The sequence below is a fragment of the Homarus americanus genome, unplaced genomic scaffold (genome assembly GCF_018991925.1).
Source record: "Homarus americanus isolate GMGI-L3 unplaced genomic scaffold, GMGI_Hamer_2.0 scaffold1909, whole genome shotgun sequence".
NCBI lineage: Eukaryota > Metazoa > Arthropoda > Malacostraca > Decapoda > Nephropidae > Homarus > Homarus americanus.
This window is the reverse complement of record NW_024752372.1, coordinates 350001-415232: the sequence shown is the minus strand read 5'-3', so window position 1 is coordinate 415232 and position 65232 is coordinate 350001. Positions and strand designations below refer to the sequence as shown.

The 65232-nt window shown below is 43.3% G+C and overlaps 3 protein-coding genes across 4 annotated transcripts; all 3 read left to right on the top strand.

Annotated features, from left to right (window-relative positions):
- The first annotated feature begins 2969 nt into the window (after window positions 1-2969).
- On the top strand, window positions 2970-11729 carry LOC121855064. The gene is made up of 7 exons (XM_042349890.1): window positions 2970-3245; window positions 4627-4763; window positions 5965-6131; window positions 6490-6711; window positions 7497-7598; window positions 9252-9461; window positions 9920-11729. Exons 1-7 carry the CDS (start codon window positions 3226-3228, stop codon window positions 10028-10030), a joined length of 969 nt encoding a protein of 322 aa, XP_042205824.1. The 5' UTR covers window positions 2970-3225; the 3' UTR covers window positions 10031-11729.
- Window positions 11730-14274: 2545 nt separating this feature from the next.
- On the top strand, window positions 14275-27442 carry LOC121855053. The gene is made up of 3 exons (XM_042349880.1): window positions 14275-14452; window positions 16114-16572; window positions 25251-27442. Exons 2-3 carry the CDS (start codon window positions 16127-16129, stop codon window positions 27088-27090), a joined length of 2286 nt encoding a protein of 761 aa, XP_042205814.1. The 5' UTR covers window positions 14275-14452; window positions 16114-16126; the 3' UTR covers window positions 27091-27442.
- Window positions 27443-42039: 14597 nt separating this feature from the next.
- LOC121855051 lies at window positions 42040-62595 on the top strand. Of its 2 annotated transcripts, none has more exons than XM_042349877.1 (8): window positions 42040-42131; window positions 57855-58031; window positions 58152-58280; window positions 58547-58663; window positions 59324-59407; window positions 59685-59816; window positions 60037-60158; window positions 60372-62595. In XM_042349877.1, exons 2-8 carry the CDS (start codon window positions 57855-57857, stop codon window positions 60496-60498), a joined length of 888 nt encoding a protein of 295 aa, XP_042205811.1. In that variant the 5' UTR covers window positions 42040-42131; the 3' UTR covers window positions 60499-62595. The 2 variants fall into 2 exon arrangements, with proteins under 2 accessions (XP_042205811.1, XP_042205812.1); XM_042349878.1 differs by having other exon boundaries at window positions 42042-42124; window positions 57853-58031.
- The last annotated feature ends 2637 nt before the right edge of the window (window positions 62596-65232 follow it).

Below are 65232 nucleotides of genomic sequence, written 5' to 3'. Positions count from 1 at the left end.
GTGTAGAGCAGGGTGTAGTGTGGAGCAGGGTGTGGTGTGTAGGGGTGTAGGGGCAGGTGTAGGCAGGTGTGGGGCAGGTGGTGTAGGGCAGGTGTGTGTAGGGCAGGTGTAGTGTGTAGGGCAGGGTGTGTGTGTAGGGCAGGGTGTAGTGTGTAGGGCAGGTGTAGTGTGTAGGGCAGGGTGTAGTGTGTGAGCAGGGTGTGTAGGGCAGGGTGTAGTGTGTAGGGCAGGGGTGTGTAGAGCAGGGTAGTGTGGAGCAGGGTGTGGTGTGGTGGGTGTAGTGTGTGGAGCAGGGGTGGTGGGAGCAGGGTGTGTGTGTGGGAGCAGGGTGTAGTGTGTGGAGCAGGGTGTAGTGTGGAGCAGGGTGTAGTGTGTAGGGCAGGGTGTAGTGTGTAGGGCAGGGGTGTAATGTGTAGGGCAGGGTGTGGGGTGTAGGGCAGGGTGTATAGATACTGGAGGTGTTAAAGGCATAAACTAGAGGTACTTAGAGTATAATCCACCCAACCAGTGTCTGGCAGTGATAACAGCTCGGGTTGTACTGATCTATACTTCCCATAACACCTCCTCATTGGTGGCTGGGCAATTAATCGACTAGTATTTGTTTTCACTTGTTTACTTACTATGACTTCATTCACCCGATTGTTTTTATTTAATTTACATCGTTTAAGAGTCTTACTTGACAGTCCTAGATCACGTTCAGCAGCAATCTCCATACGTTTAGTTAAGGCGTCAGTTTTGTCACGTTCTCTGGGGTCCACGTGAGAAGTAAACCACAATAACATGATCTCAACCACACCCTCAACAAGGCCAGATGTGAGTGTGAAGAACAAGTATTGAAGACACAGTGGTGGTGAGATTGTTCGCTGTAGAGATGATTTAATTAAACGTTCGGGAGTACATTAGTCTGTTTGTTTAGGTGAGAAGAACAATTAATGACTCTGATTCCTTTTCTAGTGTGTTAAATCATTAGGTTAGGGAGAGTAGGGTTGAGGGTGGTGATAGTGATGGTGATGTGACGGCATTAGATGAGACGTGAGTGATGTATCTGCGTTGTCGGTAATAGTGTGACAATGGTGGGAATGATGATGGTGTTAACATGGGTGTGTGTATGTTGTGAAGCATAGCGACCATGGTGGAGTATCAGGGGCAAGGAGGGCGGGGAGGGGTGGTGAAGGAGGGACGCTGGTAACTTACTTTTATACTTGAGGAACGATAACATATACACGGGTTGGGTTAATACCATGTCCAACAAACTAACACCTCCCCACCATCACTGACTAGAGCTGCTCCCCACTTCCCCACCATCACTGACTAGAGCTGCTCCCCCTCCCCCACCATCACTGACTAGAGCTGCTCCTCACTTCCCACCATCACTGACTAGAGCTGCTCCCTCCCCACCATCACTGACTAGAGCTGCTCCCCATCACTGACTAGAGCTGCTCCATCACTGACTAGAACTGCTCCCCCTCCATCGCTCAACTTACTGTCCCGCTACACTTTTCCCTGATGTCTTACTGTTGTTGCTGGTGTTGGTGGTGACAAACCGCTCGTGATATAAGTTAGCGCTGCTGGTTACTTACACAGCGCGCGGCAATATGTGTGTGTGTGTGTGTGTGTAAAGCTAACCGTAACTTCAGCAGGCGGCGGCGAGAGCTCCGTTACGCGAGTCCAGTAATGTGTGCTGTTACTCCAGGCAGCTGAGCCCTGCGTGTGGTCAAGCAGGGGAGCACCAGGGGCCTTCACACCCCTCATAGCCATTCACCACTTCCTTTACGTATAATTAACGCCAAATCTTATGCCTCAACATTCAGATAATTCTTAAAACTACATCACAACAGACGCACACTGTAGCCAACTGCGACTAAATTAAGATTGTTCAACACGTTCGTACGCTCACATAGTTTGTCTTATTTCCCCTATAATTATTAATCACAATCTACACAATCCAAGACCGTAAAAAAAGACATATTTTTTTAATTTGACTTCTGGAGTTTAATAGCTGCCGTAGAGGTAACAAGACCTACAATTCATGGTTCGTCAGCGGTGATGTACAGAGGAGGGGTTCGTCTGCAGCGAGAGGTTTAGAGGTCATTATACATGGTAGGTGATGGTGGCGGCGCTGAGAACATCTGCCACTTTTAATCATAAACTACACAAGAGTTATTATAATGGAACTGATAATCATGATCCACCAGTATTCTAACCTGTAGTTCTTTTTTATCTTACTTTATAATAATTTTCCTCATTTCTTTCTCTTTGCTGTTTACATCACTCCCTTGTATAACAACTTACACTAAACACAGGTAGACGGTAAGGTAGAAAACAGACAGGAAGACAGACAGATAAAACACCTGCAGTCATAAGATAGACAGAAGCTGCAGGGAACCACCACCAGATGTCGTCGCCCGCCTCACTAGCTAACTCATCGTCACTTACAGCAGCCACCGTTAGCAGGGAGCGAGCCGTAGCCAAACACTAAGAATATATTTTAAAGACTATAATGATGATTCGTAACTAATATTTTTGACTTATTATTATTATTATTATTATTATTATTATTATTATTATTATTGACATTTTGTTGGTTATATTTGTTTCACGAAATATATACTAATGGAGTATTTATCTGTTTACACGATTATTTAACCGTGTGTCATTTAAGCTGTTGAGAGGACGAACATAGTGCAGTGATTTGTGACGCTCAATGTAGAGGTAGAAGCTGCAATCAGAGCTCGCTAAAACACAGGTGAACGCCCATCAGGCACAGGTAAACACAGAGAGCGGCGCTTATGATGGCTAAAGGTTCTGGTATGACGTGTTATGGGAGAAGGGGGGATGGTGGTAAAGGGGGGGATGGTGGTAAAGGGAAGAAGAGTGGTGGTGCATCAGGGTTGCAAGGATGGGGAGAGAAGTTGGGGGCTGCTTCCGACCGAGTTTCTAAGCTCAGTCTCATCAAATTGTTTGGCAAGCTGAAGAGGCGCGAACTGGGATCACTGATACTACCACCACTACCACCACCATCTTGAATCCGGAACCACCAACGAATCTACCTCCCAAGAAATCTACTACTACTACTACTACTATATCTACGAGTCAACTACGTCAACTACACCTGTCGAGCTATATTCTACAGTTTACCTTCCACCTGAGGCACTGACGTCAAGTTGAAGTGTCTTTGAAGTGAGGGGAAAAGTTGGGTCAAGCACAGCGAACCTCAGTGACAGGATGGCCAGATACACTACAGGGTGAGTACCGAGTTTAATATTTGTCCTCGAGTATGATAAACTATGTGGTGACGAGGAGGAACACGACGTAACCTAACAGAGCAGACATACAAACAGACGCTCACTTGTTTTGTTTGGCCGTGAGATTAAACGACACTTCCTCGGTTAGTTTGTACCAACGACAAGATATAGACAGCGTTAATAGACATCAATTATCGTTTTAACATATAATGGGAATAGTATGAGTCAGTATGGCTGACCAAAACATTGTATAATATAGTAAATTCTTTCAGTGTGTCGATGTATGTCCGTCATTCTTTTGGTGAAGTATTGGTGCCTAAAATATTCTCGTAATATATATATAAAACCCGATTGATAACATAACTGTGTGGTGGGAGTCGAACCAGTGCATTGAACGTCACTCAAAAGCTTCTTAACCCGAGCCACTCCGCCACCAGCCTCTAGTCACGTTAAGTTCGTGACAATGTTTGGTGTGTAGCTCTCAGAACACCGCCATAACGGGATGATTATACTTCAGCAACAGAACGTTGCTGGATATATGGATGAATATATGAGCAATAGGGATTGGGTGTAAATGGGACTACCCAGTATGGGCCAATGGGCCCGGTGCAGTTTCCTCCATTCTTATGTTAACATAATTTCTTTTATCTGTCTAACAAAATCCAACAAAAAAACGAAAAGCAAAAAGATCTGGTATTTCCCCCCAAAGAAATATTTTCTTGAATGAAATTTCCCTCAATAATTACCGAAGAATTCTCCAATAATTTTCTACTCTCTAATTTTTGGTGTAATAATTATCCCTGCAAGAAATTTCCCCTCTCTAACACTCTCCCGAAGCGAGAGTTTCCACCATATTAACTTTCCTTTACATAAATTTCCCTCGATGACAAAAAATTCTTATCAAGTTTTCCCCTAATATAAATTTCCATGGTATGAATCGCCCCTAAATCATTTTCCCTAGACCTATATTTCCCGTTGGCATAAAATTTCCCTAAGACGAAACTATAAAGGAAATGCAAAATTTTACTCTTCCCAGACTCCCATCTTTATGAAAATATGATAAAACGAAAGAAAAAACGAGTAGAAAGACAACCACGGTAGAGTGACATGCACTAAGTAACTATTTAATAATTTACAAGTATATTATAATATTCTTCCCTAGAAATATTCCCTTCCCACCACCACCACAGCGCACTGGAAGGTGATGTTGATCGCTACCAACGTGAACAACCGTTAGCTGGACCGCTGTTGTGTGACGGCTGTGATATCTTTTATTAGTATCGTGATGAACAGGTGACGTACAGGTGTGTGTGTGTGTGTGTGTGTGTGTGTGTGTGTGAACTTGGTAATAGTGTACATTATGTGTGTATGTGTGTTTCAGGTACCTGTTGAGTCTGGTGGTTCTGGTGGGCGTGCGGGCGTCACTGGCACTCTCCGGCCTCCCGCCCACGCCCGCTGATCCACTTCCTCACCACGCCCGTCATACACGCCAGCTCCACCGTCTACTCGACCCCTTCGGTGAGTACATGCCTTCTGAGAATTGTTTTATGACTTGTAGTGGAGTGATGACCTCGAGAGTGACGACTTAGTGGAGTGATGACCTTGGGAGTGATGACTTCGTGGAGTGATGTCTTAGTGGAGTGATGACTTAGTGGAGTGATGACCTTGGGAGTGATGACTTCGTGGAGTGATGACTTAGTGGAGTGATGATCTTGGGAGTGACGACTTCGTGGAGTGATGTCTTAGTGGAGTGATGACCTCGAGAGTGACGACTTAGTGGAGTGATGACCTTGGGAGTGATGACTTCGTGGAGTGATGTCTTAGTGGAGTGATGACTTAGTGGAGTGATGACCTTGGGAGTGATTACTTCGTGGAGTGATGACTTCGTGGAGTGATAAAATCGGGGTGATGACCTCAGTAGTGATGACCTCGAGAGTGATGACCTCGAGAGTGATGACCTTGGGAGTGATGACCTCGAGAGTGATGACCTTGGGAGTGATGACCTCAGTAGTGATGACCACGAGAGTGATGACCTTGGGAGTGATGATCTTGGAAGTGATGACCTTGGGAGTGATGACCTCAGTAGTGTGATGACCTCGAGAGTGATGACCTTGTGGTGCGATAACTTCGGGAGTGATGACCTAGTGGAGTGATGACCGAGTGGTGTGATGACCTAGTGGTGTGATGACCTCGGGAGTGATGACTTAAATCCCCCGAGGAAAGTTTTATTAAATACATTCAGCTGAACCAATGAAATGTAAGATGATGTTAGGATGTAGTTTCTGATTGGCTACTCAGTCGGCTGCTTGGACCTGTGTATGAGTTCTCAGAGGACTTCTTACAAGGGGGTATTCGACATCTGCTTTGTTTATCTACCGTCCTGTGACATCTGTTTATCTACCGTCCTGTGGCATCTGTTTATCTACCGTCCTGTGGCATCTGTTTATCTACCGTCCTGTGACATCTGTTTATCTACCGTCCTGTGGCATCTGTTTATCTACCGTCCTGTGACATCTGTTTATCTACCGTCCTGTGACATCTGTTTATCTACCGTCCTGTGACATCTGTTTATCTACCGCCCTGTGACATCTGTTTATCTACCGTCCTGTGACATCTGTTTATCTACCGTCCTCTCAATCGTTTCTATCCTACACGATATATTTCGCTATGACTGTTTGCATCCGTCACCTCACCTCGACACTCTCCTCCCTCCGTATAGGTCTCTTGGGAAAGGCCGGGGAGGCGGTGAACGGGGCGGTACAAGGTGTGCAGGGAGCCGTCGAGGGTCTGGGCAAGACGCTAGACCAAGGCGCCCAACACGTGAGCAAGATGTTCGAGGACGGAGCTAGTTCCTTCGACTCTGTCTTCCAAAATCGCATGGGACAGGTAATTATTGACGACCTGACTCAAATAGGTTGTAAATGGAGAGTTATTGTTGTATTTAAGAGCTTCACTTAATGAGAAAGATAATTGTTAATGGTTTGTTGTTGCCTTCATGAACAATTGGGACAGGTGATTAGTGAATTGACTTAACTAATATTCAAAGAACACATTTAAGGGGGCAGCGTGAACAATTACTTAACTTACGACTCCTAAGCAAATCTATCTTTCTTTTTTTTTATTTTAAACTTCAATGGAACCTCTTATGAACCTGTTTAACCAAAGTATTTCGTCTTGTCTATTCTCTTAGTATTCCTCAGAGCTGCTTCAGTACACCCCTTGACCACACCTCTGACCCCCACAGGTACATGCAGGTCTAGAGGAGGCGGGGAAGGTGGCGACCATCGTGAGTGAGGACCTTGTGGACTCGGTTTCCTCTCTGGTCTCCAACCACCTGCAGGGCCCCACCGAGGACCAGATGATGAGGAGGGAAGGCATGGTGGACGGCTTCCTCAGGATGGTGGGCATCGACCCCTCCCAAATGGGACTCATGGTCCTGAATGTTCTCATCTTCCTGGCCGAGATGGTGAGTCCTGCTGCAGGGTCCTCGTGTTAGGTCCCATGGCTCTTGTTATGGTCCTGCCGTAGGGTCCTCGTGTTAGGTCCCATGGCTCTTGTTATGGTCCGTCTAGAGATAGTTCCTGTGGCTCTGTGACTCCAGCCTGAAGAACGATGAAATAGATCTTGAGTAAAACGACTTAAACCTTGAGTAGGACGACTGAGTACCACAGTGACCTGAACACCCCCCCACAGCAGTATATAACACGTCCTGGACTATGATGAATTAATCCTTTTGATCAGGATAACTTAAACCCTCCAGAGCGATGACTGAACCCGGCGACAATTATGACACGAACCCTGCGAGACAATATTACTGTTCTCTCATACAGATGTTGTGGAGTCTTGGATCTTGGGTAATAACCGATCCCACCAACTGTTTCCTCCTTCCGTTTCCAGTTCCTTCCCCTTCCGTCCCTCTCTCTCCCCTAACTCCCTCCCCTTACCGTCCCTCTCCCCCCCTCCCAGTTCCCCTAGCCCTCCCCTCCCCTCCCGCTCGCAAAACAACTGTATTAATGACAATAATAACACAAAAATCTGTACATAATCGCCATAACTGAGAATTCTCACCACCAGATGGCTACGGTACCACTATACTACACTTCCTCTTGCGGTTCTCCGTTTATTTTTTAAGTGTCACTTTTAATGACCTCACCGAATATAACATAACATGGACGTGTGTGTGTGTGTGTGTGTGTGTGTGTGTGTGTTCTCTCTCTCAGCATCACTTACTCTCACCTGGACGTGTTTCAGATCACCTCCTCGCTCGTCGGTGACAACAATGATGATATCGCAGAGACGAGAGCTGGAGAGTCGTCTATGTTGTCTTGGATACTACGCCGCAACCCCTTCAAGGTACTGTGTATGGTGTGATGCTATAGTGTGGTGGTGATAGTAATGGTGTGCTTTGTGGTAATGGTGAAGTAGTGGTATAGTGTAGTGGTGAAGGGGTTAAGTAGTGAGGGAGGTGTAGCGGAAATGGAACTGAGGTGGAAGGAAGGAAGGGAAATAACGAGGGAGAAAGGAAGGGAGATAAGGAGGGAAAGAGGAAGGGAGATAAGGAGAGAGGGAGGGAGATAAAGGGGAGGAAAGAAGGAAGGGGGATAAGAAGGAAGTAAGGAGATAAGGGGGAGGAAGGCAGGAAGGAAGGGAGATAAGAAAGAAGTAAGGAAGGAAGGAAGGAAAAAGTGCGATGAAAGATGAATCCAGACCAACAGAGGTAAAGATAACGGCCTCGCCCCGCACCTGTTAACGCCCCGCCAGCTGCTGTAGGTCACAGTTACGGTGTTGCCAGAGCACATACAGCTGTCGCTCTCAGCTGATCATGTGTAAACAATGCCACGTGTTCAGGGACCCACCGGAGACGAGGGGCGGAGAGATTAATCATAATAAACACATAACAAGTGACGATCTAACATTGTTATATTTTTCTTTAATAGACAACGAAGACTATTTACATCAAGTAAGAATATATTTAACAAGGGAACAGCTGGCTCTTCGTGGCTGCCAACAGGGAGAGAACCGGAAGTGACGTATTTTACATATATTCACAGTAAATCACTCGAGTTAAGTATTATATATATTTGCTGGGCTGAACGGCCTACTTGTCTACCGTAAATGAGAGAACTTGTGTCTTATGATATATAAACGGGGCAGTAAATATGGATGGTTACTTAATAATGTGAATAATGAGATTTAAACAGACCTACATGTACACCAGCAACAACAACAACATAATATAGGTCGACCATATGCACAGTATTGTTCGTAGTCAGGACCAGTTATCACCATCAGTCATCATACTCTGACAAGTAGCGGGTGAGGTGTGAGGTATGAGTCCTGCCACACCACTACGAGTAGCCTAGGCCAGCCACACTGTCTATGCTTTAGCTAAATATTTAATCACAGCACTTTAGCCGAGGAGGATGAATGTAAATATTAGAAAAAGTGGTTTATATGTTTTGAGCAGAGAGAGAGGAAATACCATCGTCTGTATCAATAATCACACGAGTTGGAAAGAAATTTATCACGTGACGTCATTTAAACTAATATTATACTCAATTTGTTTTTATTCGTTGTGGATATTTCTGGGGGTGTGTGGAGTAAGTTAGTAATTATTATTTATATTTTAACTTATGTGTTTTATCTACTGAGTGGTGATTTTATTCGAGAAATTATATACAAACAGAAAATATAAAGACAAGTTGCCTTTTATAGCGCTGATCCCTTTACGTACCACAGCCAAGGGAGGAGGAGGGAATGGTAACGAAATCGCCTCATATTTTTTCATTTACTTGAGTTAGTATATGCGTCTGTTTGATAAAAATAAAAATATGTGACTATCGGTAAGAGAGACTGATGACTCAAGATGTTAGGCTGAATGTTAAATGAAGGCTGAATTAACATGTTCTTCGACAGGTGAATATGTCGGCCAATTCCATCTATCAACAAAACATTATTATTCTCATGACTATCGTCCATAACTCACGCGGGTGTTGACTGCTACAGATTGACGCCATGCTGAGTGAGGCACAGGACCCTGAGCTGCCCCGCACCATCATCGAGAAGCTAGTGGAGACAACGGGTGACGACACCGCCTGCCTGCAGCTCCTCGTGTGTAAGATGTCGCCTGTGGTGTGGGGGGTACAACGCTCCGTGAAGCAGTCAGCCCAGGCCAGAGCCATGGATCAGGACGCACCCGACCAAGGACTCTTCCAGGTATGTTCAAGTTAGTAGGATACCTGAAGGAGACAAGAACTGTTACTAAAAGGTCGTAGGACACTAAAAAGCGGTAACTGTTTTTTGTAAATTTACTAGGACACCAAGATTACCAAGGAGGGACAGCACAAATGAATAAGCTTTGAAAGATATGACGAACTACATTATTGTATTAATAATTGCACAAGATCGTCAGTGAGCACAGGAAGCTGAATGGACGATTGTTTTATTTTCATATTACTGTAACATAAATTAGTTAATATATTAGTAACTGGATCTCACGGTTCATAGTTGTAGTCGCCTTCTGTATGGTTATTTAACAGCCGTAATGACCTGAATGCTAACGACCAGTAACTTATGGGGAAGAAGAAGCTTTAGTATTGTTTTCTTGTCTGTACTTTACTCCCATACTAGTAAGAGCCATCACACGTTAACTCTGATGATCTCTCTTGTTACAGACGCTGTACTCCTCGCTGCCGGAGCTCGACGATTTCATGGAGTTCTCAGCATCGTGTGAGCACCAGTTCCCAGCCTGTCCTCTACTCAACCTGTCCCAGTTCGGCTTCTGAGTCTTCCCCCAACCTCAGATTTCCATAATTCAGCCTTAGAAGTTTTTACAATCCTGATATCCGCACTTCCTCGAGTCGACCTCAGATTGTATACATAGTGGAAGCTTCGGTGGGTCTCTCTCTCTCAGACTACTGGTATTGAGTCCCTCATCTAACACTGCCCCAAGCTCTGTCTCCTCTTATACCGCTGACCACCACCACCACCACCACAGTCACCAGTCACACAAAATCCACTCATTACCACACACTCACTCACCCTCCGACCACCGTCTCACCGTCATCGACTACTATAGATATTTCAAGTGTTCTGGAATCCCTAAACTGCAACAGAGGATAAAATTCCTCTGTGATAAGATAGACCCGAGGCGATATTACAGGTTTATTAAGATCTCAGGGTATTATCACAGGACCAAAAGCACTTGAGATAATTAATAATATCTACAGTTGGTGAAAGAAAATTGTGGTGATTTTATAAACGGTTGAGAGGGTCGATTTTTGGAGGGTAGGGGGTCAACTAGGTCATTACTCTATGGCTCAATATGCATCAAGGAGAATAATATAAGTATTGCAATGTTGCTATACAGGCACTGAAAAATCCATAGAGCTAATGTTATATTTGTCAGCACAGCGAGATGGATATTGAAATTCCAAAGCTTTAATTGTCAAGGAAAATCCGAGAAATTTTTCCCCGTTTCCAAAATCTGAATAATGTACTCTGGAGGTCAGGCGTTTAGCTGTACCGTCTGTGATCAATGGATAGTTATACTGACCACGGAACACGACTGACAGGGAACAGCTACCGACCAGGGAACAGCTACTGACAGGGAACAGCTGCCGACCAGGGAACAGCTACTGACAGGGAACAGCTGCCGACCAGGGAACAGCTACTGACAGGGAACAGCTACCGACCAGGGAACAGCTACTGACAGGGAACAGCTATTGAGCAATGAACTAGGGAACAGCTAGCTACTGACCAAGCAACGGCTAACTACTGACCAGGGAACAGTTACTGACCAGGGAACAGCTAACTACTGACCAGGAAACAGCCAGTGACCAGGGAACAGTTACTGACTAGGGAACAGCTAACTACTGATTAGGGAACAACTAGCTACTGACTAGGGAACAGCTAGCTACTGACTAGGGAACAGCTAGCTACTGATTAGGGAACAGCTAGCTACTGACCAGGGAACAGCTACTGACCAGGGAACAGCTACTGACCAGGGAACACGACACAGAGACAGAACAGCACACACCAATCGTTATATCATATACATTAACATATCTCTCACAAGACGAGAAGAATCAGGAGGTTAATCCATCACCGGACACAAAAAATAAATAAATAAAACAAGAATAATGAAGATCTTATCGTTAGTGGAATTATACGAACTATAATAGACGTAAACGAAAAATAAATAAACCGAGTCATTACTGGGAGAAATAAGAACCTGTGAAATATTGAACGACAGGGAGAGAAAAGACACACTGTCGCCACTGGAAAAAAAAAAGAACGTCACATATCATGAAATCAATAAATGAAACGAAACAAAAGAGCATCATGTCAAATAAAAATCAATAAATGAAACAAAACGAAACATAAGAACATCAGTATCAGGATATCAATAAACGAAACAAAATAAAAGAACATCACGTCAATAAATGAAACAAAACAAAAGAACATCACGTCAATAAATGAAACAAAACAAAAGAACATCACGTCAATAAATGAAACAAAACAAAAGAACATCACGTAACAAAACAGCAATAAATGACAAACAAAATCCCCCTTCATTCTTATGCACAAATTCCTTCACCCACAAACATTAACACTGATGCAGTATTTAAATGTTTAGTCATGTTTACTATGTACCAATTTAGTAGTGAGTATTTATATCTTTCAGTAGAGAGTTGTAGCCTGGATGTTGTGATTACTGTACACGTAAGCAGGGCATTAATTAGCTGTATGGAGAGTTGTAGCCGCTCTTTCAGCCACGGTTGTGATGTAGAGTTGTAAGTTGATAATAAAGTTGTTGATATAATGTGTGTTTAATATGATTTTTTTCCTACTGATGTTAAAATTTGAATTATGAATCAAAAAGGTTATATTACAGGTCAATACAGGTCACAAGACAGGTCTATACAGGTCAGTACAGGTCAGAAGATAGGTCACAAGACAGGTCAATAAGTCATACAGGTCACAAGATAGGTCACAAGACAGGTCAATACAGGTCACAAGACAGGTCACTACCCAGGTCATGCAAGGTCACAAGAAAAGGTCCATACAGAGTCAATACAGATTACAAGATGGGTCACCAAGACAGGTCAGCCACAGGTCACAAGACAGGTCCCAAACAGGTCCTGGAACAGGTCCATACAGGTCAGCTACAGGTCACAAGACAGGTCGAACAGGTCCGCACAGGTCAATACAGGTCACAAGACAAGGTCCAAACAGGTCACAAGACAGGTCCATACAAGTCAATACAGGTCACAAGACAGGCCCATACAGGTCACAAAACAGGTCAATACAGGTCACAAGACAGGTCAATACAGGCCACAAGACAGGTCAATACAGGCCACAAGACAGGTCAATACAGGTCACAAGACAGGTCAATACAGGTCACAAGACAGGTCAATACAGGTCACAAGACAGGTCAATACAGGTCACAAGACAGGTCAATACAGGCCACAAGACAGGTCAATACAGGTCACAAGACAGGTCAATATAGGTCACCATAGAGGTAATATCACAGGTAAAGTTTTGAAAATGCGTAGAAGCGATGATGCTGCTTGGTGACGTTATGTGAAGCTTAATGACGCTGTGTGAAGCTTGATGACGCTGTGTGAAGCTTAATGACACTATGTGAAGCTTGGTGACGCTGTACGAGGCTACGTGAAGCCTCATGAGGTACAGTAACAGGACCTAACTAACACTCCTTAACGATACGTGACTGTCCAACATCTGTTTAAATAACGGTAAATACTCTATGAACACAGAGCCTTCATCAGCACGTAAATAAGTACCTCTAGGAAATCTAAACACTACGTCAGTATTTGATATGCCGAAACTGAAAGTATAAGGTTGGGTTAGGTTAGGTTAGGTTAGGTTAGGTTAGGTAAGGTAAGGTAAGGTTAGGTTAGGTTAGGTTGCGTCGGTCAGGTTAAATCGTCAATCGTCTGAGAATCCTACAATATTAAGCTCACTATGGCATTAACTTCATCTCACACAGCACCTTAGGGACCAATGGGCTCTCTTGGTTGGTTCATGAGTCAAGCAGGATTACCTTTCACACAACTACCTAATGTACAGGTGAATATTTCCTTAATTAACATGCACAGCGAGATTCTAGCGGACACTAGACTTCTGTAACCTCTGCTGGTGATATTTTATATACAGTATAAGAATTCATGATTACGATTCTAAACTGAGAAGAAGTTGATCATTATGCTTACCTGAGCGTGACAGAAGAGCAGGTAAGTGATCATTAAGGTGAGTCATTGTACCTGTAAAGTTGGTTCATGAGAAAGCGTCTTCAAACATAATCATTTTATCAGTTACTTGTCGCTGTGACCTGAAGCAATTTGACAAGAGAGATGTGTGTGTGTGTGTGTGTGTGCGTGTGTGTGTGTGTTACCATCTGCACTCAACATAATAATATTTCAACTCAATTTACAATCATATCACATACAGTACAACAACCACCACCATGTCCTGCTACCCCCCACCATCACCTCTACTCATAATACACACTACACCCTATTACACCACCCAACACCTGACCACCACCCATAACAACTATAAACACCACATAAACACAGTTACACGCACTCTGGGGAGGCCTCAGTGCGTTCCTTCACCTTCATTTGTTTTCTTGAATATTATCTCTACGTGTATTCAAGTTCCCTATAGTGTGTTCAGTGAGTGACCGATGATTAATGGAAATAGGATCCACAGTGTTTGAGATACTATGGGTAACACACACACACACACACACACACACACATAGGCCGAACTACGTCTTCTGCATGAAATGTGTGCCAGCGGTGACATGGTCAGTTGGTGCTATTGTCTTTTGGACCATATATCGTCCCCCCTGGCCATCTCCACCCCTTCCTCTCCCCGGGCCTACATAGTGGCCACTCCCTCCCTCCCCCTCCCAAGGGCCGTTCGCTTCTCCCCACTCCCAGCTCAATCTTCCACACGCCCTCAGGTGATCCACTCATTCCACCCCGCCTTCCATGACGGACCGACCCAGGACGAGAACTCTACAACCATTACCACCACCACCTCACACAACGCCTCTCGTCCGCTCCCGCTACAGTTTATAATCTTCCCTGGCGGCTATTGTCAACAGATGAGGACCAATACTTTCCTCAGGATCATCTGTTAGAGCCTCTGGAGTTGCCAACAGCAGAAGGAATACGGTAGGAGTCAATTCGTCAACCCAAAGAGATCCAAGACCCTCAACCGCCCCAACACAGGGTGGCTGGATGGTGGTGTTATTGTGTAAATAATCTGTGTAATTGTAAGTGAATAATACATACATATAGCAGTGAACAAAGATATGATCACTGCTTCAAAAGTGATTAAACATTGCATATACCAATGAAACAAGTGTACCTTTAGGCTGTAGGTCGTATAGTAAATTATGAGGATATATCAATCAGTGTATACAGAAGCGTAAGCAATGTGAGTCGTAACTTGAACAGCAGAGGGCCAACAAAATACTGAATAGCACATCAACGGTGTTAGTAACAGTGTACCAACAGTGTGTACAAGTGGAAACAGTGAAAATAACGGCAGACCAACAACACGTACTAGACTGTTAGCGGTGTTGTGTAGCATATGGACAGTGAGTAGGCAGTGAATTCGGTAATACACCAAGCTTAAAAAGAGGGTGGATTCACTATTGTAATGAAGGACAGCCAACACACACATCTTGAGGCACGTGTACCCATCCTTTCCCTTCCCTAAGACAACTGGGTATAGATACTAAGGCCATAGATTAGTCAAGAAGATAAGGAAGGAAAGTACTCGTTATTATCGACGTCTTCAGGATTATTGATGTGTTTTTTCCCAAGTTTATATCGTAGTCAGCTTTTGTTTATTGGAGTTACCGAAGCCATGAGTAATAAGATCATAACATCAAACGACATTATGACTTCATTTTGCCTCAGAAGCTATGGGAGATCTGGAGAGAAAATTAATAATAAATTGAATAGAAATAAACATGATGATTTCTGAACAAACTAGATTATATTACAGAAGGTTTTGCAAAGACACACACACACACACACACACACACACACACACACACACACACACTTAATTTAGATTTGTTAAGTTTGTGCTGCGTCTCATACTCATTGTTACGTTTTCTTTGTTTTGCTTACACAGTTTAGTTCCCGTTTTCTTCCTCGATCCCGTAAATGTCAACAGAAAGCGAGACCACCAACTAATCAGTGATCGGTTTGTGGTTCCTCCTCAGCCGTCTGCTACATATACAGACAAACTACATTAATTACGGGTTCCAGCGTAGGTAATAATAATAATACGGACAAAAGGCGTTATACAATATGAAAGAGTTTTCTACACCGTAAATTCCTTCATGTTCGAAAGCTCATTTCTGGTCTTGAGTTGGAATAATTAATGGTTATCAATTTCTTTATAGACGTATTTGAACTTCCAGTCCCGTGTTAAGTATTTGAGGGTCTGTGTTTGCTGAGACCAGGTAGGATGAAGGGGGTAGGAGGGAGGTAGGGAAGAGGGAGGAAGGGAAGGCGGGAGTAAAGAAGAAAGGATCGTACCAAGTCAACAAGACGGAACGGTGAATAACAGTTACGGAGACAAGTCGACACCTCACCATGACAGCCGCCACCTGGCCATTACGTCACGTTAATTAATTTTTACTTTCGTCAATCTTCCGCTAGGTATTACTGCTGCGGGTGTGTGGAGGCGTCATGGTATCTACAGTGTTTATGTGGATGTTAGGATCGGAGGGTTGATCCACGCACCTCACAAGGCTTAAGACACGGTACACAAGGGCCATACAGTTCTCCGCCTCTAAATCACAGTCATGTTTCAGGTCTCACTATGCCATGGGGTGCTCCTGGCTGCTGCCCCGCGCTGTCTCCCTCCTGGTGACCCTCACATCTCTGCCTGACCCTGCCACGTCTGTACCTGCCCCTGCCACGCCTGTACCTGCTCCTGCCCCGCCTGTATCTGCCCCTGTCACGCCCGTCACAGCCCCTACCACCCAGGTCTCTCCCTCACCAACTCCCATTTTCAGTCCGTCCTCTCACGATAACCGGGTCTCCACTCCTGCTGGGGATGATGAGGGCGTGGTGGAAGGGCGTGGGTGGATGGAGATGAGGTCCTATAACAGTTTCCGAGGGTTGAATCTGCCTCCTGTGTATCCGATGTTGGACGCCACCCTCGGGATCCTCTCCTATGCTGCCTTCGCCGTCTACATTATCATGCTCTTCGGGGGGTTCCTCAGCCGACAGAACGACGGCCTGGGGAGCATGGTGGCTGCCTTGAAGAGGTGAGGAAGACCCGTCCTCTCTCTCTCTCTCTCTCTCTCTCTCTCTCTCTCTCTCTCTCAAATCCAATAGCCTCACAATATTAAACCGTGTAAGTCATTAACAACACATCAAAGTAATAATACCTATCATCATATTTATGTTCTGTAGTTACCGTGAACATCAGTATTTAGTCACAGTAGAGTTTTAGTGGCCAACGTTCATATGCGACTGAAAAAAGGAATTGAATTCTGTCTAGGTTAGATTAGGTAAGCTCAATTTAGTCTCAAACTCCAAGTTATTATTGATTCGATATCGTTACGTTATCGTCTGAAACAAACAAATACAAATAGTGAACAAAACTAAACAAAACAAAAACAGGAAAAAAAAGGAAAATAAGATCAAGTTTGCAAATAAGGCGAGAAATTCCCTTAGACTGCGTGATGGTGTTTATGATTCCGCCACACTGATGCCGTTTCGTTTTTATAAGGAACTCATTGATAGGTACGATACCATTTCTTCCTAACTGGGGTGCATCAGAAATAATCTAGCTTAATGAAATGGCCCTATTAATGAGGTAAGTTCACAACACTGGGAGAGTTTTGCCGTGTCGTAACCTCATACCACAGAAGAAGTTTATGTCGTAAACTGAGGTTAGATCTGACGTAACATAACTCAAGAACATAGAATATAATACACATTAACATTTAACTAATAACTTCACGATTAATTACACCTTGCTTATAATCCTACCAGAAAATTATCCTATCGTACAAGCTTCGGACGACCTGTAAACAGTATAACTATTATATACTTATCACTGAAATATAAGTCCTGAGGCTCTTGTGTATCTATAACTTTTTTGCCTAATAAACTACAACCCACATAACAGGGGAGGAGCTGCAGCCACACGTGTTGCCATCATAAGGATAAGACCTACACCCTGTCTTGTTTAGTCTGAGGGAAGTGTTTATTATTGTTTTCAGAGTTAGTTATTGTTATCGTTGTTTTTTATTTCTCCCGAGTTAGTCATGAAACATTACACCCATTTTCTATGATAGGTATAATTTTCTATAATATATTTCGTCAGATTATTATTTTTTTTTCTATCGTGTTTATTCCCTTGTTTTTTCTACTCATTCCAGTGTTGTTATTTTTTTGTGTAATACGAAAAATCTATTGGGTATATTATTATCAGGTTCTATACATTTTATCATTATTTTTAATCGTATTTCTCTAAATTTGTATCTTATTTCTCATCTGTTTATTCAAGAAGAGAAAAAAAACGAACGCCCCCTCTTAGGAACAGTCCGTCTACTATATCGCAAATGCAATCAGTAAATAAATCCTATGCTAAATCCGAGTATAGACGCGCTAAGAGAGTATTGGGAAGTGGCATTGGTCAGCGAATCAACAAGCTTGGATCTTCTTTAAGAGAGACGAAGGAGGGTGCAAGTGCATGGCAAACAAACAAACGAGTTAATAAGATAACACACTAACAAACATATCACGTAACATATTAGACAAGGTTGCCATGAGCTGTAATAACTCTAATTTTATATCATACTGAGTACACACAAGCGTAATTATAAAGAAATATTTGAATTGGCGTTGAGAGGTGAAGAGGTTTAGGGGGTTGATTTATCAGGTGTGTGTGTGTGTTGATGACCCTCAGTGATACGTATTTTATGAAAGTTGTATTTAATGACTGTTTTATCACTGAACATAAACAGTAGCTTTAAAAACTTACTTGTATAAAATTACGTTTATTTTAGTTAATACACCTCTAACGAATTGGTGTGTTATTATATGTATACAGGGGTGAGGTTTATAATGTATTAGACTATATATTACATACATACATACATACATACATACATACATACATACATACATACATACATACATACATACAGCAGCACAATTTTCTCTAATAATCATTCCTTAACGTCTCAATGTTTCGTAAAATACAAATTATCTATTCAGGAACAACATAAATACACCAATTCCTTTCTTATGTATTACAGAACTACACATGTGGTGCCTTAATTAACCTATATGCAAATACACATATAACTAAAAATTACAGTAACTACAGAAACTAACAATGTAGCTAGTGTGCTTCTTAAGTTAGTAGCTTCATTTCCTCAAAAGCTAAATTTCTCAGTAGCAGACAAAAGTATCCACAGCATAAACATGTAGCTTGTTATTATTAGCGTTCTTTTCTTCCCCGTTTTCTTTAATTATTAAGAAAAATCCTCATAATTGTTTTCTACGTTGTACAACAAATGACCTGTTTTTATTGGATTTTCTATGATATTTTCTTTATTAGTTTGTTTATCTTAGAAGTACGAGCGTCTATACTTTATTACTTACATTCTTTGTTTATTTTAAAAACACGAAAGACCATCAATTACGTCTTTATATCCTACAAGACTAAGAATCAGTAAGGGTTGGCATTCATCGAGCTAGCTGACGTAGGTGATACATATTTCATGTTTCATATTCATCATATTACGTCATATCCTTTCATCTATCTATTCATGAGTGGATGACTTAGCATTTGTTGATGATAATTTATTTTTGTTGTTTTTTATGAATGGGATTATGATGATGATGATTATTATGATTATGATTATGATTATGATTATTATTATGATTATGATTATGATTATTACTTCTACTACTACTACTTAATGTCAGCATTTTCACAAGTCACGTATTCCATCCAATTCAATATTTACACTAATCTAACTCCTCTCTTCTCTCTCTCACAAACAGCGTTCGCCTATAACACTGCCTCAAGTCTCAGTGCGATTATCCTTTAATTGCATTCTTCCATGGCCCACTTAACCCCAAAATACTCTGTAAACAAACGCAACTTTTATATACCCAACAGCTGCAAACTATCAAATGTATAACATCAATAAAACTTCAAAGTCATTACTATCCTCCCCCGTCCGCTTTTCATTACCTATAATTCCTCACGCCATTCAGTCCCTTTTGTTGAGAAGGTAAACAAACTATTAGCCCGCTATCAAATATCGCCGTCCGTATCGCAACCATCATTAATAATCCTCAATCTATGACAGTGTCTTGTTTTGGCGGGTTCTGGGGCAGTGTTATCATTCCTTGGGCTATCACTCTATCACTCACCTATCATCCTAGCTGGCACAGAGCAGCCTTCACGCCTTCATGTGCTTTTGTTACCATTCATATTACTGGATTCCTCCAATGGTGCTTTTATTTGTTTTGGCGAGCGTTTCAAATCGTTTCAGCTAGGAATTTCATCCGATATCTTTCTCCTGTGTTCTCCTATACTTACAGAAACCGTGTAGTATAATCCACCCTTTAATAATAAATAAAATCCTGTCTAAAATACGTCTTAGTTTATTTAATAACAACTTTTATACTGGAAAGTCTGCAAAATAAGTGGTGGGGGGTGGGAACGATGATGAGGTTATGTTTACTGTGGCCATAACTCAACGAGGGATGTTTTTACACGGCGCGTCACCACTGGCCCGGAGTGCCCCTGATAACCCGACAGCTCACCACCAACACCACCTCTCATCTGGCTCTCTTCTTCTCTTCACTACTTCTCTTGTACTACTTTTCTTCCTCCTCTTTAGTTTATCTCATTTGCCTTCTTATTCTTGGTATTTTTGTTGTTGTCTTTCTGTGCGCCCATTGTCCAAGTTATCTCCCTCCTCCCACTCCTAGCTGACTTTTATTAGTTTACTTTAATCGTCTTGTTTGTATAAGCGGTCTCCTTCAGCTTGTGTTAGTGGTCACCTTTATCGCCTTATCCTTGTCATTAAACTTCCTTACCCCGTGTTATTGGTCTCTCTTTTTTTTATCTCTATGTTGTTAGTTCTTCTCGTCTTCTTCGTCTTATTAACTTTTTTATCAATCTTCTTGCCATTGTACGTTCATATAAAACAACACACTTGGTCAATAAGACTTATGCGTAATACACACTTGGTTCAGTATTGTGAAAGATGTATTTTTAGTTAATTTTAGTTAATTCTTTTTGTCGGAGTTACGGAACAAACGGAGTGCAAGCGGCCGAGTTGGGGTACCAGCTTAACAGTTGAGGAAGCGAAGGCGGTCGAGTACAGTGCCTAGTGTTTACCGAGGTCATAGTATACAGTGAGACATTATGCCTATGTGACCCACTTTTACTGATCTGTCATGTAACTCTCATCAGGGAGTTAATTTACAAAGGTTAGCTCGATGAATGCCCCTTGTAAGAGATCACGCTGAGACTACCCTGAAACTGTACATCCACTGTTACCAGATAAAGTTTGGTTAAAGGATCACTTGAGAAGATTATCTTACCAATATACATATACCATCTAACGGTTGATGAGTAAAGATATTAGTTAATGATGAGTCCCTGAATCATCATCAGTCTATTTTCAGATGTTATTTTGGTGTTAAATCTTGTAAGTCAAACATTTTATTGTATTTCTACGTCTTCCCTCACGAGAACATCCATCTTATGAACCAGTGAGTGAGTGAGGGGCTAACTCAGGCTCTTCTATCTGTGTTACAGTTTGTGATAAAACAAGTTGATCACCCCATTTAAGTTTATTTTTTCACGGAGGAGTGAAGGAGGGGAAGGGCTGGCCTCTAGCCACGCCGTGACCCCACACACTGAAGGCGGAAGATAGAAGTAATGAAAGAAGTGTAGAGTTTAGAGAGTCAGAGGAGAACAAGATGGTTGACGAGTGACTTGAGGAGCTAAATGAAGGTCTCAGGGAGGAGGAACAGCAGATAGAGGTTCCTGATGTAGAATTTTGATGTGGAAGGAACAACAAGCGGCGAGTAGAGTTGATCTGAACACTGATACAAGACGTAACTTATCTTCTGTAGAGTGAGGATTCAAGCGTCATCCCGCCAAAACTAAAGAGAGACACGGCGCTTTTCTTGTCTGTCTTCACGAGGTAATACAGCTAATTTAAGTCACTGGTATGGATAAAACACCCCGAGAAACATAACTAATATAAGTGGATGTCAAGTGTTGTTTCCTTATGATGATAATATTGTTATTATCTCCGACAAAAATGTAGTAGAGGCGTATATCTCTCTCTCGCTGGTGGCTCTCTGTTCCTGCGATCCTTTCATAACTATATTTAGAGGAGCAGAGAGTTACTCGCTCTCTGGCTCTCTCTCTCTCCCTCAGGTTGTTGGAGGAGGAGATATGACTCGTGTTGTCTAGTTTTATCTGATACAGCTTATGAGATGAGGCAAAGATCTATAAAATGTCCTCGATATAGTGTGTCTTAGGTGACTACACGTGCCCCTTCACCTATCACCTTTGAGCGTTACCCCTTCACCTATCATCAGCCAAGTACACTACCACACGTAACCACCTGAAATGACCATCACCTCCTGACCACAGTACACCATGTTACCCCCTTTTATCTATCTTTGGTCAGCCAATGTGTTCACTCCGCCCACCCTCCCCCACACAGGACGCTCATTAAACTTAAAACAGAATCTGGTGAAGCATAATGAGGTGCTTGAGGGAGTGTGTGTGAGGACGTCCTCGGTCACTCACCGTGAAAACGCCATAAAATGATTCAGCGCTGCCAGAGTTCCACAACGGGGGGTATTGTGAGTTTAATCTGAGTCTAATCATTTTACGATGTCTCTCGCCCTCTTATGTTAATTATTGTTTTTACTGCCACGATTACTGCTGTTTATGTTTATGATATCCTAGTTGTTAAAATGTTAATGAGATCCCGACAACTATGAGATGTTTATATTGTTTCAACTTTTGGGAAGAAAATGATACTTATTTCATATAATTTGTTATTGTTGTTATTATTATTGTTGTTATTATCCCCGTGTCAACATTTCCCTCAACAAATTTACATACATTTTATTAAAACTTCCTTTATCTATTTATTTATTTTAACATCAATAGCTTTCGGGTGTGGGGGGTGCTGGTGGGAGGGGGGTGCTGGTGGGGGGTGCTGGGGGGGGGGGGGGTGCTGGTGGGGGAGGGGTGCTGGGGGAGGGTGCTGGTGGGGAGGGGTGCTGGTGGGGGGGGGTGCTGGTGGGGGGGGGTGCTGGTGGGGGGTGCTGGTGGGGGGTGCTGGTGGGGGTGCTGGAGGGGATTCTGGTGGGGGTGTTGGTGGAGGGTGCTGGTGGTGGGGGTGCTGGAGGGGGGATTCTGGTGGGGGGGGTTATCTACCAACAAGTTAGCATTAAAGTGATCATCAACAAGAGCGGTGTTCTCAAAGTATCTCTAACTGTAATAAACCTCTGAATTGGAAGTGTACGTGATAAGAGGAGTGTCGAGTGTACTAACCTTTTATCACGAACACCCAGCCACCAAGGAGAGGCTACAGCAGCGTGTTCCGGGAGGTTAGGTTAGGTTAGGTTAGGATAGGTTAGGTGACAGAAGATGTGTGACAACATTATTTGTTATCATCCACAAAAGGTGACATTATTACGAGAGGTTTATCTTATAGTCGAGTCATTCAGTTTTATGATAGCTAATGCTGAATGGTTGACTGAGTGACTGACAGGGTGGATGACTGATTGACTGGGTGGATGACTGACTGACTGACTAACTAACAAGGTGGCTGACTGACTAATTAATTGACTGACTGACTGACTGTTTGACTAACTAACTGGCTGAAAGAACTTTTTCCCTGGTCCTCATTACCCGGCCAACTCCATCCGGTTCGTGTCAATCAACGTCTTCCACCTGGCCCAAGCACCCGGCCATGGTTGACCTAACCTACAGTACGAGTCCATTTTCAACCTCTATTGATCAGTATCGTCGTAGTAACCGACCTGAACACTCGGCAGGCAGAGAGGACAAGACAACAGAGTAGACAATATGTTCAACGACGCTTAAAAAACAATTGGTAATCCATTTCTTGAAGATTTACATAAATTTTAACTCGCTGAAGCCATACAAAAATAATTCCTGTCATATGAAAGTCTGAAAGAGATTCCCGACGCCAATTTAGACGTCTTTTGTGCCGTATTTTAAGCGAGGCAGCTGGATGGATGCGTTTTTATAATCTCCACTTAAGAGGAAAGTGCCAGGGTAGGGGAGAGAACTGTGAGAACTCGAGCCTCGGTTTGTAGAGGAGGTAAAGGTTAGATTGAAGTGTCCGGGAACGTGATAGTGAATGAGGGAGAGAATGTGGGAGAGGAGCTGATGATGGGGGAAGAAATGCACACGGTCAGCTGGAGCAACTCTTCTCCTCCTACCCTTCCTCCTCTTTCCCTAGTTGGTATAGATTCTCTGTCTGTCTGTCATCCTCTCTCCTTCTATTATCTTTCTCTACTTCTTAGTCTTTATGTATTGCTCTGTTTCCTTTTCCCTGTTGCTCTCTATCTTTCTTTCTATCTGTATTTCCATGTATGTCCTCATTAAATATTTCTCTCTCTCCCTCTTTGTTGTTCTTCTCTGTCTCTCCACGAGTGTTGAAGACCAGGAGCACCACCACCTTGCTTAAGATGTAAACACGAGAACATCTTCCAAGCTTCAGTCACGGGAGCGATGATAGGGGGGAGGGGGGGGGCAGGAAGGGCTGGACACCACATATACTGTCTCACACTGAACGAGGATATAAGGAAGAGAGAGATAATAATTAGAGGTGAAAGAAAGAGGAGAGGAAGAGTTTGTAAGAGTTCGGGATTATGTGTATGTGGTCGAGGAAGGAGATGAGAGGAAAGTATAGAGAAGGAACACAAACGCAATAACGTTCCTGATTGAGAAGCGACGTACAATGTGAAAAATGGTTTACTCTATCAAAACGAGACTCTCTTTTTTTTTTCTCTCTCTCTCTCTCTCTCTTGATGCTCCTTAGCAGAAATAGCAATATCTTATCTCCTCCCTCGTTACCCCGGGCACCGTAAAACACCCAGGCCCCACCAACCACACCCCACCGGGCACGTAACCTTACCCACAGGAACCCCATTGCAGATCAGGCCATCCACTCCATCCAAAACATTCTTCGAGTGTTGAATCTAAATAGCTCATCTCCTGACTGTGGTGGGGGAGAACGTCATCCTACCATAGCGAGGTCTGGCTCAACCACACATTATCACTTCCCCAGCTAACGAGAGCCGCCGGAATGAAGCATAGCCTCTTGACTAATAAAATAAAGCGCCGACGGACTATTGGCGGGCAACAGTCCCGCCTTGTGCCAGAGTGTAACCGACCCGCCAGCTTCCCGCACCCACCACCAGATGGCTCGACCCCCACAAGACAGCCTCCCAGTTATTGCTCACTTAAATGTTGCTAATTTATGGAGGAGGAGGAGGAGGGGAAGATACAACTGCCATGTTTTGCTATATTTATTTGCAAGTGATCGTGAGATATGTGACGATAATTATGCTTATTATCTTCCAACTGTACACGCCCAGTTAAAACACATACACGGAAAATAATGTATAATTTTAAACTTACGATCTCTCTCTCTCTCTCTCTCTCTGCAAAAGGAATGCCCGATAAAAGTGAAAATTAATTAAATTGTTAAATTTTTCATTATAGATATAAACAAACAAATGCAGTAACTTCCTGTGTGCGGGTGATACCTGTCATCAGTCCATCCCTCTCACTCACTACCCCCTTCTTATTTTCTCCTTCCATCTCTCTCTCTCTCTCTCAGGGTCCAGGTGCCCATCTAGCTATTATAGGCAACTAAGTAACATCATACTGGTTTTTCAGGCAGGGGGCGACGCTGCAGGAGAATGATGCTGGTCAGGCTACCTTCAGTCCAGAGGTACTGCAGCTGCTGCTGAGGGCCAGCGTCACAGGCAACACTCGTGACGACCTCGACCGTCCCCAGTCCTCCTCGCTAGTTGGCTCCAACAACCTGCAGGCCCTCAGCGACCTCCTGGCCAAGATGAATCGTGTGGATGACTCGGCTCGTCTCGCTCAGGAGGACCTAACGCAGCACGACAGCCTGGCCAAGTACAAACTCCTCGCCAGGGACAAACTCACTGATCGCCTTGGCGGGTTTGGGTCGAATATTGAAAGGACGAACACCAGACCTGACGCCATACATCAACCTGCTGTTGTGAGACAGAACTCACAGAGGACACCTTCCTCTGATGTCCTCAGTACCATTAGACAGGCTGGACCGTCAGACACCTTGGGCGCAAATATCAATGTATACAAAGAAGCTGCTACACGTCTTATAGCTGGTGGTTACATCTCGCGAGGAACCACTCCAGCGGCAGTGTCAAACGATATTGAGAACGGAGGAAGCAGCTTGGGATTGAATGAAACACCACCTCCTGCGTCAAAGGTTGCGTGGCCAGGCGTGACCACCACTCGGCGTCCTATTGCCCAAATTCCAGGAGAGTACCCCACCACATATTACCCGCCCTGGGCTGGGGTATCACAGCGGCCCCTCACGACACCACCTCAGTTTGTGAGGACGTCGTCACCTTCTGTGATTCGGGGACAGTCTCACATGTCTTACGACGTGGTACAAGCTCCTGGTGATAAAATACAGACAAACTTTCCAACTGATCGACGACACTATTCTAAACTTCCCCTATACTATCCCGCGCAGGGCTACTCGAGCCTGGGTACACTCCCATCAGTTGCGTCTCCTCCATCGCCGGATATCAGAGAGTCACTCAGACCAAACTACTCCATCCTGCCTTTGACCTTGAGTGTGAAATCTCCGCAAACCCTAAACAAAGCTGAGAACGGACCTTACCTCCCCCATTTCAGCGCCGTCAACACACAACTCAAAGAAACTGTTAAATATTCAACTCCAGATTCGCCAACCTCTCCAGCCTCGTTCCCACTCAGCAGATACACAGAGCTGTCACTCAATGTTGGGAATCCGGGCCCCTCGACATCACTTGGTGCGGGATACACACACAATGTTGGCAAGGTTTCTGGACATGCGGCGTCAGATGGCAGTGTCGAAACTAATGTTGGCCAACACCTGAGCTTTGCAGGAGGGCTGGAGGTCTTACCGTTGCGGCCGCCGACGAGGTACAGACACGTCGACGGTAACCATAGCTCTCACACCACCGAAGGAAACGCCACCGACCCAAGAAGCTTCTCCAGCAACAGTATAAGTAACATCGACTCAGAACTCAGTACAGCATCTTCCATCACTTTCACTACATGGTCTTACGTCACAGAAAACTCTAGTTCATTTAATGTAAATAAAACAATGCAAGATTCACCACTTCTCGTCACCAGCAGCGCCATAAACACAAAGGTGATGAAATCTGGAACCAATGCCGCCTCAAAGACTAACCTCCACCCTCACGCCACTGGAGGCCCGGCTATTCCCGCTAACACTGACACTCTACCCAAGAACAACATCGAGAATTTAAAAAACACCAACAAGATACCAGAAAAATTAGCCACCAGTACACGTTCTTCCACTACCACCACCACCAACGCCCTCTACAATCTTCAGACTCCTGCAGGATCCCCAGTAGGAAGTGAGGATGGGATAGTGGCTACAGGAAGGGAAGCCAAGGATGACGACACAGGCTGGTGGTACACAATGTTCAACCGTTCATATGTCACCTAGAAAACAAATGAACTACAAACACGCATTCTTGTGGATATATTGAACGAAATTTATCTTGTTCGTTGTTCACAGTACCACCTATGGGCTCCAGAATAGTCACGAGAGGAGGAAGATAAAGTAAATAAAACGTTTATATAAAAAGACTCATTGTCACATCCTTGTAAATAATGACGTAGTGTATTGCTGGTCCAGTAGCTCCCAGAAACCTCCACAAGTATCTTGAAGTAACACCATTTAACCTTATTTGTTACTTATTGAATGAAAGAAAGAATGTAAGATTATGCATTTATTTATGATATGTATGTATGAATGACTATGTATGAATAAGTTTACAGTATCACTCAGTAAAATATGGCATTAATTACTGTATATCAATAGTGAAAATAAATTAAAATAATATTTTTAATGATCTGAATTTTGTTGTCACTTTATCATGTCACTTTATCAATACACAACAAACTAACCAGCCAGCAACTAACACCCTGACACACACCAATAACTAGCTGCCTGTAACCACCTGTCTGCCTTCTGCTTCAGGTGGGAAAGAGACAATATATATACATGTCTCTGGTTGTGATGTGTGTGTAGTGTAAAACTGTATATCCAAAGTAATGTACCTATATTCTAAAACGGTGTTATGTTTTACTAAGTTATAAGGAATAATTAGAAATATCAACTAAAGTATTAAAACTTATCAAAGACTTAAACAGTGAAACAGTCGATGTGATTAAAGAGAGATGAGAAAGCCATTTGAGAAAAGAAATGCATTGATCGTTTACACTTACACAATTAAATAAGGACAGTAGTTAAGCTCCATCGACTAATCACCAGGAAGAGAAAGTCATCCATCTATCCGTATCCATACACTAAGTAAAATAATATAAACAATAAACAAAGAAAGAAAAATAGTGTAAATTGAAGTTTTTTAACAAATTATAATATTTTTCTATCAACTAAAACAGTTCACATAGAACCAGTAACACCTCTACCCAGTGACGTCATGTTCGCCTCTGTTTCTATGATGAGAATAACAGATTCTCTCTTCACTTAACAGTCATTCAATTGACCTACCTCACCAAATAAACTCTAAAAATGATGGTGTCTCCCTTCCACAATAGTCCCTCCTGGAGCTGATTATGACGGTCTCGTTTTCTCTGGTGTTTTGGGATCTCCGTTTTCTGTGGTGTTGTGATCACCTGCCGGAAAGTTTACTTGAGTTGGGGGTGACAGAAAACACCTGAATCTGTTGTTAAAGTGTGCAGAAGTGACGAATGTTGGACTGCTGTAATATACTGTATAAACTGGAGTGGATATGTTTTCAATTTTGATTTCCAATGTATGGTTATCAGAGTGTGTGTGTGTGTGTGTGTGTGTGTGTGTGTGTGTGTGTGTGTGTGTGTGTGTGTGTGTCCATAGTACTACAAGTATTTTGCGATGTGTATGTTTCTTTTCACTTTGTAACTGCAGTGTGTACGTGTAGAATGTAGTGAGTATGTGTACATATAGGTGTATGTATGTGCAGTATGTGTGTGTGCATTTAAATGTGTGGCAGTGTATAACCAAGACTTCATGACCTAACACACCTGAACGTGACACAAATATCCACAACAGAATAATTAACACGGGCAGACGGTGACAGTCACAGGTAGGTTATACAGGTGAACTTTGTGCCTCCCTGATCCTCCCATCACGGTTCATATCATGCTGTAAACGGGTCACCATGATAGTCGTGAACAGTGTTAATGATGTTCACTTCATTATCGCAACAGGTGAACGAGATTAATCAGAGTTTGGGTAACATTTACTTGAACAATGTCAAAGAGGTGAAGCTCTGAATGAATATGTCAACGGGAATATTTTAAGCATTTTGTTATTTATTACTCGAACATATTACGTTAGGTTAGGCTTAGGTTAGGTTAATGTGAATAATAATGCGACATCTTGTTTTTTCTTGTTCATATAGGTCCTGTAGGTGTGTGTGTGTGTGTGTAGGTGTGTGTGTGTGTAGGTGTGTGTGTGTGTGTGTGTGTGTGTTAAAGTATAATCTACTTGAATAATATTATCTATACGTTTAATTAGAAACTTAATAATACAAGAAACATTTACCAATTAGTATAACTATACGAGAGTTAAATTAGAGTAATACATTTGAGCAATAAGGAACTGACCCTTTTCTGAGCACACGAGGGTCGGTCTACAACCCTCTCCTTCGTTTTCTGTTATGATCCGAGCCACTTTTTTCCGGGTAACTATGATGAACAAAATTTCCGGAACATTAACGAGCACGGCTGACTGTTAAGACTGCGTTCGTCACTGTCTGCAAACTGTGTGGGTGGTGGGTGGAGGGGTGGGGGGTGAGGGTGGGGGTGGGTGAGTGGGGTGGGGTGAGGTGGGGGTGGGGGTGGGGTGAGGTGGGGTGGGGTGGGGGGTGGGGGTGGGGTGAGGTGGGGGTGAGGGTGGGGGGTGAGGGTGGGGTGGGGGGTGGGGGTGAGGGTGAGGGCGTATAAGTGTGTGTATGTTCACTTTAACGAGGTTCATTGCCTATGTAGAACCGTGAACCGTGGCGGGCGTGTCATTGGCTGTGGTAATAACGGTGTGCGTGTGTGTGTCTGTGTGTGTGCAACATTGTCATACACACACACACACACACACACACACACACACGATTTATGGAGCATGTACAGTATAGCAAGCCACATTCTTATAGGATACTAACAGAGAAACTTAATATAATAATTTGAAAGAAGAAAAATAACACACACACACACACACACACACACACACACACAGTCGCACAATTCCAACAAATGATAAAAACAATCTTCTTCTCCAAAAGGTATCAGCCGAAGATTGTGTTGTGGTGGTGACGTAGAGCTGGCCACAGATCCTCCTCAAGGTACTGCACTCACAAGTTCCTTATTGAACGTGGAATTCCCATAAAGCAGAGGATGTGGTTAAAACTGTGTGTGTTGCAAGTTCCAGGTTATATTGAAGTGTGGGTTGATGGTGGTTGGTGGTTGTGGTTGGTGGTGGTGGTGGTAGTTGGTGGTGGTGGTTGGTGGTGGTGGTAGTAGTGGTTGGTGGGTGGTGGTAGTGGTGGTGGTAGTAGTGGTTGGTGGTGGTAGTAGTGGTTGGTGGTGGTAGCAGTGGTTGGTGGTGGTGGTGGGTGGTGGTAATGGTTGGTGGTGGTAGTAGTGGTTGGTGGTGGTAGTAGTGGTTGGTGGTGGTAGTAGTGGTTGGTGGTGGTGGTAGTAGTGGTTGGTGGTGGTGGTGGTAGTGGTTGGTGGTGGTAGTAGTGGTTGGTGGTGGTAGTAGTGGTTGGTGGTGGTAGTAGTGGTTGGTGGTTGTGGTTGGTGGTGGTGGTAGTTATGGTTGGTGATGGTAGTGGTTGGTGGTGGTAGTAGTGGTTGGTGGTTGGTATAGTGGTTAGTTATGGTTGGAGGTGGAAGCTTGTGGTGGAGGTGGAAGCTTGTGGTGGAGGTGGAGGCTGGAGGTTGAGGTGAATGATTGAGAATTGATCGTTGAGGTGAGTGACTGTAAATTAGCGGGTGGAGGACGGGAATATAGTGTTAGTGAGGTGGAGTGAAGGAAGTTGAATCATGCAGAGATATCTATATCAAGTTTATGAAACTGATACACCCTAACCTACACTACCCATGGCTAAGAGGAGTAAGCTCTCTCTCTCTCTCTCTCTCTCTCTCTCTCTCTCTCAAATTCATTATATACAGTAGATATCTAAGTGACGTCATCGTTGTAAAATAAGACAGATTGTCACTTAAATATACAGATAAATATATTACGTCGGGAGGTGAGGTGAGGTGAGGTGGTGAGGTGAGGTGGTGAGGTGAGGTGAGGTGGTGAGGTGAGGGGTGAGGTGAGGTGTGTTGGTGGTTAGGTTGGGTTGTGTTGTTATGGGAGGTGGGGTGATGGTGCCTGGGGCCCACGTACACCTAAGGACCAGCTGAGGGGCCATGTACAGCTGACTCGGTACCGTGTGAAAGAGTTATGGTGTGAGGGAGGGAGACCAGTTCACAGCTTCACACAGGAGACCAGTTCACAGCTTCACACAGGAGACCAGTTCACAGCTTCACACAGGGACCAGTTCACAGCTTCACACAGGAGACCAGTTCACAGCTTCACACAGGAGACCAGTTCACAGCTTCACACAGGAGACAATTTCCTGATGGGCGTCTCTCAACACCGCTGAGGTTAACGATCCCTCGGTCAGTAATCGTGGTTCTTTCCTTCGATAGTTTGGTTTTTGTGACGATTTACAGACTTACGGACACTTGATTATTTACAAGAAGAACAACAAACAAACAAACAACAACAACAAAAGGAACAATACAACAACAATAACAAGAACAAGACCAACAAGAACAAAAAACAACAACAAGAAAAGGAACACGACAGCAATAACCAGACTAACAACAACAACAACAACAACAACAATAACCAGACCAACAACAACAACAAAAACAATAACAATAACCAGACCAACAACAACAACATAACCAGACCAACAAAAACAAACAAATAACAACAACAATAAGACCAACAAAACAACATCTCACGGGGTTATGGAACACAGGGGATGAACACATTATTAACAACTTGTTGCTCTATGATCGATTGTTTAGATGTTAGAGGCACAGGTAACAACAGGTAACAGAGATGATCATTATACGTGTGTGTAGTGACCGTGACTGAGGGCATTTGTAGTACCAGAGACAGACAGACACACATTAAAACACACACACACACACACACACACACACACACACACACACACACACACACACACACAACACACAAACAAACAGACATTAAAACACACACACACACACATTAACGCACAGACAGACAGACAGATAGACAGACAGACAGACAGACAGAGACAGACAGACACTCCAAATTATCAGTATAATACGTTCTCAGTTTCTCCTCCACTATCCAATATTCTTAACATCTGGACGACACATCAAGGAAATATCCATGTGTGGTGTTCCTGTCGACTCAACTAACGGCCACAGCGGATTTTAACATTTTTTAACAGGAGAAATATTTATTATCTCCCACGTTCAGACGAACAGACAGACACAGCTCTCAAAATAAATAATTCCTTCCTTCCTTCCTTCCTTCCTTCCTTCTAAGTCTTCCTTCATTATAGCTTTTAATATTTACTTGAAAAATGAGGTGAGGAAGGAATGGTGTTCAGGTATGTGTAGGTTAGTCCATTGACCAGAGGAATGGTTTAGGTTAGTCCATTGACCAGAGGAATGGTTTAGGTTAGTCCATTGACCAGAGAATGGTTTAGGTTAGCCATTGACCAGAGGAATGGTTTAGGTTAGTCCATTGACCAGAGGAATGGCTTAGGTTATGCATTGACCAGAGGAATGGTTTAGGTTGGTCCATTGACCAGAGGAATGGTTTAGGTTATCCATTGACCAGAGGAATGGTTTGGTTAGCCATTGACCAGAGGAATGGTTTAGGGTTAGGACTGGGGCTGGTAGAGAGTTGAGGTGGGGGAGGTACTGGGAGTAGGGGGTGGGAGGGTACTGAGGGATAAGGGGAAGGGAGGAAGTGCAAGGGAGGAGAGAGCAGTAGGGACTGAAGGGTGTGGGCACAGTTGGCCACACATCACACCTGACGACGTATCACATTTGTCTTGTTTTATACAGGTAGATGGGTGGTAGTGACAGGTAGATGGGTGGTAGTGACAGGTAGATGGGTGGTAGTGACAGGTAGATGGGTGGTAGTGACAGGTAGATGGGTGGTAGTGACAGGTAGATGCACAAAAGCTAAGAAAAACATGACGTCAGTTATCTACGTAGGTTATTCCAGTGCATTACAAAATACGACTGTACCGATTATTACAGTGGAACATTGGTACCATGGTGGTATCTGTACTTTTTTCTCCGACCCATTATATTGAACCTGTGGTACATTAGCTTTATATATTATAAGGGATAAACACCATATACAATCCATGCATTACAGTGGTACAGCGGTACAGTGGTCCACATGTATCATATATTGGTACAGGAGTGTTCATGTGAAAATACCAGAATGGTGCAAATACAACAGTGAACATACAGTATACGTAGCTACCATACAACAGTAGTACAGGAGCCGTCATACATAATCTTACAGTACCGGTACAGATGGTCAGTAGCGGTACAGGCTGACGTACCGTTACCTCGCCAGGAGTCATAGAAAACTGTAGGATCTCAAACCTCACTATTCAGGTCCGGTCACCTTCCCTCGGGGCCCAGCGTGTTCTGTCCCTCCTTAACCGACGTTGATGTCTCCTGTAGGTGCCACTGTTGAGTCTAGGTGACCTACTGCAGGGTATGAAGGTACTACATGTCACCCAGAGTGCTTTAGGCAGGCAGTGTTGCCAGGTTTTGCCCGGTCAGTCGTATATTTGAAGGCAGGTCGTGTCCCCTCGCCTGGGTTTGGGTTTTAAACGACTGGACGTAAACACTCGCTGGTGAACTTGATCTAACGGTAAGTGTTCACTCGTGGCTGTTTATTACCCGCTGAGAGTTGATGAACCGCTGGACGCTCGAGTTAGTGTGTGAGAGAAGGGGATAAAGATGTGCAAATAAAGATGTAAATGTAGAGAGAGAGAGAGAGAGAGAGAGAGAGAGAGAACTAACAACTCACCACACTTGACACTGTTGTTTCTGGTATAACAACACCTTCATCACCTGCACAATCAACATTATGAGGCAGGAAGCAAATTCTTAAAAACAAAACAAAAAAAGAGATTCAATTTTCTCCGTCCACCAACAGTAACATGTCATCCAAGAAACTGTAACCGAGTCACTACCGCAAGTAAATCCGTTGTAGTATCTCTTGATTACGGGAAAACAAGAACGTAGAGAACCATGGCTCCGACACTCACTATTAAGCTTCAGTTAAGCTTCGCCAAAGTAGAGAAGTGAGTAGAACTTATCTTAACTGTTCTAAGCTTTGGCTGTTGTACGCGTCATTTAAGTCTCGGATTCTCAGAGATTCTTATAGTGACGAGGGAACGTGATCAGTTATGACAGGATATTAAGTGTAGTCATGATGGTATTTTGGGCAGGCAGGTGAGCAGTGTGCCGTGGGCTATGGTAGAGAGTCTTGGTATAAATTATTCTTGAATTGAATAAACTTATGTTTGTCTTAACTGTTTTACGCGTGCTAATTGTTCTGTGTGTGTATGTGTATGTGTGTGTGTGTGTGTGTGTGTTTTCGTAACTGTGCTGTGTTTGTTCTGCTTAATGTCATGTTTGTTCTGTTGTGGTCTGTTGGTAGTGGCGAGTTAGGGGTCAGGAAGGAAGATTGTCACGAATTATTATTATTTTTTTCAGTATGTCTACATTCATCATCTTCGTTACTAGCCGGTCGGGGGGGGGTTCGTGCGGTCGGGGGGGTCGGGGCAGTTGGTTGGTCGGGTGGTCAGGGGCTCGGTAACTTCTCTATTAAACACTGTTGGTAAGTACTGGGCAAGTACTGGCTCTTCACCGTACCTGAATATGTACAAGTAATGGACTGGTCAAATCTTACCTCAGATATGTACACTTGATTTACATCCCTAGAAGTGCTGTTAAGGGAAATGGAGGGGGAATCGAAGGGGAGCAGGAGGGGAAGGATGGACAAGAAGGGGGAAATAGGAGGGTAAGGAGAGGGGAGTGTAGGGGGAGGTGGATAGTAAGGGTAGGAGAGGGGAAAGGGAGGAGAAGGTTATGGAGTGAAAGCGGTGACGACAGGAACTCTCTCTCCTCTGACTATAACACGGGTCAGAGAAAGAACACGTGATAATGACCATCAGAGATAAGTAACCTGACGTATTCAAGCTACTTTAGGTCACTAGCTATACGATCTCCCAAGGCTTAAGACACTGGCTTATAATATATCAATGTCGACTTTCAGCAGTTATTCAGCTCAAGTTTAAGGTGTTGTAAGTGCTTGGCGTCACAGCAGCTGAGGTTGTGATGCCTCGGGTAGTGGAGAAAAGCGAACATTGCCATTATTAAAACTTGTGAGCTGTTCAAATAAATAGCTCCCGAGTTCTTAAGAGAGATAGAGAGATGATGTGAGGCGAGATGGCACAGTGATATGGGAATGATTTAACACCAGCAGCTGTTACCTGTCTATGAGTGAGGTAACTGCCACAGTAACACAGTGACGGCAATCATCTGAGCCGTGGCGTAGCTGTCACAGAAATGAGAAATTTGATTTATTTTACTTCGATGGTCCATAAATACCCGCTCAGGTGTTGTTAAGTCATCCTCCTACAATGTAAACAATGGTGGAGCGCCCCCAGAGACACACAGGTGTACTTGAGGCACAGCTCAGGTCCCGCTGCTCCAATACGAATTTACAAGTGTAGAACATTACTAATGAGTGAGCCAGCATGCAGTAGTGCGTGTGTATGAGGGAGTGATTGATTCACCCGACCTCTGTACAGCCCATGACTTTAGTTTCTGACTTATTGACGTCACAGCCGTCACTGTTAGGGGTCACATTTGTCTCACGAACGCCGACACTCCCAACACTCACCTGAGAAAGAATTTGATCTTATTCTCGTTTTCACGTTGGCTGTGGGGCGGGTAGGAGACACTGGGACCTTAACCACACACGATGGATGACTTACTCAGCAGGGAGGAATTTTAGTGGTGAACAATATGTGTGGGTGAGGGGGCGTGGTGTTGGGATGAGGGCGTGGTGCTGGGGTGAGGGGCGTGGTGAGGGGGGCGTGGTGCTGGGGTGAGGGGGGCGTGGTGCTGGGGTGATACTTAGTATAACACAGGTGCTTGGATCTTTGAGGTCGCTGTGTTAATATTACATCTCTTTTATTACATACACATACTCAGACAACTAACTGGTGCCAAAATAAGTTCGCACTAACAAGAAACCTCAATTAAAACAAAACATGGAGCAACTGCTAACTGAGGTAATTCCTGACACTTTTCGGAGCGAGTGTACAACATGGAACTGGAGCAACATTGTTACATTATGACGGCAACATCCTCAGAGCACATACCAACACACCTCACACTGAACACATGAAGGACTGAAGACATACACTCACTATAAGGTCAAACCACACTACTGCATCTCTTAATGATGGATGAGTCGGGTAGATACGAATTGTGGATACTGTACTGATGTTAACTTATTTAAGGAAACCTTTCCTCGATACAAACTTTACACTCGCCTTCATCCATCCATTAACTGCTGTGGCATATTTATCTTCACTGTTATACGTCCTTATTATTATTATTATTATTATTATTATTATTATTTGTCAGTTTCTGTAATAAACTTGGGGAATTATTTTTAGAAGAGGTTGGGTAAACAGAGAGCGCGGGTAGAATTCAACTTTACGAGCGTTGTTTAGCATTCAATGAGTGTAGGCACTGTAGGTTCTCCAGCGTTCGTACACGAGGTATTTTTTTTTCCATAACGCTGAAGATAAGAGACAGATTCTAACAGATACAGTTTAAGCTACGACACAAAGATAACAGGATTTTAAGGATAACTACCAAGAACCAGATCCCAGTCACTGCGCTTAGCCACATAGTAGGTTTAATTATTCACAAAAACTCAAATATTTAGAACAATTAGAAGGGGTCATAAATCTAAAAAATATTAGGTATCTCTGAAAACACATCGTCAGTAAATAATATCTTCTATCAACAACTGCTGAGAAAAACAAACTAGCAATCTTAGCGAGTCTGGTTTCAGCTTGGCGAACATCTTAGCTGGCGGGTGGGCGGGTGGGTGGATGCGACGCTTAAACTCTCATGTAGGAAGCTTGCGAGGGGATGTAGGGCGGGTGGTGATGGGTGATTTCGCACGTCGGGTGGGTTCTCTTGGCACAAACGTCCACAAAGAATCCAATTAATCATCGCTATTATTACCCTCCGCTGGGAAACGATGTCAGGAGTCAGTCACCCTATTTTGTTCGTCTGCTTCCCGTGAGACGTTAGCGGCAGAGGTGCTAAATTTGTCTCTCGTTACCTACTGATGATGATGATGATGATGTGATGCCTACTGTGTAATGGTTGCTGGTGGTGTGGTGCTAGTGTAATGGTGATGAACTATACCATTGGTAGATATGTTCTTATAGGCTAGGTTAGGTTAGGGTATTTTAGGTTAAGTCTGCACCAGGTTAGTTAGGTCTGTGTTAGGGTGTATAATCTTCAGGTGAAATAAGCTGGGTTGGAGACTCTTCGGGTGATCCGATTTGTCCATCAATGGTTAAAAAAAAACCCCGAAAAGATCCAATCATTTGTGTTAATGGTGAAAGAATCTCTCCAATAACAGTTAAAAGGCTAAGATAACAAACTAGTCTAAGATAACACAATAAGACCTTGCCTCCCTCTGATCATCTGTTATCATTCAACAAATACCATAACATCTGGCTTTATTTATGTTACCAATGAGAATATTTCCTGTAACCTGATGAATAAATGTTGTCCGTTTGTAAGTCATTGTTTTTATTTTATTTTCACTAAACTCCCCCCCCACCCAAAAAAAGCTCTTGGTTACTCTTGTTTCTTTTCGGTTAGTGGAGACAGTCTACTAAACACAACTGATACAATTTTATATATTTTTGAGATTAAGTAATTCATCCATGTACTTCTTACCCACTGACACAATTTCTACCTAGTTCAGAGTTACAATAAAGAGAAGTGATAGCTATGGTTGAATCTCGGTGGAATTGGACAATTATTGGCTGCCGAGTTGGTGTCTTTTTAATTAACTGAGGCGTTTAGCAGACTTCTCACGTTACGAGTTAGCCAGAAAATTTTTTGGTGTGTAACTCAGAAAACCGCGTGAACAAGACGACTCTATCAAGATCATTCCCCCATTGTTGTGACTCTGAAGTGTACATTTATTAGTGGACCAAAGAGTGAATTTGTAAGTGAAAAAATTACATATGTTAGTGAAAAAAGTACATAACCTCTGATTAATAATGATAAAATTAATATTAAAAGACAAGAATATAAGTAGGAAGATTCAGGCAGATAATAGACGACTGAATGTAAACAGATGAAAAAGAAAAGACGAGAGACAGGATCATAAACAGTATCGGGCCACTGAACCTCTCTCATGATCCTCCATAATCCGATTTAATACTCTTTTTATATTCTACACATTACTGAATTAATCTTCCTTCTGAAATTACCGGTATTCATTACAGATTAATTAACACATTACAGCTTATTGATGCGTTAGGGATCATAAGGAAGAGAATAATTAATGTAGGGGAGAAGTGACGCAGGGAGACGTCAGGAGGAGGAGGCTGAAGACTGACGAAGGTGGTGAAGACTACAACCCCTGCAGTAGTCGTCCTCTGCATGACCTCAAGGAACAAAGAAGAGTGATCAACAGTGCAACCAAAACACTTTCTCAATGACTTAAAAAAAATACTTTATTTTTATCACTGGTCAGGTACGTCATGAGTGAGCCACGTATAATATCTTTAATGATAAGTCTCATAGGGGTCCAGTGTGAGTGATTTATGTCTCCGTGTTCACTCGTCGCCACACTGTTCACCACAGAACACCTGGGTGATTTCGCGAAGCTTAATTAATTAATTCTGACATACGCTGACAGGTGGATTGAATGTGAAGATGGTTTGATGGCATCATACGCAGACACACACACACACACACACACACACACACACACACACACACACACACACACACACACACACACACACACACAGAGATACATACACACAGACGAAAATGTACTAAATCACGTACACGCCCAAACAGACAGACAGACAGACAGAGAGACAGCAGAATGAAAGGTGTTCCAGAAAGGTTAGGTTAGGTTAGGTTAGGTTAGGTTAGGTTAGGGTAATTACACTTAATATGAAATAAACTAAGGAGGGAGGGTGGAGGGGGCGAATATTTAAGTGACCCCTAAATTCTTGAACACGTATAAAACAAGCTCATGAATCCAAACACAAACAAACTCTTTCAAATATTCACAACAAACAGTGAGTAACCCTCCCCCACCTTAGAGCTCTACAATACAAGACCCTGAATTAAAGACGAATTCCTGTCATCACTGAAGAAACTAGAATGGATACTATCACCAACATCTGAGAGTGGTAAGAACAACACGTCCCCCCAAGAAAAAAAAACATGTACTTCAGAAATAAAATAAAAAAAACCTCTAAAACTACTATGAAAGAAAACCACACGTATATAAATTTCAGACGACCGGAGTATCATTATCATCATCATCTAGTTCCGTGTCACGTAGTTGTTCCGTGCGTATTGAAGTGACGAAGGAACCAAGTGATTTTAATTCTCTTCAGGGTGCCTTGGTTGTGATGATGATAGTGGTGGTGATGATGGTGGTGGTGTCACGCCGGGTCACAGCTTCTTCCACTGACCCACATCTATCTCATTGCACCGCCACACACACACCGCGAGATAGATAAATTTCTCCTCCTTCGTTCGGTACCGGATACAGTTCAGCAAATTTTCCAAATAGACCGAAGCCTCTTGATGACAACTATCTCAATTTCTTTTATTTTTTTTGTTTATTTGGTTCACGTCCTTATATTTTCTCTCTTCCCTCTACTTCCTTCCCTTCCTTCTCCCGTTCTTTCTTTGGTATATTTCGTAGCCTCTTCCACGGTGAGGGGGTGGGATAGGGGGGGAGGGGGATTGAATAGAAGGGATGGAAGGGGGACTGGAAGGCTTAGACATGGTGGAGGATGGGTATAGGGAGGTCCCCCGTACACCCTTTAACCACGTGCTTAAGTCTATTCAACACCCACTCCTACTACACCCCTCTCCCCACCCACCCGTTGGTTGAGTGAAGCCAGGCTGTCTCCACACACCTGCAGTCAAGACCTTCTGCTGCAGCCTGACGCCTCTGTGAATGTTTAAGTCACGTTCGGTGGAAGACGTACAGTTCTTGACAATCTTAGTACACGTGTGAATGTTAGTCACGTCTACATGCCTAAGCTTCATGAGCAGACAAGAGTGATTGTTTGTACATAAAATACTGTTTACGGAGTGTCGCACGTGCGGTTTTCCTTCCTCCTCCTGCATCACACACACACACACACACACACACACACACACACACACACGACCTGCAGACGATGAGGAAAGGAGAATTACCGAGTGGACCGGAAAATAAGAGAGATAGCTCTAAGTTACGCACGTTTACTTCGTTCACAGCCTCGAGATGACTTGCTTATGAATGACGGAATGACCTGACTCCTCCTGCCTTGATCTTCTTCGTTTGAGATGATGGGAGGACCTGACTTCTTCACTAAAACTCTGGGAAGTATTTTTGGTCTTCTTATTAACAAACAATTAAAAAAAAGTTGTATCGATAGTGAATGAAAACAACCAAGTGAATGAAGTAATAATAGTAATACTAATAGCGATATTAATTATAACAACAACAGCAATGATAACAACAATACCAATAATAATGATAATGATAATAATAATAATAATAACGATAATAATGATAATAATAATAACAATAATAATAATAACGATAATAATGATGATAATAACAACAACGATAATAATAAAAAAAACGATATATTTTTTATAACAATTCTAAAAAATACGGAAAATATCACGTGATTTAACCAAGACAAAAATAAATAAATAAAGAATTGGTCATAAGATAAAGTACACGACATCAACAAGGACAGGTAACCGCATAGTCTTAGTACAGGTAAGGTTCATATAGTCACATGATTCAAGACCAGTAGCCCACAGACACCTCGTGAACTGGGGGACGAAAAGAAACCGAACCCGCAACTTAAAAGACTCACTACAATGTTATCTTTTGCCTAATAAACAAACGGCTGGTCTATTCTACATATTACTCTACTCGGTTACACGTACTTGGTGATATTTGACACTCTGTAATAGGTACAGTTTGTGTGTGTGTGTGTGTGTGTGTGTGTGTGTGTGTGTGTAATCGTAATGGCGAAACGAAATACAAAAAATTAGGTTTACGTGTAGAACAAACTCATCACGCTACTGTAATCATTGCTTGCTTAATTCATTACAACGGTACGCTCATTCACTCACGCTAAACAATTGTAGTGGTGACAAAATCGGTGTTCCAGAGTCATAGGAAAAAAAAGTTGTTACAGAATATGTCTCAATTTGGACTAGGGGAAGGTTAGGTTAGGTTAGTTATGCCATTGACTCACCACGGACTCACCAACATGTACTGGGTAAAGTTTAGACAAATCTCTCATCACCTAACCTAACCTAACCTAACCTAACCTCACCTAAAACACAGTAGCACCGCAAGAATAACATAATGAATAAAATAAATAAATCACTAAGTACAATAACAGAAAATAAATACAATGAACAACAAACCATTATTAATTATTAACATTATCTTCAATTTCACTCACTAAAATTAACAAAAGCTTAGGACCTACAGGTGAATATATATTAATTAACAAATAGGTGTATCATTTTAGGTTTTAGCTGTAATGATAAAAGTTGTTAAAAAATTACCAAATAAATGTTTATCGTCCCAGATATAGTTGTTCTTGTATGGTAATGAAGGAGGCGAGATACACCCCCACCACCCACCCCCACAAACCCACCCCCACCACCCACCCCCACAAACCCACCCCTACCACCCACCCCTACCACCCACTATTGTAATGCATCGGGAAATAACAAGACCACCTCGCTGCCCTGGGAAACATAACTAAACATTCCTGGTAACACACACACACAAGTAATGTTACCAGCGAAAACAACCACTCAACCGAATCTACCGGGAAGAGTCCGAGGGGGAGAGAAAACGGAGTGGGGGTGTAGGTGGTGGAGGGGGTGGATGAGGGAGAGGGGGTGGATGATGGAGGAAGGAGGGTTGGTGGTGAAGGGTGGGGGAGGTGCAGCGCGGAGTAAAGGCTGGCGTTGGTGGCTGGATTCTTCACTCCTGAAGACGACACCGTCTGGGCCATAACACAGTACTACTCCTCCTGTACACACCACAACTCAACTCAACTCAAGGTAAGCTGACTGAACCCCGCCGTCGTATGTCTGCGCCTCTCTACCACTTCGTTATCTCTTGTTAACTACAGACTGTCTCGTTACCTTCAAACGATAGAATACTCGTGTTGGTCGTGTTGCTAAGTGACTTCTATACCACCAACCAATAAGACTCCAGTCAAGATATTAACCATGTTTCTATTGGCTGATTTCATTGTTTACGTCACGATTAAATCACGTGAGAGACTTAGTTTACGTTCCTGACGCACAAACGTTTATAACAACAGTAAACAAAATAAAATATCTTTGTCATATAATTATTGTCATTATTTTTCTGTTATTTAGTCTCGTGGTGAACGGCTCTGAATGATGAACGGTACATTGTATTGATGAGCATCTCAGTATGAACGGTACAGTGTAAGGATGAACATATCAGTGTGAACGGTACAGTGTAATGATGAACATGTGAACAAAGAGGATGACTCAAGTAACATAGCAGCTCCTTGGTGTGGTGTTCCAACAGTGAACCTCAAGTGTGAGCCAAGAGTTCGATAAACGAAGTCTTATAGTGCTACTTATACACCAGTCTTTGTGTTACTTATACACCAGAGTCTTAGTGCTACTTATACACAAGAGTCTTATAGTGTTACTTATAAACCAGGGTATTAGTGTTACTTATACACAAGGGTCTTATAGTGTTACTTATAAACCAGGGTATTAGTGTTACTTATAAACCAGAGTATTAGTGCTACTTATACACAAGAGTCTTATAGTGTTACTTATAAACCAGAGTATTAGTGCTACTTATACACAAGAGTCTTATAGTGTTACTTATAAACCAGAGTATTTGTGTTACTTATACACAAGGGTCTTATAGTGTCTTATAAACCAGGGTATTAGTGTTACTTATAAACCAGAGTATTAGTGCTAATTATACACAAGAGTCTTATAGTGTTACTTATAAACCAGAGTATTAGTGTTACTTGTACACAAGAGTCTTATAGTGTTACTTATAAACCAGAGTATTTGTGTTACTTATACACAAGGGTCTTATAGTGTTACTTATAAACCAGAGTATTAGTGTTACTTGTACACAAGAGTCTTATAGTGTTACTTATAAACCAGAGTATTAGTGTTACTTGTACACAAGAGTCTTATAGTGTTACTTATAAACCAGAGTATTTGTGTTACTTATACACAAGGGTCTTATAGTGTTACTTATAAACCAGGGTATTAGTGTTACTTATAAACCAGAGTATTAGTGCTACTTATACACAAGAGTCTTATAGTGTTACTTATAAACCAGGGTATTAGTGTTACTTATAAACCAGAGTATTAGTGTTACTTGTACACAAGAGTCTTATAGTGTTACTTATAAACCAGAGTATTAGTGGTACTTGTACACAAGAGTCTTATAGTGTTACTTATAAACCAGAGTATTTGTGTTACTTATACACAAGGGTCTTATAGTGTTACTTATAAACCAGGGTATTAGTGTTACTTATAAACCAGAGTATTAGTGTTACTTGTACACAAGAGTCTTATAGTGTTACTTATAAACCAGGGTATTAGTGTTACTTATACACAAGAGTCTTATAGTGTTACTTATAAACCAGGGTATTAGTGTTACTTATACACAAGAGTCTTATAGTGCTACTTATAAGCCAGAGTATTAGTGTTACTTATACACAAGAGTCTTATAGTGTTACTTAAAAACCAGGGTATTAGTGTTACTTATACACCACAGTATTATAAAGTTACTTATACACCACAGTATTAGTGTTACTTGTATCAGTCTTATAGTGTTACTTATACAACGAGGAGTATTAGTGTTACTTATACATCAGAGTCTTATAGTGTTACTTATCCACCAGAGTATTATAGTGTTTCCTTATAAAACGGTAAGTCTTACAGTGTTACTTACAGAACAGAGAATCTTATAAAGTTACTTATATACTGGCGAGTCATATAGTGTTACTTATACACCAGAGTCACAGTGTTATATATACAACAGTCTCATAGTGCTACTTATACACCAGGGTATTGTAGTGTTACTGAAGCAATGGAAGTTTATTGTTCCGGGGTTACGTAGCTACCTGCCTCACCACAATAAGCCAGACAGGTAACTTATTTTCTGTTAAGAGCGAGTGTGAGGCAGCTCAGTTCTTCATAAAACAGCTGGTGGGGGTAAGTAGCGACCATCCCTCAAATAACTGTTCACAACCTAACCTAACCAAACCTAACCTAACGTCATGAACAATAGCGTGTAGGTATCAAGGAACTGAGGGTATTATCAAGGAAGAGAGCAATACGATTATTTCTCACGTAATTACTGAAAATTTGAGTGTAATCGAATCGAGTTTCCAAGAATTTCAAGTTGAGGGCGTGGTAGGATATAGGATGATGTTTTGGCAGGATGGAAGGGTAGATACGGCAGGATAAAAGTGGAAAAGACGGGGGTGGGGGGAAGAGGACAAAAAATGACAGGGTAGAGATGGGGTGGATATGAGGGAATGTGTGAGGGAAGGAGGAGGTTGGCCCAGTAAGCAGCGGTCCCGTTACTTGGTGAGGCAGCGGTGTGGCGTGCCTGAGGTGGGGAGCCCGCGACTCGCTCTGTTTGAACGGGTGGTACAGTCACACACACAAACAAACAAGCTGCCTCCACTAAGACTTTCACAATTATCCACTGTATAGATGTGAACACCCGACTGACTGAACACAATCCACTAAGAAATACAGGAACTCACTTTAGTTATAAAAGAAAGTAAGAAACAAAAGTAATTTAACTATATGAAAGTAATAATGAAGTGAGGCGTCAGGTTATGGGCGTCTACCTGGTGAGGGAAGCTCCGGTGACCTCAATAAGGACTAAGGAAGTGATCCACCCCGGGCCAGGGCGTCCCGCACCCCACCACTCAACCGGTCTTTTCTTCCTCACTGTTTATGCTGTTAGTTCACTTGTGTGGTGTTTAGCGCCATATCCTGGTCATTGTTGTCACCTGTTCCTTGTAGGTTACCTGAGATGTTTGATGTGATTTAATGTAATAATTAGTATTTTATATAAAGGCTTCATAAACAGTATGTGACTATTAGGTAAATTTACCTTGTGTAATGTGTGTGTGTGTGCGCCACATTTCAGTTATGCAAGACATTAAACACATTTTTTAAATTGTGTTATATACTGTTATATCATATGTTACAAGAGCCCATTAGGCATCTGTTGCGAGTAATACCATACTATTTTACGCCATGCTGTAGCGTTACAGATTCACCACCAGTGTACGCCAGGTGGACCCAGCCACCAGCTCATGGTTACCCAAGCACCTTCAATCTTGTACACTTTACCAGAACATTAACTGTGTCAACTAAACTCGGCCTCGGGAGTGCTCGTGCGGCCGCCAGCGGTAGCACGCGAGTTCACCGACACGTACCGCAAACTTTATACAACAGACTGATATAACGGGGCGGCAGCCATGAACTTCACATTCCACTGTTTTCCTTTGAGGATATGTTCACTTACTTCACAAATCATGATAGAGACAATAAGCTTTTTAAGAAACTCCTACGACATAATACAGTAAATAAGAAAAGACATAATTGGCAGGTGATCAGGCTCAGCGGAGTGCGTCACCGGAGTAGAATGTAGGTGAGTGAGTGTGGGTCGAGGGCCGAGGCAGTGGACCGCTGTAGAGATGGATACCAGGCAGTCACTCGCACCACCCTTCATTCCCCTCATTAATGCACACGTTTACCATCACCTTTCTTATACCGTTCTATGTTTCTAGGTCAAGTGCGTAAGAGATCTAGGACAGAGATAAATGTGGTTCCTTCCCCCGTAGCGCCAGAGACTGTTCTTAGATTATTGCAGTTGTGTTGTACCTAAGGACACAATTCTTCTTCTTACATAAAGTTTTTGGTCTCATCAGGCGTCCAGTAAGAGGGCCGGAGGATGTAGGTAGAGTAACTGTTCATGACACTCCCCTATTGGCACTGACGTCGACACTCTCCCTTGGCACTGACGTCGACACCCCCCCTTGGCACTGACGTCGACACTCCCCCTTTGCACTGACGTCGACACTCCCCCTTGGCACTGACGTCGACACTCCCTCTTGGCACTGACGTCGACATCCCCCCTTGGCACTGACGTCAACCTCCCTCTTGGCACTGACGTCGACATCCCCCTTGGCACTGACGTCAACCCCCCTTGGCACTGACGTCAACACTCCCCTTGGCACTGACGTCGTCGCACTGACGTCGAGCATCCCCCTTGGCACTGACGTCGACACTCCCCCTTGGCACTGACGTCGACACTCCCTCTTGGCACTGACGTCGACATCCCCCCTTGGCACTGACGTCGACACTCCCCCTTGGCACTAGGTCTCAGTACCCAGCCTAAGCGTGTGGGAGGATTTGAAAAAATTCTCCTTCAACCTGTTATTGTAAACATTGACTTAAGATCGTGGTTACCAGGAGGGAGAAACTCTTGGTGATAGTTTCTCTCTAAACAGTTCTCTCCAAACACCATTGTTCTCGAGGATCAATTTTAATTAAGCTCGTAAAAGAAAACAAACATTGATGAACGTGAAGGAGGCAGTATGGAGAGTGTTGGCCTGAGAACACATGTCACCGGGGAAGTCGATCTATTCAGCACGCTCTGTCAACCTTGGGGAAATACCTCAACCACACACAGTAACATGAACGGTGATGCGGCAGGGTGGTGGTGGGTGATGGTGGTAGTGATGGAGCAGGGTGGTGGTGGGTGGTGATGGGAAAGGGTAGTGGTAGTGGGTAATGGGGCAGGGTAGTTGTGGTGGGGCAGGGTGGTGGTGGTGAGGGGAGACACTACGCCCAAAAAAGGTGACAAGAAAGAGTAGTGATGGGTGGTCAGAATGATACGGTCAGGGAGCTGATGAGTATACTAATGGTGGGTGGCGTCGACGTAGAGAGAGGGGTAGGGTAAGGAAGGATGGTCATGGGAGATAAGAGCCACACCTCACTTAACTGTTACTGACCCCGGCAGCCTACCACACCGTTGTCCGAACCACCAACACACGTCATCAAAGGGCCACAACACCACAGGATACTTAACTCCACCTCTTGGCTACACATCAAGTAAACCGCGTAACTGTATCTCTTACCTACATCTGAGTAAGCATAGGTGCTCCTCACACACACACACACACACACACACGTACGTCTCCTGTTGTCATTTCCCTGGTGCTGTCATGGTAGATGTGGGGACCGAGTCACGGGTGGGGAGGAGGGTAGACAATAGACAGTATAAACCAGGAGGTGAACTCTGTTAATGGTGATTGGGGTCATAGAGAAGATCACCAGCAGCCGTAACACAGTTGATCACACGAGTTAACGGCGCTCGTCGTCACCAACCACAGGAGGGTCTAGCAAAAGCACCTGGTAAGTGTACAGTATAACGGCAAGATCAACTGTGTGGGGTGAAGAGTGAACAGCTGGAATCACTCACGTACAACAGAAGTAATCGCAACAGCTGGAGGAGGAGGAAGTGAAAGAAAAGAAGGGGAGGAGGAACAAGAAATGAAGTAAGAGGAAGTGGAGGATAAAGAAGAGAAAGAAGTGGAAAAAAGGATGAGGATAAGGAGAATGAAGAGGAAATGGAGAAGGAAGAGGAAGACAGGGAGGAGGAAGAGGAACTGCAGTGTCGACGATCGTGACTCTGAGCTCCTCCTCTTCGTCAGTAGTGGTCTGGCGGATGTGTCGAGGCTTCTTTAAAGACCTAGACATAAACCTTACTATTATACTCTATGTCATCATGCGTCTTGTATGTGGGTTATGTTGGGGATTATGTTGAGGGTATGTTGCGGGTATAGTCTCCTAGGTCAAGCACCACATATAATAATATTCTTACGCTACATATATGAAAAGTTAATACAGGAATTCAATCAACATTAACTATATGCTTGGTTATTTTTTATTAAATTCTCTTGTAACTGATCTGTATATAACGTCTCAGTATTAAACTAACTCTCTCTCCTAGTACTGCTTTCTCTACCGTCTTTGTTTTGTTTTGGTTTCCATCACTTGAAAAAAATACAAAAAGAAACAAGGATATTTATTTCCCTGTGGTGTATGACCTATACTATGTGCAATAAGTCGTCCACCAGGGTTGTTTCAAGGTGGTTGATTGGATCGTGACTATAGGGTCGTTATTACAGACTTGCGGCTTGCGACCCTTTTGTTGAGTCTGTGAGAGTCGGGTCAAAGCCATCCCGGTACCGCTAGAGATACAGTCAAGGTCGTCTCAAAGGGCGCCGCTACTATACACGAAGTCCCTGTCGTCTCAATGGCTACAAAAGGTCGTCCTAAGGGTCGTTTTGAAGGCAGGAAATAGTCGTGATCAGGGTTATCTCAAGGGTGAATAGAGTCGTGGCTGAGGTCGTTTCAAGGTCGTCTAGAGTGGCAGCGAGGCGAGTCATCTGAAGGGCAGCTTAGAGGACGTAGCCAAGGAGTGGTGGTGGAACTCGTGTCACCTGTGGTTGGCTCCAGGGCACACGGTTCCTATTCCAGATGGGGGTGGCGTGTGAGAGGGAGGCACAGCACACCGCTACATAACCCGGGTCTTATTAACACACCACAACACACTGTTTACGTCTTGTTCAACCCTCAGGTGTTGTGTCTTACCTCAAGTCCTTACACCTCACCTCGCTGTCTTTGTCTTATTCATTAACTATGCAACAAATTCTTAACTCAAAGTGACAAGTAGACCTTAACTCGTTCCTTAACTGTTGTTTATGTCTTATCTAAGAAATTCTCTGACACTCATTATTAAGTTTATATCTCATTTAAAAACCATCTAGTATTCTTTAGTTATGATTATGTCATCTTTAATCCTCTAACACACACTAACTTTGTCTCTGTCTCTCGTAAAATCAAACAAAACTCTTTAATTATGTTTCATTTTAAAACCCTCAAACACCTTCTTAACTGTACGCTTATGTTTGTTCAGATCCTCTAATACATTATAAGGAAAACCCCCCGTCCATCCCCAGCTGACAAACACCACACTACCTCCTGGAAACAAGAAAAAATGAATATGAATGGGAGGAAGGAGAGAGAGAAAAACTAATGTCACCTTTTTCCATGACATTTCCTCCGGCGGAAAATGTGATTAAAGGAGAGTTTTAATTCGTTGATGACCTGCAGCCGTACGTGGGTCAGCGAGGTTAGGGATTGGTCGCTTCTCGTGTTGCAAGGAGTACTTAAGCTAGAGTTGGAGGACACGCAACAGTTAGGTTCGTACAGGTCATCGCACTAACACCACTACCACCACCTTCCCCCCCCACCCCTACGCTCCGGAATGTCAGCGGAAACACGGGGTTGAGGAGTGAGTGGGCGCTACAGGGGGAAGGTGATCGGTAACTTTGGGAATGAAGAGTAGGAAGTAGGAGAATAAAGGAAGGGGAGGATAGGAAACGGAAAGGAGGAAAGGACGAGAAATAATGACAATAAAGGCCACAATTTAGTAGTGATGTTTCTCCACAACTTCTAATCATTAACGGTACACATGAAGACAGATTGGAGAGCAAGATGCGACCCGTTACACCATGCAGGTAAACAAACACTGAACAACACACTCGTAATCACAACATTTTCAGGAACCTTATGGCAGGTGATGTTAGTGACGACAAACTCAAGTTATACAAACGAAGAAAAACCTGACGGAGACAAGAGTGAGTTTATCCACGAGTGTTTACAGGGACGAAAAACAACAAAACACAGACATATGGGCACCACACCACGATTTTCTCTCTGTGTACGGGCGTCTTAAGCCAACCAGTCAGCCAGCCAGCCATCTGCTTTTGGTAACGGGGGCCAACACATGGTTCCCCTACCACAAGATGATGCTATTCACGACCATTGCTTTTACTGTAAGATAGAGACCACAATGTCCCCGTAAGCCTCACAGATGACATGGAAATTCTGCCATAAATCTTACATTAAATCATGAACCAAACTTACATACGTTTGAGCAACTGACAGCAAAAAAGTTTTAGTCCCGCTAACTCGAGAATCTGTTCCTATGCTATAAAATATTTTGTTAGTGTTTATATACCGCCATTTGTTAGACTAATAAGTAAAATAAAGAGAAAGAAAAACGAAGAATCTTGTGGCTAAGGGCTTGTTGTGGTTGCCATACGTAGATGACCATTCAAAAGATAGTTTTTATCCTAATGGACCATATCAACGCACAAAGTTCGTAAATAAACAGTGACAAAATAACGATCAACATCTAAAAACATTAAACAAAATAAATAAATCCAAATTTATCATAAAATGTTCTGAATCGACTAAATAAAAATTGGGTTCACGTGAGATGACAACACCAGGACACAGCCCGGGGTTAGTGGGTCAGTAGGGACCTTCACCTTGAGTCACCTCCACCCACCAGCAGGTATGTCCAGGTGAGGGGTAGGGGGAGGGGGGCTCTTTCTTCTGCGGAAGGTACACCAGTTCACTGACCCCTTTCCAGCGTACTTAGTTCTTGCCCACACCGTAACCACTTTCTTTCGCATTACTTGGTACAGTGCCCCACCTCTCATTTGTGCATTCCTTAGTACGGCATCCATTTGTGTATCTATCGGTGCTTTTAACTCACTTCACAACTATTTATTCGCATTTATTTCCATCTTGATGCATTTTCTCTGTATTTTTCTGTCAAAACGATATCTCATCCTCCTCACGTTGATATTCCTGGACATAAACAGACGTGAGTTAATTCTATGTCATCCTCTATAGTTACCCTTGCATTTTAATCGTTTTCTTTAGTTTTGACTGAATTTTTTTCTCATCTAACGTCGTATTTTGCATTTCTTAACGTCGGGTTTCTTTTATTTTGGGTATTTTTAATTTTCTTTGTACGTGATTTGTTTCTTAATTAAAACTTTATAGAGAGATGTAATATATATTTTTAAGAGATGTCACTTTCCCATACTCTCGTCACTTTCTCGACACTTTGGACACTTTCCTCGACCGTATATATTTTCAGATTATCATGCCTTTTCGTATTATTTCATCTGTTATAAACCTCTAGTCATGCGGTCACTTTCTACAGTATAACTCTCTAGTGTCGTTACTTTCTCTCTGTTAGGTCTCCCTTCGTTCTCACCATATTTCATTATCCTATTTCTGTTCTTTGTTATCTTTGCTTACTGTTGCTTGTGACAGACATAGACAGTGGTCACTATCTCTCTCTCTCTCTCGTTAGTCTTCAGTATTATCTTATTTTTTCGACTTATTATAACACATTTCTTTTGGTTTTCTCCTCTATGACTTTCTAACTGGTGTTCCCTAGTATATATTTATTATGTTTTCAGATATTTTCCCTGTTACAACGAGTGTGATTACTTTCTTTAATGCGACTTTCTATAATACATTCTTTGTCCTTCAAGTGTCTTATGTGTGTATCGTATAACTTTCTACGTAATTACTTTCTTTGTTGCCACTTTCTAGTGCATATGGTTAGTACATCTCTCACGTGGTGTAGTGGGGGGGGTGGGGCATGTCACTCCTCTTGGTATGATGACTAGTTGGGGAGGCTGGAGAAAGCGGATTGTGGGTAGGGGAGAAGGGGGGGGAGTTGGGGGTATGAGGAGGGGAGAGGTTGTGGTTAGGAGGAGAAATTGTGAGGAGGAGGAGGGTTTGTGGGTGGGGGAGAGGGAAGGAGGAGGCGTGGTAGGGGAGGGGGGCAGAGTGGTAGGAGGAGGGGTTGTGGGTAGGAGGGAAGAAGTTGTGGCTTAGGGGATGGGGAGTTGTGGGTAGAGGGGAAGAGGGGGAGGTGTTGCTGATACGTGGGGCAGTCCAATGCACTCGAGGAAGAATCTTTTTCTCGTAGTTGCTGTGCTGTTACCTCACAACACTATAGAGACGTCGTATCGTACAGTTAAGTGGTGTGTTGTAAGCTGACAGCACTGGGATGAATCGTAGTTGTTGTGTTGTAAGCTGACAGCACTAGTCTCTCGTTGTTAGGTATGGAGACCAGCCCAAGACGTAGGACTAATGGAGTCCCCAGTGACAAGCTTTCACTCCATACTTGTAAACAACGGAATTATGTACAGAGTTACGATGCCTTTGTACACTCTCTCAATGTACAGCGATAAGTTATATATGCACTTCCTTACAGTGTACAGTGACGCTAGTGACGGGGGAGCGATAACTCGTTACAATGTTACGGTAACGCACTGACTGTAATGATACGTTACGTTCACCATGTCTAACACACACATGCACACACACACACACACACACAGAGGACCAAGTAGGTAGGAAGAGAAAGTCGGAGTAATTGAGAAGTTTGTTGACCCTTCCAGAGGAAATTCCCAATCATCTCTTTCTCCTCCCCCCCTCTCTCTCTTTCTCTCTTTCCTACGTCTTTCTCTCTCACTTTTTTCTCTATCCATTTTCCTCTCTCTCTCTCTCTCTCTTTGGTATGCACAGTGCAGCACAGGTCATGAGCGCGCCCCCCAGCATGAGCTTATATTACACCGCAGCTATCACCCCCCCCCCCCACACCCTGGAGAAAGCCGTGTCAAGACCTTCACTACACTAACTACTCCCAAGACATTTCTGAGTTCATGGTCGAGTTCCTGCGTCACTAGGTCGACCCCCCAGCGTCATCAGAGGGCGTTCTAGCGTTAATCAGTGGCGCTCTCCACACCACTTTGTTATTGAGGTCATCAAGGTGTCCACTGGCTGCTCTTTCTACTCTATACCCTAGATCTTTCCTCCCTGTTAGCTCCTGTATGTAGCGATAATGTCCTGCCCGTGTCTCCTGTGTACACGAAATACGTCCTGTCTCCTATACACAAAGGTACGCTCTAGGTCTCCTACATAAACAAAGGTGAACCCTGTGTCTCCCCGCCACCTTGAGACAGCAGTTCCCGGGAGAGTGACCGCCACTCCTCAGGCCTCTCTGACTCAGCATGGGACGCCCTGGAGAAAGTTGATATCCGGGTGACTGAGATGAAAAGCTTGTTTGGGAGGCAGGTGGCGTGGTTAGTAGTGTGGGGGGAAGGTGGTGGCGTGGTTAGTAGTGTGGAGGGAAGGTGGTGGCGTGGTTAGTATGGTGTCAGGGTGGAGTGGTTAGTATAGTGTCGGGGTGGAGTGGTTAGTAGTGTTGGGGGAAAGATGGGGTGACGTGGTTAGTATAGTGTCGTGGGGTGGGGTGACGTGGTTAGTATAGTGTCGTGGGGTGGGGTGGCGTGGTTAGTAGTGTGAGTCAGGTCGAACTGAGATCCCTGTTAAGACTAGAGACCCCAATTTAAATAGTGATTAGATAAGGTTAATCTTAGTTGGGGGCTCGGTAGGACTGGGGACTATTGCTAAGACTGGGGACTATTACTAAGACTGGGGACAATTACTATGCCTGGGACTATTACTATGCCTGGGGACTATTATTAAGACTGGGGACTATTACTAAGACTGGGGACTATTACTAAGACTGGGGACTATTACTAAGACTGGGGACTATTACTAAGACTGGGACTATTACTAAGATCAGACTATTACTAAGACTGGGGACTATTACTAAGACTGGGGACTATTACTAAGACTGGGACTATTACTAAGACTGGGGACTATTACTAAGACTGGGGACTATTACTAAGACTGGGGACTATTACTAAGACGGGACTATTACTAAGACTGGGGACTATTACTAAGACTGGGGACTATTACTAAGACTGGGGACTATTACTGAGACTGGACTATTACTAAGACTGGGGACTATTACTAAGACTGGGGACTATACTAAGACTGGGGACTATTACTAAGACTGGACTATTACTAAGACTGGGGACTATTACTTAGGACTGGAAAGGGTGGAAAGAGGGATAGTAAACAACGAGAGAAGAGGAAGAAGGTGGACCAAGACGGCTCCCCACTCTTCCCTCCCTCCCCACTCCTTCCCTCCCTCCCCCCACCCTTCCTCCCTCCATCCTTTCCTCCTCCTTCCCCTCTTTTTCCTCTCCTTCCCTCCCTCCCCACTCCTTCCTCCCTCCTCCCTCCTTCCCTCCTCCCCCCACTCCTTTCCTCCTCCCACTCCTTCCTTCCCCTCCCTCCCCCCCCTCTTTCTCCTCCCTCTCGCCTCCCCCTCTCCCTCCCCTCCCCTCCCCCATACCCCTCCCCCCTCCCTCCGTCCCCTTCCCCCACACACTCCTCCCTCCCTCCTTCCCCCCCCCCCCGTCCCACCTCCCCCATACACCCTCCCTCCCCCCCGTCCCCCCCACACCACCCTCACTCCCTCCCCTTCCCCCTCCCCCGTCCCCTCCCCCCCCTCCCTCCCTCCCCTCCGTCCCCCCTTCCCCATACACCCCTCACCCCTCCCCTCCTCCCCTCCGTCCCCCCCTCCCCCATCACCCCCACCCCCTCCGTCCCCCTTCCCCCATACACCCCTCACCTCCTCCCCCCCCGTCCCCCTTCCCCATACACCTCACTCCTCCGTCCCCCTTCCCCCATACACTCTCACCCTCCTTCCGTCCCCCTTCCCCACACCTCACTCCTTCCCCCCTTCCTCCAACTACCTCCTCCTCCCATACACTCCCTCCTTTGTGAAAGTATAGCGAAGTGTCCTTGACGTGGAGAAAACTAGCCGCTGTTGTTGTGTAAACGGCAGGTAGGCAATGTTAGGTGGGAGGTAGGGTGGGAGGAGGGGTGAGGAGGGGTGGGAGGAGGGTGGGAGGAGGGGTGGGAGGAAGGTGGGGAGGAAGGGTGAGGAGGAGGAAGAGGGAAGGGGCTGGTGGGGAAGGGGCTTAGTTGAGGGGGCGTGGTAGAGGGTGAGGAGATGGACATATAGATGAGGCCTGTGTTGACCAGCAATAACGTGAGTCAGATACTACATTATCATCGTCCACCAATCACAGAAGAGAGAGAAAGTTGCTACAGATTTCAACCAATCATAATAAAGAACCCAAACTAAATCTTATCAGAAACTTCACACCAATCACAATAAAGAATTCCACTTGATTTAATAATTCCACCAATCGTAAAAGATGCCATTAAATGTTCCACCAATCACAACGGTTCGATTAGCCGGTCTATATTTTCCACCAATTACTGAGGAATACGATACTAAGCTTTCCACCAATCACGAGAAGAGTTGCTATACATATTCCACCAATCACAGAGGGGACGCAGTTATCATTTCCACCAATCACTGGAGAAGATACTAAAGTTCCACTAATCACGACAAAGGACACGAACAATGTTTTCACTATTAAAATTTCTACCAATCCCAATAGAGAATAACTGTATATACTCCACCAATCACAGATGATGATGATAGGTTTTCCACCAATCATAGAACATACTACTTAATATTCCACCAATGATATTACAGTGTGTTATAAAGAGTTAATGGCCACCTGTACGTAACACCGTGTTAGTACAGTATATTAGGGTTACATAACTATTATATAACTACTATATGACTCCTATATTGCATTAGTAGCAGCACATCACTATTAACATATTGGTGTTACATAACTATTACATAACTACTGTATTCTGCCTATGATGTATTGGTGACATCATCATCATCATTTCTCTTTGCCCTTCATCTCACACCTCCTCCCCCCCCCCCTTTCCTCCCTCATCACACCCCCTCCCTCACCATAAGAACATAAGAATGGAGGAAACTGCAACGGGCCTATTGGACAGTCCCATTTTGAAGCTATCCATCGTATTTGAGTCAATAATGATGTTTGGTAATTTGTTCCACTCATCCACTACTCTATTTCCAAACCAATGTTTACCTATTTCGCGCCTAAACTTAAATTTGTCTAATTTAAAACCATCGTTACGAGTTCGCTCCTGGTTGGATAATTTGAGTACCTTTGTAAGGTCCCCTTTGTTTAGCCCTGACTTCCATTTATACACCTCGATCATAATCATCGCCCCTCACTCTACGTCTCTCGAGGGAGTGCAACTAAGATGCTTTAACCTGTCTCTGTACTCAAGGTTCCTAATGCCCGGGATTAGTCTTGTCATTCTCCTCTGAATTCTTTCCAAGGATTCTATATCCATTCTGTAATACGGTGACCAGAATTGAACTGCGTAATCCAAGTGAGGGCTCACAAGCGCAAGATATAGTTTCAGGATGACTTCGCTAGTCTTGTAACTAACACTCCTTTGTATAAACCCAAGTTCTTTATTAACCTTGTTTCGAGCAAATACACATTGTTTACTTGGCTTAAGATTCCTACTTATCATTACTCCTAAATCTTTCTCAAATTCGGATTTATTTCTATAACATCGCTATTCATCTGATATCTGGTTTCCCTGTTTACATCTCCTCGACTAAGTACTTTACATTTGTCCACATTGAATTTCATCTGCCATTTTTCAGACCATTCGAAAAATTTGTTTAGATCTTCCTGTAGTTTTGTGGAGTCCTCGTCAGATTTAATTACACGCCCTATTTTAGTGTCATCAGGAAATTTACTTATGTTGCTGTCTACGCCGATATCCATGTCGTTTATGTATATAGTAAATAATAACGGTCCAAGTACTGAGCCTTGGGGAACTCCAGTTGTGACGTTACTCCAATCGGATTTAGTGCCGTTAATGCTCACTCGCTGTTTTCTGTCCTGTAACCACGCACTAATCCATTTTAGAGTATCTCCTTTAATGCCATGAGCCTCTACTTTTCTTATTAGTCTTTCGTGGGGAACTCTGTCGAAGGCTTTGCCAAGTCGAGATATACCACATCATAGTCGTGCCCTTCGTTCACTGATTCGAAAACAGCTGAAAAGAATGTTAATAGATTAGTTAAACATGAACTCCCGCTTGTGTAGCCATGTTGAGAATCATTGATCAACTTGTGCTTCTCCAGGTGATTTCGAATATAGTTTAAAATTATTGTTTCCAGTAATTTGCCTGCAATTGATGTTAAGCTGATTGGACGGTAGTTAGAGGATAGTGATCTACCTCCCTTCTTGAAAATCAGTATTACATTCGCTATCCCCCAGGATTCTGGTACTACACGCCCTCTCCCTCACCACACCCCCTCCCTCACCACTCTCCTGGTTCAACACTATATCACCAAATGAAATGATGGTGAAAGTGAGAGGCGTGGTGGGCGGAGGAGTCAACATCGTCACGCTCCTGGGTACATGACACGCTTGACACTAAACCCCTACCACTGCTTACCACACAGCCACCACCCTTGATAATTCTCGCGTGTGTGTGTGGAAATAACAACGGTAAGCTGTCGTGCGTGAACCGACTAATGCATCGTTATTGTATCGTGGTGATGAGGTAACGGGAGGGGGTGAGGGAGGAATGGGTGAAGTGGTGCGGATGAGCTCATGAAAAGGAGATAATAAATGGTAGAAAGTGGATGTTGACAGCGGATGACGTGTATATGAACAGGCGATAACAGAAAGTGAATGAATGACGTCAGTATTTTTCATTAATTTGGACAACAGAGAAAGCAACTTGATATATGGCGTAATGTGGTCCTTGGGGCGTGAGGACATAAACAGTGTTGATTATTAATGATGTGGATGAATGGAAGTCGAATAGAAATAATCTGCGGTAGATCTTTTACTCCTGTGATCTACCTGTGTCGCTCTCTTGTTTTGGTTTGTCTTCACCTCCTTCTCTCACCTCAAATTCTACCTTCCTCTATCATCACACTCTCCTCACCTTACCCCTCACCACCATAGCCTTCAACTCACCCGACTCAACCCAACCATCTTTCTCCTCCTGTAGATGACGACTCGCCAGATTATGAGCTGGGGCCTGGTGGTACTCCTGGCTACCTCCCTCGTCACCTCCACCATCGCCGCCACTATGGACGCTCAGGTGGCACAAGAGGCACGTAAGTTCGTCTCCAAACCCAACGACATCAAGAAACAACAACTCCAACAACAACCCGACGTGAAACAGGTATATTAAGTTCAGGGTTATGATGTAGTGATCGACACAAAATGGAAGAGAGTTTATTCACGTAAAAAAAGAAAAAGATCAGACGATGAAGCCCCTATTATATTTGTTTGTGTGTTACAGGAACAACCTACTGACGGAGGGTTCCAATGGGGTAATCTGCTGGGTCTGGCGATGCAGCTCTTCATAGGAGGACCCACACACGGACCCAACGGCGCCTCAGACAAGATGGATTACATCACCCAGCTTACGGTAAGGAGGGACCCACACGAATACTGTATAGCCACTTGACCTTTATCAGTCTCGGTGTTAACATATGCTAAAGAAACTAAATAGTTACCTTATATTTCAAAGCTTCAGGTGTTAAGAAGTCAATTCGACATGTAAACACTCTCCAAAAACTAACTTTATACGATTTGGAGAAAATATGACAACTGAAGAAGGATTTTGACAATCCTACCAAGAGAACAGGAGTCGCAGTGATCAGTCCAGATACTAACTTAACATTATCTCTTCAGAGTGGCGACTTCTCCTGGTCCAAGATGTTCTCCTTGGGTCTCCAGATGGTCCTCAGTGTACTGGGAGGTGGGGACAATGCTGCCATAGATAAGATGGACGGAGGCTCTCCCGTTGAGGTAATATAACACTCACTGTGTATTGTAACCTTCACACACGCCTTATCGAACACCTTTCTCAGTCAACAGTCACATAACAGTCACATAACAGTTACTCTTAAACCAATAGGTGGGAATTCTATTAACATCGACGGTGGAGGGTATTGAGGGGGGAGGGGTTGGAAGGAGGTTCATTATCCGGGTTCTCAGTGAGTTATAGGTTAACCCCACCCCCCTCCCCCCAACCCCGGGTGTACGACATTCTCACCGTCATAAACCCACACAGGCTCGGGTCCTTTACGGCATTCAATAACATACCGCCGTCACACATTGTTACTTTATCACAGTTACGACCACCACTAGTACCAACCACAGTCACGACCACCACCGCAATCACGAACTTACCACAACCACCACTACTACTACCACAATCATGAGCACGACCTCACCACAACCACCACTACTACTACCACAATCATGAACACGACCTCACCACAACCACCACTACTACTACCACAATCATGAACACGACCTCACCACAACCACCACTACTACTACCACAATCATGAACACGACCTCACCACAACCACCACTACCCTTAACCAAACCAATAATAGTTTTCTTTTTCCTCTTATTAGTGTAAAAAAAATGCAACCAATTAACGTTCTAATATCACCACAGGGTATCCTAACTGCCGTCATCTCCTACCTGACCGGCTCCAACAATCCTGATGAGGTTGGCGTGATGGCTAAACAAGCTTCTGAGGTGAGTTATCAAGATGTTCATGCTTACAATCAGTTCTCTGTCACCAGGATAACTTTCAACTTGATCATGTTTTAAGCTTCTTCGACATAACTTAAATTCCACCTGCCTGTAAGCTTAATCCCATTAGCCTGTACACTTAATTAATTAGTATGACAATTTAACTACTCACTACGATCTTTTCTGTGATGTGACAAGAATTTTTTTGTTTACGAATGACTTCAAATGATTGATAACCTTGGCCCATGACGTCACTTGATTGTTTACTCTTGTGTTGCAGCTGTTCGGTCTGGTGGTGACCCTCCTCGACGCTCTCCGCACCAGCTTCTCCCAGAGGTCCTTTGAGGCTCGCAGTTTGGGCACCACCGACTCCCTCGCTGATGCCGCCGTCGCCGCCACCACCATGCTCAAGGTGACGTAGCTTTGGCAAACAGTTCCCTCCTCTTAGGTCGCACAGTCCCATGCCAGTTATTCAAGTCATCTAGTACCTTCCAGTTCAGTTAGAGTTGCTCTGTGTCACCTCCCCCCCCCCCATCACAAACGAAAGATATCAATTTTCAGATCGTAATCCTTGTACACTTTCTCCTATTCCTGTACTGACCAATCACCTCCTCCTCCTCCTTCACCAATAGAGCTACATTAAGACCTACGAGACCGAGGACGACATCTGCATGCAGAAGTACCTGTGCGAGGCCAACTCCGACTGTGTGTATGGCACTGGTGACACTGGCTACCTCTTCTGCCAGATGGGAACGTAAGCGATTTTCTCTTGTTATGGCTGTGCAGGAATCGTGTAGTGTGAACGACTGGGGACTTGTGGATATACAGTTTGTTCATTTTGTTACGTTACTTGTAGCTTCCATCTGCCTGGATTTATTACTGCCTGATTTTTTTATTTGCTTCACTCTCTCTCTCTCTCTCTCTCTCTCTCTCTGCCACCTGTTTAACTCGCTGGGTCGTTCCGCAGGTACGGTATGAGCTTCATCCTGGAGCGCTCCACCTACACCCCCTTCGAAATCTACAATGACGCTGGCAGGAGGGGACGCGTCGGCGAGAGCTGCCAAGAGATTTACAACGAATGTAACGATGTCTAAAGGCGTCTACCTTCCCGTCCTCCAAGATGACTGTGGCTCCCAGAATTCGTCCTGCGACACCCAACAACAGTAACTGTCGCCACAGTCTCTTAGTTTAGTGTTTGGCTTCATATCCGACTGACCGACGCTAGAAATAGTAGTTGTTTACGGCAGTTACTGTTAGACTGCAGTATTATTTTTTTTCCATATGGAGTCTGAAGCTCCACGTGACAAGAGGCATTGACTATTGCTAGCGAGGTTCACGTAGCGTCCAGGTACAGGAGACTCCGACGCGAACACTTTGCCTTGGACTGTGTTGACGACAAGACACTGGCAGACCCAATGATTAGCTGGTGAATTTCTCTGTTTCCCTTGACTGGTATGCCTATGTCATCATTATTTATTTTAGTTTTATTTAAACCAGAAACCTTATTTTTTTGGCTTAGTCTGATAGATATAGGCGTATTATCAAGTTAGTTTAGATTATTTATTGCTGAAATATTGTAGGGACCGACAGACTGTACTCGTGTGCGTCGCCCCTCAAGAACCGTATGTTTGTTGACATCATCCATCCCAGACACTTGACACGAGCCTCCGACACAACTCACGGCTGACACCAACTCGACATTTGACACGAGTTCTTGACACCAACTTAGTTAAATGTTACGGTAGTTAAGCAGACACTGTGATGGACGACACCTGTGCTGCGAGACGACGGTTAAATGACACCTGACGAAAACTCTGAGCCATGTGATGGTCGTCACTTCTCACCGTTCAATACGCACTTTACTATTGAGAATTTTAAAGTGAATCCGCTGAATCTTGCAAGGGAATCACTCGGGCGTACTGAACATACCAGAATAATCTTACGGATAGACTTAGTGAAGCGTTTATCTTTTTAATTCTGACATTCTGAATAAATCTGAAGAAGGCAGTGAACGGTTGAGTGAGTCAAGGTTCAGCGGGGTCTCTGAGCTGATCTGCCAGTTTACTCTATCACTACACGACACAGACACGCCTCAACACAGACGTCATACGGAAAAATGTCATCTTTAACGTCTTCAGAATTTTTCAGACACTTCACGTTAGTTAACTGTTACACACACACACACAGACGCTCTACCTGACGGAGACGCTGTAGAGGGCTGGAGGCGGGTGGACGAGAAATAGGTCAGGCAGTTCACTTCACCGCCACATTTACTTTGGTGTTGTCGGTGCTAATGTACAGTACAAGTGTCCCTGTACACCGTGCGGGCCTTGATACAGGGTGATGAGTGACCTCCCGATCACTGATAAAAGTCATCCTGTCAGTAGCGATGCTGGAGACAGGTGGAGGTGTTCCATTCTCCGCCCACATCCCACCCTCACCACGCCCCCAGGTGTGACCAGGAAGGGTGGCTGACCTCAGTACCTGACTCACGACCCTCGGGAGGGAGTAACATCTATACACGAGGTGGTCCCCAAGACCCGCGTCACCCCCTCCGCCCCTGTCTGTACTATTTCTTATTTATTTATTTGTTATTTTAAGTTTAAATACTTTATATTTGTTCCCGCTGGCGGGCCATAACAGGAATATAAAAATAATAAAAAAAAGTTTAGAAAGTTTGTTGACGTGGTATCTTACCATCATGCTACCGAGTGTTGGGAGTAAACTGTCCCACTAGTTTTTCTTGACTGTTCTCTCTCACACATGTGGCCTGAGGTGACCACATCACTGGGCCACACTTCTGCCTTGCTCAAAACATTCATTACAAATATTGTTCCAAGATTTTAGTTGTGACAGAACTTATACAAAGATCCACACGACCTAGAAGGAACTCCTCCAGGAGACAGGTTCTCCGGCTGAGAGGTCATACTTGTTGGTCCTTCTTGTCATAAGTCGCTCTCAAGAGACCTTAATAGTAATTCCTCCTGGTGACTGATCTTAATGGCAAGTTTTCCAGGCAACAAGTCCAGATGACACTTCAGCCCGCGTGTGTGACAGAAAACCAGTCTAAACTGAGCTCAGGAGGGCGAGCCAGCAGTAAGCTCTGACTCGCCACTCAGTGAGGCAACGCCGCATCTTCACCCCAGTCGATTTTGATCATTTTTCTAACCAAATAAAACACTCATACTCGACCCGAGTCTTAATTCCTCAAAGTCCAAAAATAATCTAAATACCAGAAGCAAATCACATCATTACAACACAAACTAATCCATTTTTTTAACAATTGTTTGTCTAAAATCATCAAACATCAAGCCGTTTCAAATGCCGAAGAATCACAAAATCATTCCTGAGAGAGATAGCAACGGTGCCCCACTGGGAGATATATAGGATTAGTGTAAGGGAATTATCATACAGTCGAACAACTACTACGACATAACTGTATTTTGACTAAACGACAACCAACGAAGCCGCCGAGACACTTATATAACATAAGACAACTGTATGATAATTATGGGATATGATAATAGTGAGACGACCAAGAGACTGCTATGACACAGTTGTATCTGGCTATGAGATACTGTATGACATCACCGAGACAAATATATATTAATGCTGTGAGACAACTGTGTTTGACTAGACTACGAGATACTGTATGACATCACTAAGACAAATGTATGCTACAAATTTACGATAACCTTTAGACAACTGTATACAACAAGACTGAGACTGGTGTACGACAATCTTCGGGGAGGACTACAATACAACAACTATTAAATTGAATGTACGATGCCTCCAGGACAAAACATTTCACGTACGTCACCCCTGAGCGTTTTACCGGCTGTATTTTCTAATGCTCTACCATTGTTTTTAAGCAAAACCCCAAAACAAAACAAAAAAACCAATTTATTTATCTACGTATATATTCATTTATTCATTCATTTATTTATTCATTCACAGCATCTCACTTAAATTGTGCGCATGGCAACTCATATTGTTGTTATTATTGTTGAGAGTCGTACGGTTTTCATTTATTGTCCTTAACTCACACGATGATTAGAACAATTGAATACAGCCAGAATAAAGCTTAGACGATTTTTGACAATGAAACATTAAAAAAAAAAAACAGAGGTGACATACGTATCTAAAAGACTCATATAAGACTAATCTTGATATCAAACTCTGATAATATATTTGATGACTTTTACTGTTAATGAAAACATCGTGATTAACATAAAATGAGAATTCCTTTTAACAATTAAATTTTGACGAATACTTGGCACAAATGTTAACCAAGATATTTTTTGGGGGGATAATTGTACACATATATACATTATTAACAACAGTTCAAAAAGCTTGTTGACATCTAAAAGTGTTTGTAGTTATTATAAATATATATATACAACAACATGGCTTTACACCAAATAATAATACTATATTGTATACATTATTATAACTAACTAATTATATTTTCCTAAACCAATTTTTGTTGTTTGTGACTTTTGTTGAGATACTTTTGACGTTTAGAAGAGACATTTGACGAAATATTCTAAGGTTGAGGGTGAAGCTTTGAGAGATCCTGCTTTTTGCTTTTTAATATCAGCTGAGAGACAAAGTAGAGCGCTGACAGCTTGAGAGACAAAGTAGAGCACAGACGGCTTGAGATCCCAGCATAATAGTGAAAGCTTAATTTAGTATAATAGTGATAAGAAGACCAAGCAGGAGAGAGAACACAAATGACGGCGAATACAAGACAAGAATAATTACTGACACAAGACGAAGCTTAATACTAATAGCAACAGCTCAAGACTATAACAATAAAAGCTTAGTATAATATAATATACACAATACTGATATTATGACAGTAGATGACAGAGATCATAACTGGCAAATTGACAGAACATAACACCACAATAGCGGCGACAACTTAACAGAATATGACAGGAGATGAAAGTAAACACTCTAGACAACTTGACAAAATATGACAGATCACTTTATTGACAACTTGACAGAGATTGACAGAATAATAAACTAAGACAACTTGACAAGGCAGGAGGAGAAAAATGACAGTTTAACAACACAACCCAAGCTTGATACTGGCAACTTGACAGCATATGACAAAGCTTAATATTGACAACTTGACAGCATATGACCAAGCTTAATATTGACAACTTGACAGCATGTGACAAGCTTAATACTGACAATTTGACAGCATGTGACAAAGCTTAATATTGACAGCATGTGACAAAGCTTGACAAAGCTATTGACAACTTGACAGCATGTGACAAAGCTTAATACTGGCAACTTGACAGCATGTGACAAAGCTTGATATTGACAACTTGACAGCATGTGACAAAGCTTAATATTGACAACTTGACAGCATGTGACAAAGCTTAATACTGACAATTTGGCAGCATGTGACAAAGCTTAATATTGACAACTTGACAGCATATGACAAAGCTTGATACTGACAACTTGACAGCACATGACAAAGCTTAATATTGACAACTTGACAGCATTTGACAAAGCTTAATATTGACAACTTGACAGCATGTGACAAAGCTTAATATTGACAACTTGACAGCATGTGACAAAGCTTAATACTGACAATTAATTTGACAGCATGTGACAAAGCTTAATATTGACAACTTGACAGCATATGACAAAGATTGATACTGACAACTTGACAGCATGTGACAAAGCTTGATGTTGACAACTTGACAGCATGTGACAAAGCTTAATATTGACAACTTGACAGCATTTGACAGAGCTTAATATTGACAACTTGACAGCATGTGACAGAGCTTAATACTGACAACTTGACAGCATGT

Excerpts from the sequence above, each read along its gene's own strand:
- LOC121855051 (XM_042349877.1), top strand. The coding sequence starts at position 57,855 with ATGACGACTCGCCAGATTATGAGCTGGGGCCTGGTGGTACTCCTGGCT. Across the intron at positions 58,664-59,323 it reads ACGGAGGCTCTCCCGTTGAG|GGTATCCTAACTGCCGTCAT; the intron begins GTAATATAACAC and ends ATATCACCACAG. Across the intron at positions 60,159-60,371 it reads CTCTTCTGCCAGATGGGAAC|GTACGGTATGAGCTTCATCC; the intron begins GTAAGCGATTTT and ends GTCGTTCCGCAG.
- LOC121855053 (XM_042349880.1), top strand. The coding sequence starts at position 16,127 with ATGGGGTGCTCCTGGCTGCTGCCCCGCGCTGTCTCCCTCCTGGTGACC. Across the intron at positions 16,573-25,250 it reads ATGGTGGCTGCCTTGAAGAG|GCAGGGGGCGACGCTGCAGG; the intron begins GTGAGGAAGACC and ends CTGGTTTTTCAG.
- LOC121855064 (XM_042349890.1), top strand. The coding sequence starts at position 3,226 with ATGGCCAGATACACTACAGG. Across the intron at positions 7,599-9,251 it reads TACGCCGCAACCCCTTCAAG|ATTGACGCCATGCTGAGTGA; the intron begins GTACTGTGTATG and ends TGACTGCTACAG. Across the intron at positions 9,462-9,919 it reads CCGACCAAGGACTCTTCCAG|ACGCTGTACTCCTCGCTGCC; the intron begins GTATGTTCAAGT and ends CTCTTGTTACAG.